Genomic DNA, 72,089 nt, shown 5'->3' with positions numbered 1-72,089 from the left:
ATGCTGCCAGAAAAAGCGGCGGGTCATAGTAGTAGGGGATTCTACTTTGAAAGGAACAGAGGCACTCATCTGTTGGCCTGACCCAGTCTCAACAGAGGTGTGTTGCCTACCAGGGGCATGGATCAGGGATGTTGCAGAGAGGCTGTCTGCTCTAGTAAGTCCCACTGACCCACTTCCAGTGATCCATGTGTGCGCTAGTGATACAGATAGCAGTAACCCGGAGAACATGAAGAAGAATTACAGAGCCCTAGGAGAGGTGGTTAGGGGCTTTGGAGCTCAGATTGTCTTTTCATCCATTATCCAGGATACAAGGGAGGACCTTAAAAAGGTTAGGCTCATTTGCCAGGTTAATAAATGGTTAGAACAGTGGTGCCATAGTCAGGGGTTTGGGAATTTAGAACATGGGACTTCATTTGGGAGGCCAGGTCTACTCAGGGCTGGTGGAGCTGGTTTTGGTAGAACACTTGCCAGACTGGTCAAAATAGATTTAAACTAGACGTGTTGGGGAAGGGGGGAATCATTCCATCCCAACACAACCAGCCAGTTGCCAGCACCTATAATAAATGCTTGAAGAAATGTAGAGATATTTCAGATACCCCAGCCAATGAGCTAGTTTCATTTGGAGCTCAGCTGCGATGCCTCTATACAATGCCTGTAGAATGGGGAGCAACGAAGAAGAATTAGAGATGTGTGCACATCTATGGGGGTATGATATAAAAGGTATCATAGAAACATGGTGGGAGGGCTCCTATGACTGGAGTGTTGGAAAAGAAGGTTACAGGCTCTTTAGAAAAGACAGGCCTGACAGACGAGGAGGGGGAGCTGCTATTTAAGTTAGGGATAGGCTGGAGAGTATGGAACTCTGCCTGGGAACAGGTCATCAGTCAACAGCGAGTTTGTGGGTCAGGGTTAAAGGGAGAACAGCTATGGGGGACATTGCTGTGGGGATCTGTTACAGATCGCCTGATCAAGAGGACTCTGGGGATGAAGCGCTTTATAGACAGATAGGAACAGCCTCATGCTTGTAGACCCTTGTCCTCATGGGGGTCTTCAAACACCCTGATATCTGTTGGAGGGGTGGTATGGCCTGGCACAAGCAATCCAGGAGGTTCCTCGATTGTGTGGAAGACAACTTCCTTCTGCAAGTAATAGAGAAGCTGACAAGGAGAGGTGCCATGCTTGACCTCCTGCTCACCAACAGGGAAGGGCTGGTTGGGAATCTGACTCTCCAGGGCAGCCTTGGTTGCAGTGATCATGAGATGGTCGAGTTCTTGATCCTCATGACAGTGAGAAGAACATGCAACAAGCTCATGCCCTGGACTTCAGAAGAGCAGATTTTGGCCTCTTCAAGAACCTGCTTAGTAAGGTTCCGTGGGATACAGCCCTAGAGGGCAGGGGGGGCCAAGACCGTTGGTTGATATTCAAGGATCACCTGCTACAAGCTCAGGAGTGTTGCATCCCAACTAGAAGGAAGTGCAGCAGGAGGGCCAGGAGGGACCTCCTTGGATGGATAGGGAGCTGCTGAGGAAACTTAGAGGAAAGAAGAGGCTTATAACAGGTGGAAGCAAGGACAGGTGGCCTGGGAAGAATACAGGGATGTTGTCCGGGAAGCTAGGGACATGATTAGGAAAGCTAATGACCAGTAAGAATTAATCCCTTGGCTAGGGATGTGAAAGATAACAGGAAGGGATTCTATAGGTACATTGCAAATAAAAGACAGGCTAAGGACAATGTGGGCCCTCCATGGAAGCTATTAGGAGAACAGGCTACCCTGGATTTGGAGAAGGCTGAGGTTCTTAATGACTTCTTTGCCTCAGTCTTCACTGGCAAATGCTCTGACCACACCACCCAAGTCTTGGAAGGCAGACACAGGGACTGTGAGAATGAAAACCTTAGGCCCACTATAGGAGAGGATCTGGTTCGAGACCATCTTAAGAACGTGCACAAGTCCATGGGACCTGATGAAATCCATCCATGGGTCCTGAAGGAGCTGGTGAATGAAGTTGCTAAGCCAATGTCCATCATATTTGAAAAATCATAGCAGTCAGGTGAAGTTCCCGACGACTGAAAAAGGGAAATACAACTTCCATTTTCAAGAAGGGGAAAATGGATTACCCAGGGAACTACAGACAAGTCAGTCTCACCACTGTGCCTGACAAAATCTTGGAGCAGATTCTCCTGGAAGGCATGCTAAGGCGCATGAAAAACAACAAGGTGCTTGGTGACAGCCAGCATCACTTCACTAAGGTGAAATCCTCCCTGACCAATTTGGTGGCCTTCTGTGATGGGGCTACAGAACTGATGGACAGGGGTCAAGCAGCTGACATTATCTACCTGGACTTGTATAAAGCATTCAACACTGTCCCACACGACATCCTTGTCTCTAAATTGGAGAGACATCAATTTGATAGGTGGACTACTCGGTGGATAAAGAACTGGCTGGATGCCTGCACACAAAAAGTTGTCAATGGCTTAATATCCAGCTGGAGACCAGTAATGAGTGGTGTCCTTCAGGGATTGGTGCTGGGACTGGTCTTGTTCAGTATATTTGTTGGGGACATGGACAATGGGATTGAGTGCGCCCTCAGCAAGTTTGCCAGTGACACCAAGCTGTGTGTTTTGGTTGATACGCTGGAGGGAAGAATGCCACCCAGAGGGACCTTGAAACATTTGTGAGGTGGGCTGATGCCAACCTCATGAAGTTTAACCATGCCAAGTGCAAGGTCCTACACCTGGGTCGGAGCAATCCCAGGCACAGCTACAGGTTGGGCAGAGAAGAGATTCAGAGCAGCCCTGCGGAGAAGGACTTGGGGGTGTTGGTTGATGAGAAAATGAACATGAGCCAGCTTCAGTGTGCACTCGCAGCCCAGAAAGCCAACTGTATCCTGGGCTGCATCAAAAGGAGTGTGACCAGCAGGTCAAAGGAGGTGATCTTGCTCCTCTACTCTGCTCTCATGAGACCTCACCTGGAGCATTGTGTGCAGTTCTAGTGTCCTCAACATAAAAAGGACATGGAACTGTTGGCACAAGTCCAGAGGAGGGCCACGAGGATGATGAGGGGACTGGAGCACCTCCCGTATGAAGACAAGCTGAGGAAGTTGGGGCTGTTCAGCCTGGAGAAAGAATGCTGTATTGAGACCTCATAGCAGCCTTCCAGTATCTGAAGGGGGCCTATAAGGATACTGGGGAGGGACCCTTCGTTAGGGACTGTAGTGATAGGACAAGGGATAATGGGTTAAAACTTAAACAGGGGAAGTTTAGATTGGATATAAGGAAGAAGTTCTTTACTGTGAGGGTGGTGAGGGACTGGAATGGATTGCCCAGGGAAGTTGTGAATGCTCCATTCCTGGGGGTGTTCAAGGCCAGGTTGGACAGAGCCTTGCATGACATGGTTTTGTGTGACGTGTCCCTGCCCATGGCAGGTGGGTTAGAAATAGATGATCTTAAGGTCCTTTCCAACCCTAACTATTCTATGATTCTATGATTCTATATAAACTTAAAAAAAAGAGATCTACATAGCAAGGTGAAAACACAGACAATAAAGAGGTCAGCTGTTCTTCACTCTTCTCACAAGAAATCCAAGGACACTAGGACCACCACCTACACACTCACATCACAGCTGTACCTGGGAGATGTTTAGAGAAGACTGCAGGAGAAAGTTTTACAGAGTCACCACTTTGGGAGATGTGGTGACAAAAATACCACATTTTTTTCTACTTCTTGTAGCCCACTGATCTTGTAGATGTCACTTGAAAACCTAGAGACTCAAGGGAAAAGTCAGTAAAATGCCTGACTTGCAATAGCTCCTTTGCATTGCAAGCAACAATCCAAAGCCCTTCTCCCCTCAGGTAGCAGGGCAGTCAAAAGGACAGAGACCTTGAGAGAGGACTACCAGGAGCGTGGGAGAGAGAAAGAAACAGGTGCAGACGAGTTTATGCAGGACTTAAGCAATAGCAAAGTGTTGCAGTGTTAATCAGGAAACACAGCTGGACAAAGCATATGACCTTGCAGTGAAAATCCAGGAATCAGTAGTATAGTGTATGTTTTGGGCACAGTAAGGAAAAGGGTCTTGACAAAATACACTGGCCACAGTAGCTCTGAAAAGAGCTTTCTTTTGGTCTAATCAAATATAGGTTGAACGGTCTTGGGCATGCACACACAGGATCCACAAAGGAACAGTTGTCAAACCCTAAAATACTCCAGCCTTCACACCAAAACGGAGAAAAACACAGATGCAATTATCACTTTATTCTGCTTGGCAAAACAGTGTAAAACTGGATGTTTCTGTTGAGTTCAGAGAATGACAGGAGAGCAGAGTTTACAAGATGAGACTTGTTAGAGCTTGAAATGTCCCCCTCTACCTATCTGTTCAGCGTTTTTTTTAGAAGCACTTGCACAGTGGCTCACATTTGACTAAGATCAGTCACACACAGTGTTCCAATTTATTTCCATAAGAAAAGGAAGAATACAATAACCCACAGGTGCATTGTAGGAATATGGCTCAGACTCAGACCTCTGTTACAGTAGATAACACAGCTGCCACTGGGCAGAAGATTGTAAAGTCCATTTCATCAGCATGTGCTTTATCTATTCCTTTTTTTTTTTTTTTGCCCAAGCAGTTACACCTCCTTCAGACAGAGATGAGTTATTTTATTTAATTGGAAAACATTTGACCAATTTTCAGGGTTATAAATTTCACTGTATTAGGTATAATTTAAACACCGGACCAGATGTCTTCATGTTTACAACACATTCTTTTGGCACAGCTTGTCTGTACACAGTCACTCTTGGAAAATCTGAATATGATTGTTTTCACATAAGTGGCCTCCAGTGTCTTTGTTAGCCCACACAGTTTAAAACCTTGTAGTTTCAAATTAAGTACCCACGGGTCCATTCTGATCACAATATCCTAATACACTCCTTAACTCAGATGCTAATTTAGCTTCTATCTCTCACTCCTTTTAAAGCCAGCAAAACCCAACAGTGCCAGTAGCTAATGGAATCGTTTAATAGATGGCTGGTTTCATTTTTGTAGGGAGACAGGGCTGACACAGAAGCTCTGGAAGAATGGCACTTTGGTAAGGGAAGAGCACTGCTAGAAGCCTTACCAAAGTCAGACTGGGTGCAGTTCTGGGAGGCAAATGAAAATGACACCACAGCATGTCCCTCACTATATGCTGCATTTCAGTCTTCATAGGCAAGAAGCAGCCTCAGCTCATGCGCACCCTGGCCTTTACTAAGGCATCTGGTGTCCTGCAAGGAAAGCTTGAGGACTGTTATCTCACTGCCTCATTGAGCAGCCAACTATGCAGTTTTCACACCTTGTTATGATGGCATGGGTTTACTATTCCTCCTTACTTCCTCCATCAGAGTTTTGCAGTAATTCAAAATGACATAACACTGACAGACAAAGAAAAACTCCTTAGCTTAGGAGGCAAAAGAAACACAAATGGGGCTGGGAAAACTAGATTTTAACAGGATGGGCTTAGTGGCCTGAGTGGATGTGGTAATTGTAAATGTAGAATTTTATTTCTTCGATTCAATCTTTCAAATACAACTTTTTCTTCTACACTTGTTGGATATTTGTTGTAAGAGCTTGGAAATTTTTTTTTTTAATTTATTTTTTTAGAAGGATGTGGGTCAATACATGGAGTCAAAAAGTAGTGTTTTCAAGGGAACTCATGTAAGTAAGACTGTTGCCTCAGGAGGTGGCCATTGATAGTTAAAATGCCAGTACCTGAGGTAAATTTGCAAGAACTAACAGAAGGGAAAGCGATTGCATGCGTTTATGAATGACATCGTAGGAAGCTATTGACACAAACTTAATTCTGCCAAATGAGATCTTTTCTACAAAGTTTAGCCCCACTTAGAACTGTTTCACTTTATCCCCACAGCATCTATTAAGATACAGAAATTACCTATTTTTCAACAGTGTTTGTTTGTCTTTTCACTATTTGGGCAGACAGCAGGCTGTCTATCCTCCAGGCATATTAGTTGACTTTCAAGAAGGAGGCTAGTAATATTGCATATTCCTATGCAGCGTGCAGTTCTTTATACATTACAATTTTCTTACATCTCCAGTGATCAGCATTTGGCAAAAAGAGAAAACATATTATGAGATAGAAAATGAAGTATTTCCTCCAGTGTGGTATGTCTTAACTTTGTTCTCCTGGGATTAATACTGTTAATCTTGAAAATTCAATACAAGGAGCACTACACACTTCTGTACGTATCATTACTCGTCTTAATTACATCTCCGAAGTTATGTAACAACCGAGACTGTGTTATAATACAATTCAAGCAATTCTGAAGGACTGTAAAGTCAGAAACCATTTGTTGTGTGGATGGCTAACCGAAATGTCAATACAGCAGCTGTGTTTCCATAGCTGCTTAGGTTTCCTTCCTTCTTGGATAATCTTCTGCTTCTCCAAAAGATGTACAGGGACTTCACACCAGCTACTAGATAATAAGGAAAAGATTGTTTTCGTACCACTTGTCTAACCATTAATCCATACTTTTCAGTGCGCTTATAATCAGCATGTAACTTAGAAATTCCTATAAGAAGTATATTATCCATGTAGCAGTGAAAATATCGAATATGTGAATGTGAAGATTGCACGTGCAGAACAGGGTATTAAAATTAAGTCTAGTTAAGTAATCTCCAGTTGCTAGAAAAGCTCTAAGGTTTCATGTTGACCCCCAGGACCTCAATGCAGTTGGTTTTCCCTGAGTTTCACTTGTATCACACCATCAGCAGGGGCATGAAGCCATGATTTACAGACTGCCAGTACCTCTGCACAGCTATAAAACCCTGATTTACCATTTCCATTGATCTTCACCCTATACCACAGCCTACAGTGCTGTATCGAGAATATTGAAGTGACTCTGTAACAGAAATCAAAGCAAGTAGAAGCATCTAAAGACAGGTAAATGGCTGTTGCCTTTAGCAGTTCTAAGCAATCACTGTTACTACTAATAAAGTGTTACACAGATCACTGCTGCTAACTAAACACCATTCATTTTAGTAACATTTTTCCTAGTTTATCAGAGCAATATATTAATACGACTTCAAGGTGGTGAGGTTTTTTTACATGTGAAACCCAGCCTAGCAATTTGTCCTCACAATACTAACACAGGAAGACACCAGCTCTAGTTTAAGGAAACCATGTCCCAGACATGGGACAACCACGGGACACTGAAGCATTGCACAGCCAGGGAGGTTTAAGTATTGTCACTGAGATCCTAGCTTCACTAAGTAATTCTTCCTCTTCTGTGGGACATTTCTCTGGAAAAAGGCCAGAAACTAGAAAGCCAAAGAACTCTCTAATGGGCGTGCTAGTAAAAAAAATATGTTTATAAAGAAACTGGATAGAAGAAACTGATGTTTTTGCCATGTCATGTTACTTCAGTTCCACAACACCATCTGGGATAAGCAACTGTATGTTTGGTACTGGACTTGTTTTTGTCTCCTGTGAAGTGCATGTTCCTGATTTCCTATTTGGTTTAGTCTACTGGAACTGCTGCAGCTGTTAACACTCCAGAAATTGCAGGAAAAAAAGATAACTTATGAACCTATGATCTTTGTTTTCTTATGAGAAAGTTCTTACAAGTTACACCACACCATTGTCGTGGTTTAAACCCAGCCAGACAGCTCGTTCACTCACTCTCCACCCCCACTTTTCCTTCCCCTACTCCTGGGGGGATGGAGAGGAGAATCGAAAGGAATGCAACTCCCCTGGGTTGAGATAAGAACAGTCCAGTAACTAAGGTATAGCACAGATAAGAACAGTCCAGTAACTAAGGTATAGCACAAATCACTACTGCTACTACCAATGATAATAATGATAAAGGAAATAACAAGGGAAGAGAACACAACACGTCACCACCAGCAGACCGGTAACTCGTTCCCCTCCTGCCTGACCAAGCGCCGACCAATACCTCCTCCAACCCTGCAGTCCCTAGCCCTTTTGGGTAACTCTCAGTTACATCCTGGGCATGACGTGCTGTGGTATGGAATACCTCTTTGGTCAGTTTGGGTCAGGTGTCCTGTCTCTGCTTCCTCCCAGCCTCCCCTCCTCCCTGGTAGAGCATGAGGCTCACAAAATCCTTGGCCAAACCAAAACATCATTGTTATCAGCTCTGTTCCCAGGCTGAAAGTCAAAACACAGCACTGCACCAGCTACCAAGAAGGAGAAAAATGACTGCTGAACCCAGGACAACCATCTTTTGTATGAGGAAATTTTATTGCACAGTACTTGTAGCTGACCCTCTTCTGAGAGGTATGGGGGCACTTATTTGCCAACCTGATATACTGTCTAGAGAGGTGCGCTGCTTAGCGGAGTTTGTATCAGTGATGTCACCAAGACACAACCAAGTACACACCACTGACTATTATCCACTCCTGCTGTTTCACATGAGCACCAGCGATACAGCCAGGAGCAGTCTGAGGAGTATCAAGGATTACAGAGCCCTAGGAGTGGTGGTAGGGACTCTGGAGGGCAGGTAGTTTTTTCATCAGTTCTCCCAGTCAAAGGGATGGGTCCGAAAGGGCCAGCTGAAACTGATGAACTAACAAATGGCTACAGGACTGGTGCCACAGCCAGTGGTACAGCTACTTAGACCATGGGAATTCATTGCTTTGAGAAACCTGGTTTATTCAGGTCTGTCAGGGAAGGGAAAAGAGCATCTTTGGTCAAAAGCTTGACAAGCTGGTGAAGAGGGCTTTAAACTAGATTTCCTGGGGGAGGGGAACCTTAAGAAATCACGCCCCTACCAGTTTGATGCCAGTGTCAGCAAGAGATGTCCAGAGCCTGGAGAGGGATCACAGGTCAGCAGAAGAGCACCTGCAGAGCAGCACAAGGAAATACCAGCCTCTCCAGCCAGTAAGTCTTTATGGAAATACATGGAGCATGGTGAATACACAGGAGTTAGAGATGTGTGTGTGCCTGCAGGGCAATGACTTATTGGCAATACAAATATGTGGTGGGATGGCTCTATGACTGCAGTGTTGGAATGGGAGGATACAGGCTCTTTAGGGAGAACTGGCTGGGGAGACAAGGACAGGGTGTCACCTTCTCCACTGGTGACCATCACAGGGCTCTGCCTGGGGATGGATGAGGAGCCAACCAGGAGCTTATGGGTCAGGATTAAAGAGGGCAGGGATAGGGGACATTACAATGGGAGTCTGCTACAGGCCACCAAACCAGGGACAGCGAGTAGATGAGGCCCTCTATAAATAGATAGGAGCAGCCTTACATTCACAGGCCTTAGTCCTCATGGGGGACTTCAACCACTCCAGTATCTGCTGGAGAGACAGCACAGCAGGGCATAAACCATCCAGGACATTCCTGTAATGCATTGAGAACCTCCTTCTCCAAGTGACAGAGTAGCCAACGAGGAGAGATGCTATGCTGGCCTTTTTTTCTACCAACAAGGAGGCACTGGTTGGGAATGTGAACCTCAAGGGCAGCTTTGGCTGCAGTGACCATGAAATGTCAGAGTTCAAGATCCTCATGGCAGTGAGGAGGGCACACAACAAGCTCACTGCCCTGGACTTCAGGAGAGCAGACCAGCATCTTCAGGGATCTACTTGGTAGAGTATCATGGGATAAAGCCCTGGAGGGAAGAGGGGCCTAAGAAAGCTGTTAATACTCAAAAGATTTCATTCTCAAAGCTCAGGAGAGATACATCGCAACAAAGAAGCTGGAGAGGGACTCTTTACAAGGACACGTAGTAACAGAACAAGGGACAACGGCTTTAAACTGTCAGAGATCTAGATTAGATATGACAAACCATTCTATAATTCTGTTATTCTGTATGCACTTAGCTCACACAAGCTCTATCACCTTGTCTTTCAATACAGAGAGCAAACAGAGAAAACAAAGATGTGGTTTTCACTTTTTTGTCTGATATGGCTACATAGCCAACGGATCAAATTAATCTGAGCACAGAGCAACTTCTTATGCTGCAAATTACATCGCAAAACACCAAAAAGAACCTGAGGAAGTCAAGTCAGAGGAGTCAGGTTTCTGCAGCTAGCTTTGATACTCTACTCAAACCTTTAACAGCTTTGGCCATAAGGGATGGTCTGGTTGTTTCCACTGCGAGTGCAGGACTGGCAACCTTGGTCATTTCACTGAGAACCAGTCTTGAAGCAGAACTGAGTGAGCACGAAGCATCCGCAATACTTGGGTTTGCTTTCTTTATTTCTTTGCAGCTCATCCATCCCTTTATAAACTGAAGGAACTAGCTCTACCCTTCTGTTACATGGTAAGTAGGGAAGAGGCTGGAGCAGCTGTTAGGTCCCCACAGATAAGGGTGGAAAGAGGGTGGAAGGAAAGAAGGTGGAAGGGAAGGGCTGAATGATGGACAGCTGCAGGCAAGGCTGACAGCTGAAACTCCCCAAAAAGGCAAGTGCTAGCGAGGAGGCCATCAGGAAGGTGGAGAGCTTGTTATTCCGCAGCAGCCACACTGCTGGCAACCAGCAGGCCAGCTCCACGGCTGCCACACACCACCCAGCGGGGCAGACTACGGAGGGGACGCCCGCTGCGCAGCCTTAGGCCCTCATTCTTGCAGGCAGCTGTTCCCACACCCGGGCTGCCCGCCATCGCCAAGCCGGCTGAAGGCTGCTCCTGCCGCACACGCTGCCTGCCGGCGCCTCTCTCAGGCCGGCCACCGCCATCTTCCCACATCATTAGGGGCCGCCATCTTCCCCGGGCCTCCGGCAGCCCACGGCAGCCAATACGTTATGCAGATCTGCCATCTGCTGGTGACAGAGGGTGAAGGGCCGCTTTGTGGCGCTGTGCTGCCCGAGCGCGTTCCGAAACAGCGGAAGATAGGATCATAGATCATAGAGTCAGCTAGGTTGGAAAAGGCCTTTAAGATCAAGTCCAACCGTTACCCCAGGCCTGCCAAGCCCACCACTAAACCATTTCACTAAGGGCCTCATTTACACTGTTTTTGAACACTTCCCGGGACAGTGATTCCACCACTTCCCTGGGAAGCCTCTTCCAATACCTGATCACCCTCTCCGTGAAGAAGTTTCTCCTAGTATCCACCCTAAACCACCCCTGGCACAACTTGAGCCTGTTACCTCTTATCACGTGTTACTTGGGAAGTGAGACCAGCTACCTCATCCCTTCATCCTCCTTACAGAGAGGTCTCCCCTGAGCCTTCTCCAGTTATGAAAATATGGGTCTTTTTTTCTTTTTTTTTAATGAGTAGTTTTTAAACTTTTGCATGTAGTGTACCACAACTCCTCCCATACACAGAATGCTTGCATGGGATTTGGCATTTTGGCAAACGGAGCACACCACAGCTGCTGGGTTCCCTTTGGCAGCACCCTACCACACAGTTTCCTCATCATCTGCTCTGATGGGAGCTCACAAGTTCAGCCAGGGGCTGTCACTGGGAAGACAGCAGCATCTGCAGTGCAGAGGCCACCGATGGCTACGAGTGAGCACCTGGGCATGGCCAGTGGGAAGCATAAAATCCCTGGAGCTCCACAGGATTGGGGTCTTACGAGTCCCCCGGTACCTTGGTCTCTGGCCCACTAGGCTGCAGGCCCTGTCACTGCCTGGAGGCCTCTGCACACCCAAGGATTATCAAAGCAGCCAAGAATTTGAAATGTGGGATAAGTTGCCCTTAACCAATATCATCAGTTGTTTATGAAGGGACTTACACTTTCTTCCAAAATAGATAACTAGGGCCTTACTATTTAGTATTTTTAAAGGGCATGGTGACAGTAGAGCCATTATTAGAAGACCAAAAAAGTTACAGTTAAAGCCCTATAAAATGCTGGATACTGAATTTTATTTAATGCCATTATGTGTTACACTGTCTATAAACACATATCCACGCACCTGTAAGGAGTCCTTACTCTTGCTCTATAGCATTACTAATTCTTAATGTATTGTTATAAAGAATTACTGGAGATCCAATCAAGAGTAAAAAACATAACCATTTTTTACAATTCATGAAGTTTTCTTACCTAAACATTTATGTCGAACATTACTGTTAAGCAGGACTTACATTAAACACTGACGTTTCCATATGAAGTTTAAAAATTTCAATGTGCAAATACATGTTGTAGTTATATACCTTATATCACTTTGGTTCAGAACTGAGAAGCCAGGACAGCTCAGCATCAACCAACCTTTCATCTTTGCAAAGCATTTTTTTCTGATCTCTAGGTTGTTATTTAGTCAGTTTCTTGCAGCCTTCTTTCAGAAATAGCAAAGCAAAGTTCAACAAATGACACTACTAACATGGAGCAGGTCTACAGCAGAATTGGAACTCTTCCTCATGTTTGCTGGCCCATAATGTTATATTAGCACAATGCCACCTACATCTTGGGGCTAGGTGAAGTCACAGAAGTAGCTCACGGGACCACTGAGAACCTGTACATATAAGGACATATGTACATATAACCTGTACATATCGTCTCATTAGGTTTTCACTGGCAATGGCATCCTTGTAGCAATTTAGTTCCAATCACCTGAATCAGTGGTAACAGCCTGTGGACTGACATGACATTCCCCACCTTTTTCTTTCCTCTAAGGAGTTTTGTTCTGTCCCCCTTATAAAAGCTTCCCGTAGTTATAAACTCTGACAAGACCCCTTAAATGAGGATATAAATGTTTTAAGATCTGAACTTTTGAAATGGCAGCTGTAGGGATTGAAATATCTGGCTTGTTTAGTTAGAAAGAAAAGTCAAGCATATGTACACAGATACAAAAATAGCTTGCTTTGCAAGAGCATTGAGTAGGTTCCTATTCGTGGTGAATCAGGATCCATTAATTATGAGGCATTTAAGAGTCCTATTTGAAGCAACCATTGTAAGTAAGTTTGTGTTAAATGTCTGCATAAGTGCTATAAACTGTCTCCTTGGCATTGTCTCAGAAATGACTCAGTAAAACTGTACTGTGATCACTCAACTGTGCTTATAGAGTCGTGGAACATGCCATAACACAGTTTCAATAGCAGCTGAATTATTAACCCCTCCAAGTACTATTGTATTCTGTAATTAAATGTGGTGAGCCTGTGTTTGGTTTGATTTGGTTTGGTTTGGTTTTACTCCAGGACGAAGGGTTTTGTCTGTTTTCACTCTGATGCCCTATGAGCTTCAAAGCAGATAATACAGGGTCACCACCTCCTGCCTCTTCTAATTACTGACAGTGCCCTCAGTTTTTGAGGTACTCCAGCACTTCCTAGGTCCTCTGTAAATTCACTTTCCATTAAAGAAGAAGTCAGACAAATATGTCCCTTCCACTATTCCTCATCTCCTAGAACTCATTTTCTTCTTTTCTGCAGAAAATAGGTGTTAGAGTAAGTGCTGCTGAAAGTATTTCATCAGGTTAAAACTTGTCTCTCTCTCTGAAACTGCTTTAAATGAAACACTTGAAAAACAAAATGTAAGTGGAATTTGTAAGACCTAAGCTAGAAACTGAGGTCTTTTAAAAATATGACATCCTCCAAAGAAAAGTCATTTAAGCTAGATATAGAAAGGTACTGGCAAATTAATTTTACAAGTATTTTTAAAACAAATTTTAAATGAAGGTGAAAAAAAAAAAAAGAAAAAATTTGAGTTAATCCTGGCAGTTAAGATAGGCTGTATTTTCCCCATAATTTAGCAAAAAAGTCCAACTGCTAATAAAAAAAAGAAGTTGCTAATAAAAAAAAAGAAAGTCCTGAAATATTTATAGTGGCACAATTATACATTTTGTGATGCTTTGATGAAACTTATTAGCTCATGGAGTAATTCTGAAGAAAAATGCTTGCAATATTTTTTGGTGTGCTGGATGCCTAATGCAGTCTAAGGAGAGAGAAATTCAGATTGCAGTTCTGAAGCCAATACTAAAGACTTGTGTACCCAGTATAAAGATATACAAACTTGGTTATAATTTTCTCCATTGTGATTGATCCATATCTTGTAAATCTACAGATTTGTTCCTTATATCCTTTCCTTTTATTTCATTCAACACTGTGACAAAGCCAGAATAAAAAAAAAAAAAGTTGTTTCTGAAGAACTCACCTTCTTGGTGTTGTTTCTTTGTATGGCTCTAGCCATATTGTATTGTTACCTCTAACAAGCAAGACATGATTTTCCACTGAGACAGAACTGAGATTTTCCAGTAACAGTAAGTGAGTGTCACCTATACAAAATTATGTTTGTTATTTCTGCTGTTCTAGGACTGAAGGAGATAAATGAGTGTATTTTTGAACTAACATACTAATAATAGAAGAGCAACATCTTGGCTAATGAAAATACCGTGGGGAAAAAAAAAAAAAAAAAGAGTATGTTGAGAATAGTAACATTTACCCTGTCTAAAGTTAGTGCATTCTCAAAATATTATTAAAGTTAGGAAGGTGAGATAAAATTGATGAGGTAAAATCGACAAGATGAAGTAAAAATGTTGCATTACCAGAGTTCTCCACTGTGACACATTAATCATGCATGGTGATCATCTTTATTTACAGTTTGTGTTTTTCTTTGCAGATCTGGTAAAAACTTGCATTGCTGTTTTGCTGTCATGTCTTAAATGTCTTTGGTGTGAATATGGAACTTTAATTCTAAAATCAAATTCCTTAGTAAGAATGAAAGGAACAGACAGAGACAGGGATGTGTAAACACAGGTGAAAAATCTGTATAAAGTGTGTGATTTGAATTTCTTTTACCCATAAGATAACATAATTTGCATGACATTGCTTAAAACACATTTATAGAGCACAGGCTGCTTGCTTGGATTTTGGCAGTTCACTGTGAGAGCTGAGACTTCTGTTATATTAACAAGTGTCTTTCTCACTATTTCTTGTTGATTTCAGACAAGCCAATTCTTTCAGCACACCATATAGAAAAATGGAGACTCTGCATTCATACAGAAGGAGGCAATAACAAATATATCGACGACAGTTCTCAGGTGAGACAGAGAATATGCTTTCAATGGCATCAGAAGACAAGTCCAAACATACTTGGCTCTTGTAATTTTTCATTTCATACACCCGATGATGAGTAAATAAGTAACTCACAATTCTGAATAGTTTCACATTCCTACTTAGCAACTGAGACTCATTCTTCTTTTAAGGTCCTTTTGTCACTTTCAACTAAATCAGACCAAACTTGTTATTTGCACCCTTCATCAGAGAGGGCCAGTAAACCCTGCAGCTCTACCTCCTTCCTTGCTTTCCTGGCAAGTGTAATTCTGCATGAATTGTCATTGCCATCTCCCAGCACTTACAAAATCACAGGGCCATCTTGTGGTCTCTGCAAACACTCAGCAGATCTGTTGCCTCTCAGCTAGTTTCATCTAGCAATGAATCAGGGGTTCCAGTCAGGAGAAAGAAGACAGAATAATAAAGCAGTTCGAGTATGTCTATATCTCATCAAGATCACTTTCAGCCCAGAAATCCAGTGAAACACATTTGTTCAATAGAGGTACAAACACTTCCTCACTCTGTGGTGCCCCATGTATACATTTGTTCTCACAGCTCTGGTCCTTGATCCTGCCTGCTACTCTACTTTGCTTGCTGTCCTGGATACTCCTTGCTCTGTTCCTTGCTCCTTTAACCACAAATATTTTGGTTATTTAAATCATTTTAGAATGCATATATCCTGTAAGAGTCCACATAGTCCTATTGTTTGTGAAGGTCCAAGCAACTCTGAAATAAATTTTCTTCCCCTCTTTCTTCTTCCCAGGCTTTAACATTTATACCCCAAAAACTTGGGCAGACTTACTAAAGTCTGTTAACCCAGGTTTCTGTGCACAGTTGCAGTACATACATTGAAATACTACATATATTTTCTGAGCATACTCTTACACATCATGATTTCTTTTATTCACAAAAGTGTCTCCCAAACACACAAGAGTGGAGTGAGAAGTTCTTCTTCTTGGAAAAGTCAGTCTAGCCCACTGGTCACATGCTGTGAACAAGAAGTAATGCAGTGAAATGGTGCTGCTAATGATAGGTCATGTTAATTCCATACCTGGAAGTGGAAGTGAAAGTGACCTCAGGCTGCATTTAATACCAAAAATAATCCTTCCTGTGAGACCAGGAAGATCAGATTTTAAATATATGCTAGTCATAAAACACAAAAATGTAGCTGTTTCACTAAAGCTCACTCAGCTAGAGCTGTGGGAGGGGTTGAAGCACAACAAGGTGCAAGATGATTTAAATACCAAACTTAAGCACCAGGTATTTATTGAAACACTGGTATGTCAGAGGAAACAAAAATAATGACCGAGTTTTTTAACAGAATGATCCACCTGTGTTTAACCAAAGTAATTTTCTTTTCAGCTTTATGCTAGTCACAGCTTCTAAATGCAATTTCAATTCATAGCTCTTACATAATCAGAGCACATTTTCAGGGGAGAATTTGACCCTGAGGGTGGCAGGAGGACCAGAGAAACTTGCTAATAGTCATGTGGTAAAAATAGTCTTTTCATAAGCCCTGCATGAAGCACAGAGAATGCCTTGAAACTTGCCCTATCTAGTGTAAGAAATAGCTGAGCCAGAGATGAAAAGTATGCTTCTGCTTAAATGTAAAGGAAAAAAAAAAAAACAAAACCTAAAATATTCTATAGTAATCCTTATGAGTCACTCCAGTGTGCTAATGAGTTCATCATCAAGCTGTCATATCTGTAGGAGAGGAACTGGTTCCAGACCATCTTAAAAATCTGAACATTCACAAGTCCATGGGTCCTGATAAGATCCATCCGTGGGTCCTGAAGGAGCTGGCAAATGAAGTTGCGAAGCCGCTGGCCATCATATTTGAGAAATCGTGGCAGTCAGGTGAAGCTCCCGATGACTGGAAAAAGGGAAATATAACCCCCATTTTCAAGAAGGGGAAAATGGATGACCCAGGGAATTACAGACCAGTCAGTCTCACCTCTGTGCCTGGCAAAATCTTGGGGCAGATTCTCCTGGATGGCATGCTAAGGCACATGAAAATCAACAAGGTGCTTGGTGACAGCCAGCATGGCTTCACTAAGGGGAAATCCTGCCTGGCCAATTTGGTGGCCTTCTATGATGGGGCTACAGAACTGATGGACAGGGGTAGAGCAGTTGATGTCATCTACCTGGACTTGTGTAAAGCGTTCGACGCTGTCCCACACGACATCCTTGTCTCTAAATTGGAGCGACATCAATTTGATGGGTGGACCACTTGGTGGATAAAGAACTGTCTGGATGGCGGCACTCAAAGAGTTGTCGTCAATGGCTCAGTGTCCAGCTGGAGATCAGTAATGAGCGGTGTCCCTCAGGGATCCGTGTTGGGACCGGTCTTGTTTAACACCTTTGTCGGTGACATGGACAGTGGGATTGAGTGCGCCCTCAGCAAGTTTGCCGATGACACCAAGCTGTGTGGTTCGCTTGATATGCTGGAGGGAAGGAATGCCATCCAGAGGGACCTTGAAACACTTGTGAGGTGGGCTGATGCCAACCTCATGAAGTTTAACCATGCCAAGTGCAAGGTCCTACACCTGGGTCGGAGCAATCCCAGGCACAGCTACAGGTTGGGCAGAGAAAAGATTCAGAGCAGCCCTGTGGAGAAGGACTTGGGGGTGTTGGTTGATGAGAAAATGAACATGAGCTGGCAGTGTTTGCTTGCAGCCCAGAAAGCCAACTGTATCCTGGGCTGCATCAAAAGGAGTGTGGCCAGCAGGTCGAAGGAGGTGATCCTGCCCCTGTACTCTACTCTCGTGAGAGCTCACTTGGAATATTGTGTGCAGTTCTGGTGTCCTCAACATAAAAAGGACATGGAACTGTTGGCACAAGTCCAGAGAAGGGCCACGAGGATGATCAGGGGACTGGAGCACCTCCCGTATGAAGACAGGCTGAGAAAGTTGGAGCTGTTCAGCCTGGAGAAGAGAAGGCTGCGTGGAGGCGTCATAGCAGCCTTCCAGTACCTAAAGGGGTCCTATAAGGATGCTGGGGAGGGATCTTATGCTTCATTAGGGACTGTAGTGATAGGACAAGGGGTCACAGGTTAAAACTTAAACAGGGGAAGTTTAGATTGGATATAAGAAGGAAGTTCTTTACTGTAATTTGGTGAGGCACCGGAATGGGCTGCTCAGGGAAGTTGTGAATGCTCCATCCCTGGCGGTGTTCGAAGCCAGGTTGGACAGACCCTTGAGTGACATGGTTTAGTGTGAGGTGTCCCTGACCATGGCAGGGGGGTTGAAACTGGATGATCTTAAGGTCCTTTCCAACTCTTAACTATTCTATGATTCTATATTATGAACGACTGCAACAATTGACATTGGTCAAGAATTAACTGAAACCTGTCATTGTTAAGAAACTAAAATGCCTGTATAAATTATTTAAAAAGTCTCTAAAACTACAGCCAGTCTGAAGCAGATATTTTTAAGTAGGTGTGTGGCTGGAAATTGGACTAAATCAGTGATAATACTGTTCGTTTATATACACTATAGAAACCCCGGAAAATCCCAAGATAGTGATAACATCTGTGTTTGAAGTTAACTATGCATAGAATTCTGTCCTGCTAATTTGTAAACTATTTCTTGTTTGCTCATAAAGAGTAAGAACCTTACAATAACCCATACTTGCATTTAGAAAGAGTTTATTAAAAAATGGTGTAGGAAAGTATATCCATGAGATTTTGAGCAAAACATTTACATTTTCCTTTCTGGTAGAATTCTTCGTTGTGGCTTATTTACTTCTTATTTTACTGCAGCATTACAGCTGAGGTGTCCTTGTCACTGAACAGCAAGAGCAGGGTGCTCCACAAGACAGGGATATCCATGGTGACAGCAAGGTAGTGTCATACCAAACAGAGCCCAGTGCCTGCAGAAGGCAGACATGGATGGTCTGTAGAGGAGACAAGTCCACAGTCAAGCAAGGAAGTCAAATCCATATGTCAGGGTCAGGTTTCAGATCAAGAGGCTGCTTGGCCAGGTATGGTTATAAGTGCAGCATAGCTCTGGCAGAAAACAAGTGTTCTTGCCCAGTAAAAGCAGCTCCTGGTGAAAAGTGGAGAGCCCCTATAAGGGCTTCTCAGGCAGCTCTCCCTCATACAGCTTTGCTGGGTAGCTGCACTATCAGTGTTGGCCCTGAAACCAGACAGCATAACTTCCAGGAGAAAGCGGTATGCTTAGGGTCCTGGTAGCATCTCTGTTGAGACTGTGAGCATTTCCTTTTATTACTCACTTGCATGAGTAATACTCATTATTATGAGCAAGGAATACTTGCACAAAAAACAGAGGAGGTTTTTACAAGGAGTAAGTGACATTAAATCATGAGGAGATTCAGTGGGCATCAGGCCTGTGGCTGCTATTTATGCTTTTGAGAATATCCTGCTTTTAGAATTTAAAAAAACGAAAGATTATTGTAACAGAATTGAGGTGTCTGGAGGGAAGTGCACAGTGAGAAGACAGAGCTCAACTTCTAACTAATATTTGTCAGAGCAGATCAATGACATACTTCATGGCAGAATTGTACTGACACACCATGCTTCTTGTTAACCAGACTGCGCAAGCATTAAGCATATCCACTCCGGAGTGTGCTGTCTGAAGGAGGAAAGATATCAAAAGACAGAAGAAAAAGCTTGTTAGCTAGTAGCCCTGGGCAATACAGGGGCAATACAAAAGTGAAATAAATGAAAATAAAAACCCTCTTTATAAATACTAATTTACTATGCCTATGTTTGTCTTTGCAGAGTGTTCTCAAGTTCTCTATTCTGGGACTAGCATGTAATTGGAAAAAACAAAGACATGTGCCAGAGATTTCAGTGAAAGTGAAGCTGAGCCTTAAATTAGATGATGGTTGCATGCTACTACAAAAGGATACCTTATTTTATCCCAACACATAAGTCACATCAGGTATTTGGATTTCAAATTCAAACCAGTTTTCTTTCTTTCTCTTTTTCCTGCCAGCATTAGAGCCACTGTTCCTTCTGTCAAAGCTACAGTGCAAATGGTAGGTTGATCTCTGTGTGCTAAATGTGACAGGAAAAGAAGATGCTGGCTCCCCAGTGTTTTCCGACAGAAGGCATGTCTGACTTCAGCAGAGAAAATAGTGTACCCAAAGAACCAGAGAATCCTGAATGGCAGAAAAATCTTTTCAGGTTCAGTAGCATCTGAAAATCCTCGGCTTCTCCCAGAAGACTGGTTCTGACAACTAGCCAATCACAAAACAGTCTGCAAAATGGCTTTGTGCCAAAGGACATTTACCAAGTTCACTCCATTTGATCAACAGATTTAGAAAGTCTCCATCAGTATAAAGTCTGTGATGTTAAACAAACTCAGTTTTTTTACTTTCTGGAAATGTGACAATTATTTCAATTACAGTATGAGAGTGGTCTCATGATTATGATCCTGGGCTGCATTTGGAATCACTTGTTTACATCCAAAGATCCAAGGAGAAAGTGTTCAACCCTACTGTTGAAATATCTGTTCTGCTTAGACTTATACATTTTATCACTCTTTATTCCTGTATAATGTTGCTGAAACTAGGATAGTTGTTTTCTCTCTGAAGAGATGTGAGAATACATTTGTGTTAGTAAAGACTTCAAGCATGTAACAACTATACAGTACATACTAACTGTTCTCTGTGTGGCTGGGATAAGTACTGAACTGAAATTACAGCAAGATAGAATGTGGTGGGACCACAGAGAAAATTCTCTAACATGAAAGTGTAGTGAAGCACAAAGGAAGGGGTAGAGGCTCCGCTACTGAAGGTTATTAAAAACAGGTTAAGTAGCCTGACATATGCAGAAATTATCTTGACTTGGGAAAAGGAAATAGTTTGGACCTCTGTTTCGTTTTGGGCCTGTTCCGAAGAGATGATCCAAAAGGCTAAATGATCCTTTAGTTACAATAGCCAAGAGACCCCCTGTCTTTGTGACCTCTTGGTATTTCTTGGGAATTCCTGTTTATGTGAGACCTTAGAAATTTGGAAGCAGTTGTGGCTTATGAGAGTGTCTTCTGAAGGGGCGGAAAATGCAATGTCAACAAATTTGCAGTGCCAGTGTGCAAAAAAATATGGGCAGAAAATCATTCAAAAATTCTGGAAAAAGAAATGAGTCAAGCAATGACAAGTGAGGAGGAGAGAAAAAAAACATTAAGGCGAAATGCAGATTTCAGTTGAATGCTGCTACAACCATGGAATGACCAGTGGATCTTAGGAGAATGATGCAGGTAAGAATAGAAATGTCCCTCTGCTGCTGTCACTGACACAGATCCTCTGCAGCAGATGTTAAGAGCAGCCAAGCTTGCTGTCCTTAAGCACTGCAGATACCCATAACATTTCAGCCTGTGTGGGATGACTGAAGATGGGAGACATTTGAGAACATCAGTGATGTTCTGCTCAGTTTCTTCCTAAACAGAAAACTAAAAATTATTTTGTGTTAAACTGATACCAACTCTTCTTAAGCCTCTCAGGCAATCATCCTGTAAAGCTGAAATTTATTCTCACATTCTCAGACTTGCTGAATGTCCTTTGAACAACTACGGCATTGACATGCTGCATTATAATAACAGAAACCCAATGATTGATTCAAGCAAAGCCCTGGATGCAGAAATCTCTTCTAAGTTATGTAATTAAGCTAGGGTTTTCTAAAGGTTAACTTGGATCACTTTGGAAGTGAAGTTTCTGTTGGCTTCTCTGAGAACTGTGAGTTCTCTTATCCAGTCTCCTTAGAGGTTTTCAGTCATGTGTTATATCAAATTATTAAGACCAACATAATTTCCACTAGAGACATAATCACTGTTAGTTTTCTATCTGTGAGTATTCTCCTTGCAAAATTCCAGATCTCATCATTCATTCTTTCCAGTCTTTCTCCTTAGAAGAAGAAAAATTACAGATTTCCTTACACAATGAAAATCCTGGAATATTGCTTTCCTTCCACAGCAGCTCAGCTGCTGGTCAGTCCCCTAAACAGAGAATAGTCCATATTCTTAAACAGAAATATTTCTTCATCAAGTCTGTGACATTTCCCAGATACAGTCTTTATACAGCCTTCAGGGAGTATACATGATATGTCTTGTTTCAAGTTTTTATGTATTTTTTGACATTTTTTAAATTAATTATTTAAGCTTGTTTAATGCTGCAGATCAAATCCAAACTGCGGCAGCAGAACAAGCCTTCCTGTGATGCCCCATAAACTAGAGTGGACCTGTGGAATGCATGTATAAAAGCATACATTTTTTCAGCATTCCCAATAACTTAAGAATCCATTGAATTTTACCTGCCACCTTACCAATAAATACCATTTGCATTTTTGAGGTTTCTGTGATTTTGTGAGGCATGTATAACATCATAGGTGGTAGTCAGAAGAAGTTGTTTCATAGCTGTGGTTTTCAGTGCCTCTAATTATCTTTTTACAAAATCTTTTTCTGATTTATTGTGCTTTCATACTGCCTCTCAGCTCTTTTCCTTTGTGTAAACTGTGTACCCCCCCCCCCCCTTTTGCTGTGGTTGCATTCAACTGTCTTCAAAGATTGATCTTTAGTAACAAATACTTAATTACTTCTGTTTTGTTTTATGATTATCATTCTTTTAGCTCAAGGCCTGTTTCTTTGGAACTCTCTTAAACTTCCAGTATCTGGGAGAGTGTGTGAAATTGAGAGATACTACAAAATTAAGGAATGGTGTATGTGCAAGGCTCAGGAGCTTGCTTGCTGCTCACCAGCATTTCAGCAGATACACAGCTGTTGCCTGTTCAGCAATCCCAGCAAACTGATGCCACTGGGTACTTCTGAATCTACTCATCTATCTCAAAACTTATGGCAATGTTTAGTCTTTTAATTAAGTTACCAAAAATTCTGGATAAAATCAGATGTTGTTTTTTTAACCTTGCTAATCCAGGCTAATCCAGGGAAGGGGAGGGGTTGAAGACTATCAACTGCTGCCACCAAACTTCCAGGTGAGAGCCAGAGATCCGGCAGGCTGTCTGCTACTGCTTCTAAGTGCTTCTTTTGTGGCAGCTGGTGTATCAACAGCAGGCTGTCCTTCAACCAAACTGCACAGAGCAGGGAGCCTGCCTGCCGTTGTTCTGCAATGAGGCCACTAGAGGGAAGTGTCAGAGTGCTCTGGCCATGCCTGCTCACTAGCCCTGCAAGCTTTTATCAGAAGCTTTGCTGGCCTCTTTCTTTGGCTCCAGTAAGAAAGGCTCTCAGACCCTGTGCCATTTAAAATGCCTTTTATTACAGCTAACGCTATGAAATGAGAATAGGGTAGATATTCCAGGCTAGGAGCCTGGAGTGATGTAGCATTGAGCAGGATGCTAACACATGTTCAGGATCAACATAGTCTTTGTAGTAGAGTTATATTTCAAGAACTGAATTTTTAACTACTGATTTCACAAATTACAACGCTGTTCTAATAAACACTATCTTTGTAATTCCATCATACTGAAATTTCAAATGAGTCTTAGTTATTTTTTTGAGATTGTTTCTTGTTGAAAATATGTATCTAGCTAGAAGAGTTAATCTAATTAAAGATGAAATAGTTTTAAAATCTCTGTTTGAACTTCAGTTGTTATATCATCACAAGAACCATCTGGAAAGTTTGAATACCAGAAAAAATAAATATTTTTAAGGATATTTGAAGACTTTATCACAGCAATTTTTGTTTTGGTTTATTGCTGGAAGTCACTTTCCTAAAATACTTGAAAGCATATAATTAGCAAATTTTATTCAGTAATATCAGCATTAATTATTATGTTGTAAAAATAGTACATATTTTTATTTTACTTTTAAGACTATTATCAAAACATTAACAAAGATGCATGATTTTACCATTATCTACATCTCATTAAATGTTGAAATAGCTTTATTTTCCCTCTGTTTGGTATTAGAAATTGTTAATGAGTTAATGAGCCAAATGGAAGTGATGTAGCTTAAGGGAACATCTGAGCACAACAAACAGAACAAAAAAAAATCTGTAAGCATAAAGTTGTTTGATAAACTTAATTTTAATCAGTAGAAATTACCTATTTCTATAGACTAAGAGATCCTTCTAGGAGAAGAAGCCAAAGAACTGTGTCATTGCACTAAGCCAGTCAAGTGTCAGTAGGCAGAATTTAGTTAATCTGCACTTGACTTGAGTCTGACTGTGTTAATAACCTCATTCATAGTATGATGCAATGTTAAGATGTTAATGAAAATTATGTGATTGCATATAACTTGCAAACAGAAAAAAAATGTAAAGCAAAGATTATTAAGTTTGATATGACCATCTCACTTTATTCACACCTGTTTCTGTTTTCGTAAAAGAGTTGTAGACCTAAAGACTGTATTACTCACTAACCTGTCAATACTTTCTTTTTACTAAGGTTCACATATTTATATTGCAAAATAGTTCTCACTGGTTTTCTTTTTATAATTTCCAGTGCTTAAATGCAGAAGTGACAATGTACTTCTCAAATAGCTGAGGTAGATTGTTAAATCAGAAAATCATGAGCCATTCCAACCCATACATCTTTAATTCAGGATTTCCAGAGCAGTTTCTTGTACATTGCTGCTCTCCAGGAATTCTGAACTTGGTGGTATCAAGTAGCTATAAAAGTAATATATGATTTTTTGCAGTTTTTGAATCATGATATTAATGTCATGTGAATATTTGACCGTCCTATTAAAGAAAAATAGAATCAGTCTGGTAGTCTTTTTGCTGCTGTAGGGTGTATCAAGATGTAATCCTTAGCTTCCCTGACAGAAAATTCCTCATTAAGCAGAAGATATCCTAAACCAAATCACCAGCGAAAACTCTCCAAGATGCTAATATATGAAGAGTTCTTTTAAGCAGATATTTCTCTTTCTACCAAATAGCCAGCTGAAATACTATATATTGAAATCTATGATTTGGGTGAAATGGTCAAGTGAAGAAGCAACATAAATCAAGTTTAGGATTTCACTACAAACATAATTCCAGCCTAAAATGTTAGTATTGATTTACACAAATATCTCTTATGAGTTAATCCAGACAGATTTTTTTGATTGATCTACAACTCCTTTCAAAATGAACTGGGCACACACTGTATTTTTTATGCAATTTTTATGCAATAAATAGTGAAGTCCTAGCAGTTTGATTAAGATTCCCTGTGTCAGTTTGGGCTGAGAGCCAAACACAGGGAAATATTCAGGAAAGCTGAATCACAACTGAAGTTCTGTGTTGGCAATGATTTCAGCAAACGGAAATAGTTGTGGGCACATCTATGTCTTTATCATACCAATATGGCTTGGCAGAAGTGTTTCACCTGTGTATGTAATGGCATGCTTCTCAAGAAGAAATTGTCCTACACCTCCAGGGGCTGAGAAACTGACGTTGTAGGATCTAATACAATTTGGGTTAGAAGGAACCTCAGGAGATCACCTAGTCCAACCTCTAGTCTTACAGTTTATCTTACATAGGTGAAATTTTCTTGCCTTGGAGCATATACACCTCTCCACCCCCAGGGCCACCTGTGTCTCTGTTATTTCCACAGTATTGATTCATCTACCTAAGGTTCAGATGCTGCCTAAGTTCGACGAGGCAGTGAAATAAAATCCTTCCATTGCTTTTCCAGCTTTGAGCTGACAGAGGCACAAACCTCAATGTTCCGAGAGCAGGGCTGCCCCTAAAACAAGTGATGGTTTTTCAGAAAGGTTCAGCAGAGATTGAGTTTCCACCAGGCAGTGAGAAGAAGTGGGATAGGGGAGGAGAGTGAAGGAGGAGGCAGAACAGCTGCAGCAGCTGGAGTTGCCAGGATCAGCTTGCCTAGCAACCCCCATTCTTAGGTAAGGGCATCTAATTCAGTAGCAACAGCACATCCGAAGCAGCCCTGACTTGGTGAGCTGGGTGCGTGCTAGGAAGCATGGGAGCTGTTAAAACACCAACCTTAGGGCTCCGAAGCCTTCTGAGTTTATTGGTAGGTAAAATATATAGATCCTCTTACCAGAACCTGTTCCTGTGGTCTGTTCATATGGAAAGAATTGTATATGGCTTATTTCAGTAAGACAGCTATTTTTATCATTTGTTGAATATTGCTTTAGTAATGTAGAAAACAAGAGTAATATTGAAAAAATGAGTTGTATAATTCCATCTTATTTCGTGAATGCTGTGATTGCATAACCGAGTAAATTATTACCCTCCAATAATATATGGAAAAGTCATAGCAGAGTATATGAATAGAAACTCTTCTCTTTTACTAAAGGTGGAATATGACCAGGGTGTATTAACATAACATTTTGTTCTGTTCATGTACACCCTGGAGTGTGTAGTTTAATATATGTTTAATATATCTATTGTAATGTATAATATGTATTTTGTTACTATTGCAGTTCAATCTGTATCTATTTTGATGCTATATTCTACCTGTAACAGGCTTATACAATATGAATATTATCTATAATTATATATTTAACATTTATAATTAATAGTTCTATTATTTTATTAAAGGTATAACAAAAATGGCTTTTTATGTCTAAAATATTAATAGAAACTAAGTACTTTGGAGCAGAGGGGTTGCCATTTTAACAAATTTTAAACAAAAAAAGTCTAAATCCTAGAACCACATGGTTTTTTAGAGAAAACCTTTTGCAAGAGAAGGATTCATCAAGTCCCCTCATTGCTTCAAGGCTAATTTCTGGATAGATCAAAATAATATTGCATTCGTATACCCCTAAAAAGTTGTCATTTTTTACTCCAGAAGTTGAAGAGAGTAAAATATGCCAGGCTATGTGTCTGTATTTGTTTGATTTCTTTGGAAGAAATGTAAACTTTGAAGGTAGAACTTATCCTTCCCCTATTTCCATGCTGACTTTTTTGGGTCTATTCAAATGCTTTTTTTTCTGGCAGGTGATATCCGTGGAGGGGTGGCATGATTTAGATAACAAAGACTATGACTGTTGGCCCCTGGAAAAACCAGATGAGTATAACATGCTGGACTGTGGAGGTGAGTGAGTCCTGGAGCTGCTCAAGAAAGATCGTCTTGTGCCTAGGGAATGGTTGAAAACCCAAAAGTGAAATACTTGGAATCATACTTGACTCATGAGGAATGTTATGCATGGTGAAAAGTATCTGAATCGGTGTCAGCCTGTCTTGCTAGGGAAATAAATGAATTAAAACAACCAAATACACTTCAGAGCTATTATTTGTCCAGTATTCATTTGTTCCAGAAGAAAAAGTAACAGCAACAGCTGAATCCCTTCCCCCATAAAGAAACTGAAAACATTTGATTTCTTATTAGAAAATCAAATGCAACTTAATCCAAACAAAGCAGGCAGGCAACTCTGCATTGCAGCAAACTCTATTGAGTCATTGCTGGCATTTTGCAGTGTCAGTTCAAAAGTGGACTGTGTTTAAACCCTCCAGCCAGGAAGCAGAATCACCAATTCTATACATCGTGCTTTTCCACCTTGCTCAAAACTGTGTTCTGTGAGTACTTAAAAAACATCTGATATATTTAACCACTTTTTTAGTCAGTTTCAAAAATTAATTCACATGATGAGATAATAAAAAATGGAGCAATTTTTTTCTTTTCTGTTGAAATGGATTGTTTGAGATTGAAAAATAATTAAAGAGCAACTGAGACGTGAGAAATTGAATTTAAATATAAGAAGACTCTTTTAGACTGTAAGGTGATCAAACAGTAGAACAGGTTGCCCAGAAAAGTTACGGTTTCTCCATTCACAGAGATTTTCATAACCCAAGATCTAGAGCAATCTGCTTTAGGTGATCCTGCCTTGAGGAACACAGGGTTAGGCCAGATGATTTCCAGATGTGTCTTTCAATTTCAACTATTCTATGATTTTGTGACTCTGTAACTGATAAATAACTGATGTAAAGGAACACTTTTGTTTATGTTGTAAAAGGTAAGACCAGAGACAATGTGTTTCAATAGTTTTTTTTTAAAAAACTAGAACCCCTGAGAAAGTAACACTGGTAAAACACTCCAGGCGATAAACTGCTGGGTCACACTCTCAATTCAGTATTGCAGTTAAACATTTTCCAAAGAATTTTGTTGAAAAAGTGAAATTCAAGACCTATCTACATGATTGTCAACTAGGACTTTTATACCTGTATTAATTTACTATTGCTGACACTGAAACAACTATTTATCAAAACAGCTGTTCTTACGAATAATCAAAGTGTGAATTGAGTACAAGGGAAACTAATATGAGCAGGTTGCTTAATTAAACTGTACCCTTTAACACCAACTTTAGAATGAACTCCAAGCTCTATTCTGCCTTTCTCTGTGGTTCTTCCTTGTCATATTCTGAGCACTACTAAAAGCAAAGCAAGAGCTTTGTATATTTGTCAATATACTGTGGCCTCATTGCTGGGGATTTAACACAAGATCTTCAAAGCATCTAGATGTGAGAGTATCTGTCATTGAAAGAAGTGTTTTGTTTATCTTTGTGAGAACTTTCAAGGAAAGTAGAAAGTAATTTAACTGAAATTTATGCTGACCTTCTCTGAAGCACAGCTCTCATGCCTTTAGTGCAAATGATTTTTCATATTTTTTTATGTTGTAGTTTCTCTCATAATATTAGCATTTATGATGTGTGTTTACTTTTCAAGGAAGATGTGAAATCAAGAGGTTATTTTACAATTTGCTTCTTTATATCTGAAAGGGAATTATGTTTAAGGGAAAAAATAGCAGCTTCAGTAACAGTGAAAGTGAAGAATACCTTGTAAAAGCAACTCCAGAGTAATAAAAGTTTATAATTGAAAAACAACAACAAAAAAAAAAAGGTAGGATCTCTTGAAGGTCAGGTTTACCCATCATCTGCAGAAGGGATTTAGAACTTCCTGACAAGCTGAGAGCTACAAACTTGCATGATGTGAGTAATCTGATGTGGTGCAAATTAACACCTTCGTCCAACAATATGGAAAGAGGTGGATGAAGCGGGAAGATTTTGATAGCGTTGTTTAACATATGGATTAAAAACTTCTCCACCTCTTATCTAAATTCATTCTCCAGCTCAGAGCAGGTAATACAGTGTCTCAGAGTCAAGATAGATGGCTGGGATAAATTTTCCTAGTAAGAGTGTGGAAATGGAAGATGACAGATGTCTGAGTAGCATTCCTTCCAGTCATCAGTTCTAGATGTGATACAATGTTATAAAATGAGAATGCTTTCTTAAATATATCATTATTAGTATATATAATTCATGTCTCATGAGGTTAAGGATTTTGACTGAATTTCATGTGTGCTAGTTAGCTGTTCTTCTTCTATAATAAGGTGTGCCTCATTATGTCGCCAAGAATGAAGAGCAGTGTTGGCTTGCCTGATGAAAGAAGAAAGCAAATATATCAGGACAAGTAGCACTGAACTATACTGGGAGCAAAGCTACTTTAGATAATACAACCATATTTTTTGTCATATTTCTGCAGTTGTTTGATCTTTTCTAAGTGAATGTCTGAAGTGTTCAATTAATGTGTATTTGTGTTTAGCTATACAGCTACTAAAATGCATAATTGTTTTGGGCTCATAAAAAGCAATGGGACATTAGACACCACAGAGAAAGTTTAACATTTGTATGCATCTGTAAAGTAGAAAAGTATAGCAAATATGTTTGCCCATGATTATGTTGTTTCTAGGCCTGGAGATGGCATGGGTTCAAAGGCCTCCAGAAAAGACTGTGAGTGGGGAATTCTTCAACGTGACCTATGCAGTCTTTGCATCAGACAGCTTTTTTCAGTATGCAGTGCAAAATGGAATCCTTTCTCACAGGTATTACCTCCTATAAGAATGCTTTCATGGTCATGAGTATATGTGAATTCTGTGTGTACGTTTTTAGTAGCAAATTGGAATATACCTCTGGGACTCCTTGCTAATTCCTTGCATCTCTTGAGGTCTCCTATAGTTATTTGCCAATGGCTTTACTCTCAGAGCAGCCATCAAGGCATGCTTACCTTGGATAGGGTACATCAACCTGTATCTGCATTACTGTCTCAGTGCAATTCTGAACATCATTTGCTGCCTTCTCTCCACAAAGAGTTTACAACTGAAGTTTAAGCACAAGTCCCAAACTAACTATGTATTATTTTAATCAGAAGTGTGTTTGAGGTGCACAACATGTATATGAGAAAGAGGCTGGCCCAATCCTGAATCCACTGAATTTTGTGATGAATTTATTTTGATTTCTGTAGGACTGAAATCAATCCAAAAGCTTATATAGATCAACTCAGACACTGTGTTGGTAACTATGCAACAGAGGTTAAATACAGAATATTTATGTGTTCAGCTTCCAGTCACTGAAAGGATAATACACCCTGATTTTACACTTTTGCCTGTACATAGCATTTCTCCACCCATATACAGCAATGTCTGGGACAAAGGCTGCAACTGCATTTCCCTATTTTCTGTGCTGTACTTGGTTAGTGTAAGAGATGTTTATGGAAAACGTCGCATTTTTCTTTGCCAGTCTGTGTTCACATCACAAAGTTCAGATGTAGAAGCTGTTAATCCAGAGATATTTTTTTTCATGTAGAAAGATGACCTGTAGTCCATTTGCAATGGCAAAAAAAAAATTGATATTGTATTTTGATCGTCTGTGTACTCTGGCTACAGAGTTTTGCAAAACTTGTTTATCACATTTTCTGAAATTTATGGCTAGTAGGAGTTCCTGTAACTTAACTGTAAAGCAGGTTTTTTTCACTGTTTGGAAATTAATCTGCTTTTTTAGTCTTTCCAGGGAGACCCACTCCCTTAAATCAGTTAGGAATTCAGAAAATTCTGCTCCTTTTGTGCTTATACATTTCTTGCATATATATATATCAGAGGGCAAATATTTGAAAAGAGAGAAAACTGTGCTGCATTTTTCAAGGGGATCAAATTTGCACCTCATTTTAACTAGATTGTCTAGTTGACTCTTACTTAGCTTACAGTGGCTCACTCAAATATGGCTGAGGCTAACAAGTCAACATATGGGTGTCAGCATAACTGTAGAGCCATGATGAAGGTATTGATTAAAAAACACATAATACAGGGTGGATTTCTGAAAGCAGCTGTGAGGACAAATACATGATAGAAGTAGGCACCAACTTGCCTAAGTGTTTTCTTAACTGCCAAAATGGGCTCAAAGGCCAATGGATTTTATCCATTTGGATGTCTCAGGGATTTAAAGATTTTCTTACCTGAGGTTTCAAATATAAACCCTACAACTAAGCCTGGCTATATCTGCTAAGTAAGCCATGTTTGCAGAAAATTATTTTATTTTGAAGCCAAATTTACTGGGGTAATAATCAACTGAAAGAATAATTGAGGAAACAATGGGAAGAATTGTTGCATCACACATTTCCAGGTAACTACATTTTTCTTTCAGGGATAAAGTTACAAAAGGCTTACCTTGTTTTGCAGAGCAGCCTATTCCTAAAGTCCACTTTTTGCTCTAAATTTTGGGTTTGGCAAATTGTATCTGATGTTATTGTCCAATATCATTATTTTCCGTGGTGGTCTGGGTTTTGGAGCAAAGACTGAAACTGAATAATATGTATGAATCACAAGCACAGATGAAGTTATATGATTGACAGCACTGAGAATGAAAATAACCAGGGACTCATATTTCTCATAGTGGTAAGAGAGTAATGCTATCTTCTGTGCCAGCTGTGGCAAAGCCAAGTGACCCCATCTGGTCATGAAGTCATTTGAGGAGACAAGTGGAGGTTGCTACCTGCTTGCTCATCTATGTGCCAGAAGTCTCTACTGCTTGGCAGTATGCAGTGGTCCAGTTGGACAGCAATCTTCATGGCTCCAGGAACGCTTCAACCAGAAGCAAAACAAAAGAGAAAGAAATGGTGTAACAGTGTTTATGTCATTGCATATATTTTTGCTGCTATTATTCCTGTGCAGGATAAAGAACAGGCTCTAATATGCTTGTTGCAGTTCTGAGGAATGAGGAATAATGTAAAAGTTTCTCTCTCTCTCTGCTGCTTGGCAAGCAATGCTACTGCTGCAAAAGAATTCTGTGAGGAGCATGAATGTCCTGCCAGCTGGAAAGATGCAAATTGGGAGAACTGCTGTGTCTACCACGCCAACATCCACTCCTGTCCTTTGACCTTCATGGTTAGTATAATGTGCTCTGTTCTTGCTACTGGATGAGACATCATTGTAATAACCAATTTCAAGTTCATGAAGTCTTTCTGTGATTACAGTTAGATCAAATCAGTAGTTCACTAAAACCACTGTGGGAATATCTGTCAGGATTAGAATATTTTGATCTGCATTATGAGGTTGCAAAGCAAACAGATATTTGAGCAAGGTGCTATTCAGAATCTCTCATTACGTATAGTGGGGCCAGTTTTATCTGCTTAAGATTACTTGACCCAGGTCTTTGTGTAGTCAGTAGAGAAAGAGAGATCATTTAATTTTAAAGCAAGCAGGGCAAATTGTCAGTTGGATTTGTTACTGTCTCTAAAGCTTGCAGAGGGACCCTGAACTGAAGGATTTGCTTGAGTTACTGAAATTTCATGCGGTGTGTATGGCTGACTTGTGAAGCCTGTATACACATGTCCTGAGATGGATAGTTTTTCTGTGTTAGATCAGAGAAAAAAAAAAAAAAAAAGAGAAAAAAAAAAAACAAAAAATGAATCCAAATACAAGATAGCAAAATTTGTTCATACAGTGTAAGTAGGATCCATTCTTAACTTCTTCGCTGAATGAAAAATTAAAGTTCTGACTCTGACAACCCTAACCCAGTATAATCACCTTCAATGCAGTTGCCCAGTCTTTCTAGTTTATCTCCCTTTTGGCAATCTGATACATTTTCTGTGGTCAAAAATGGTGCACTAGAAGACCTAGTCTACGTGTCTTGCAGCTATTTCATGTACTGTCCTGTGTGAAAGCTTAATGCTTCCACAAGAGCTCCATCTTACTTCTTGGCAGTCCCTTCTTAGGGAGATGTTTTACTCATGACTCCCTGGGAGCCTTAGCTGATACCAGGAATTTGGCTTAAAAGAAGAATCCCTGCTGGAACCATCACATCAAAACCTTTGTGTAGAACTGTAGTAAAGAACTTCAATGCCCCATCACTGTGCTGACCTTTCGGTTATTCCTTAATTTTATAATTAGCTCTGCTTGTGATTAAGGTGTGGAAAAGGTGAAAACATGTAGCCAATATCCATCATCTTGGTTCCTTGTAATACTGTAAATATTTCAGTTCCTGCTTAGAAGAAGGCTAAGCAGGTTGGCTATCATGCAGCAAGAAGACCATGAGTATCATTGCATAAAATTAACAATGCACTTCAAAGCAATATTTTTCCATTATTCAAGAGGAGGTTTTTTGGTTTTTTTTTTACACTTTTCTAACTTTTTACACGTTGTATCTTGGTTAATATGAATACCATTTCTTTTGATTTGATCTGTGTCTTACATTGCATTGAAAGAAGTGCCTGAAGAAAAAAAAAGAAAAATTAAAAAAAAAAAAAAAGGTGCAAGATCTTTAGACAGCCAAAATAATGCTCTCTGGTTGCAATTTCTAGAGGTTTACACCTTAAATGCTTTACTGAGAAATGGTTTCCAATCAGGCACAGAAGAGTTGCCTTCCTTCCTCATTAAAGAAAAAAAAAATTAAAGCTGCTGTATAAAAGGTGAAACCACAATAAAACCCCCTTAGAAAAATATTAAAAATGGGTTATGATTCTGGTTCTACTACATCAAATCCTGAAAAAGTGTATTAACCTCCTAGAATTACTGTGGATAAATTTGGGACCATATTTTGCTTCATCTATTAAAAAAAAAATTACAATATTTGTGAGATTTTAACTCAGTATAGGAACAGTTGCTTTTATCTTTTATCACATAACACTGTTGCTTGCATTTTGGCATCTTAATAGATTTGGCTGTAAAATATCACTTTAGTTGCTGTTAGAGAACACAAGTAATTTTAAGAAAAGAGGAGGAGCTAGGATTTTCATTGTGTTGCAGTTCACTGACATGACCAGTATGTTTGATAAAGGGTCAAGGAGGAATATGTGGTCCGTGGATCCCAGATGATGGCCAGATATTTACTCACACTTTGTCTACAGCTGGCAAAATGAGCCAAAGAAACTGGACAGCCAAGGTAAGGTACATTTATTGCATACAAGATTTTACATGTTTTGCTCTTTTCAGAGCTTGCTAGTAGTTTAGTGCTGTTCATGTACTTGTTCCCAGCCTCACTGTTTGTCAGTGTTATATCTGTACATGATGTATGTGGCTGAATAGTATCAATTGCCAAATGACAGAAGTAATAGCTTTATAGACTACTACTCTTCAGGTAGTTAGTAGAAGTAATGGGGATGGGAGGGAAAAGAACAGCCTAGTCTGTCCATTTAAGGTCTACACTAACAATATGTTGCATTACTAACTGGACTGTGTTGCAAGTTAATATGGTCATTAAGGGGCTTCTACCCAATAGAAGCAACAAGGAAGCGAATAATGGCAGTGCGCATAGACTGATAGACCTGCTTGGTTAAAAGAATACATACCAGCAGGGGAATCAGACATGCCTTTCCCACAGGAGTTGTCTCTGGTGCTTCTGTTTGTCTTGTTAGTCAAGGATACCTGTCTTTCCTGATTCTGAAAAAAAGAAAATGCACATATTATCATAGAATCACAGAATGGTTTGGATTGGAAGGGACCTCAAAGATTATCTAGTTGGGCAGGAGCACCTTGCACTAGATAAGATTGCTCAAAGCCCCGTCCAACCTGGACTTGGACACTTCCAGGGATGGGGCAGCCACAACTTCTTTCACAAGTCACCACAAATGGATAGTTGTTATAATAGCCTACTGTATGCAAGTGAAGTTTTGATGCTTGATGCTTTTTCACTTATTTGGCAGGTTGTTTTAGTTCACGTGGGTGTGACTTCTCTTATTGCACACATCAGGGTTGGGAGAATGCAAGTTGCTCTGGAAGCGAAAACCACAGTCCTTCCTGCAGTAGGTATGATATAAAATGAAGATGTGAGGGAGTTGCTTACTGACTGCAAATATCAATGCTTTTATCATTCATGTGTGGTTACCAGGAGCAAAACAGACTCCTAGCCCATACCCCGCCGTTGAAACTACACATAAGTCTTCCTAAAATTTTTCTTCACATAGTGATGAACATCTGAAAAAGTGAGCTTCTAACCTGTGTATGAATCCAGAACAGTAGGAAACCAATCTTGTCAAACAACTCAAGTCAAATACTACGACCAACAGCTTCAGGTACTACAAGGTTCATCTACAGTTGATGGGGATGTGAAAATATTCTTCCAGCTCGTATGTTGTGAGGATCCGGACACTTTTCATCTGAAGGGTAGCAGACTAGCCTTAAGCATATTGCAAAGATAGAAACCCATCTTGGTTCCCTTGTTCACAATATTCAGTTGCTCCCAAAGGCATGTCTTTATTTCACTTTAGTTTCGCTGTATGCAGGGAAGCAGAAGTAGCCATAACAACTCTCTTAATAATGTAAAAGTTAAAATGTGGACTCTATTTAATAAGTTAAACACACAACCTCAAGAAAAATACTGGCTAAAATAGGAATGTCATCACAGTCCTCTTCCTGGCCACCCTTCTGTAAGGTTGAGAATATATTTCCTGGCATTATGGAAAAAAAAGGAACCAAAGTGACTGCAATGTGGATGGAAGCATTTAGCTATAAAATTTACTATTCATTTCAAGACAGTTGAAGCTGAGTTTTCCAGGAAACTTGTAATCTATCAGAAAAGAAATTTTAAAAATGCAGCTCTAACCTTGAAGGCAGAAAGTGATTTCTGTACCTATTCTGGTGTTCAACTGGAATTAAATGGATAGAGGCAGAATTATCAGTGAGCAGTGGATTTTGCTTTGTTGAGGCTTTAAAAAAAAATAAAAAAATTACCTAGTGACAGAATAATACCTTTGGCTTCTCTCAGAAGGCTGAAGTACAGCATGATATTAGTTTAGTCATAAAGGTGAAATTGAAACACCATTCAGAGAGAAGGAGAAGGAGTTTTGTTCTTTAGGGCTTTTGTTTTAAATCTCATCTGATACTGCTGATAATTTTCATAAGACCTTGGAGAAAAATAAATCCTTGAAGTATGGGTTGTAAGGTTTCATTCTGCAGTACTCTTGTCATCTGCTGCTGCTGAGGAAGGGTCACTGGCCTCAAGGGATCTCAAGGGCTGGCCTAAGTACAAAGAATACAAAAGACAATGCCTGGCTTGAGGAACTTAAAGTCTCAGAAAAAACAGATGGGCAGTGAGAAACAGAGTAGTAATAAAGTGATTTACATACAAAACATGTCATTATTAATCTGTTCATAGTGATCCTGTATCACTTTAAAAATTCACATTACTCTTTCCGCTGCTAGGGTGCTATCTCTGGGTTCTTCAAAACTTAATCTTCCCAGTAGTCTGAGGTTTCCCAGCTCAAGAACCATGTATTTTAGTTTGAATACAATATCATGGATGGATAAAACTGCCTTGAATATTCTGATATGTGTTTTCTTTTCTAATCAGTCTGTGGAAATGACTTTTGTGAAGAAAAAGAAGGATGCTCTACCTGCCCAGTAGACTGTGGGGAATGCCCGCTGTCTGCTGATGCTAGGATAGCAATTGCCTTACCAACATGTTTAATCTTCACAGGCTTCATTTTCACAGTCATGGTAAGTATTCTTTCTCTTCTCTCCTATTTCCTGTTTCTTTTATTCTTTGGTTAGAGTGACATTCCCTCTCTGTAAACGGATAGATTTTCTTCTGCATTCAGAAGCTGTAGGCTATGGAAGAAAGCAGAAGGAAAGGAAACAATGGTTTTGGCCTCTTTATGAGAGGAGGCTCATTCCATGGGCTAGGCATTTTCATCCTGGGAGAGAGAAGACTGAAGAATGTAGCAGTGGAATGGATATATAGTGGAAAAAGAAGAAGTTTTTCACCACATGAGAACTAAGAAGTGCTAGTAAAGTAAGAGTACTTTTCACTCAGAATAAAACTCTGTTATGAAATCAGCTGCTACAAACCCTTATGGAAGTCAGGAGTATAAATGAATTCAAATACAAATTAGATAAATTCATGAAGGGATTAACTCCACCAGTGGCCATTAAACTCAGAGTCCAAATGCAATTTATAATGGAAAACATTTGACTTGGGTTATTCTCAAAAGAAATAAAGATAGGAATGAAATACTAATTTGGAGTAGGTGGGTGGTCTTAGTGTAACTGAACCAATTTGATTAATTTTACATGACAGTTGTCAATTATAACAGACTCATGAAGAGGGTAAAAAAGGGGATAATGACAGGGGAGTGTATGAACATGGAAGAAGTAGTTTTGGATTTCTTTGACTGAAAATGTCTGTATAATGTGGATACAGCATAGTATTGTGGCATATTACTTCACAGGGCTTCTGGGAAAGAGGATCTACATTCCTTAAGTGTCTTCATCTTTTTAAAAAGTACATTTCTGAATTTCATAACAAGGATTCTATGATTTAGCAGATGGGTATGGCAGTTGTAGAAGCATTATATTGACTTTGTAAATAACAGATAATTTATTTGGGGTTTGGCTTAAGAGTCCTGTAAATTGATAGGCTCTTATTTCCTCAGGGATTCTTTCTCTTTCCATCTTTATTGCAGTTGCAGTAAGTACCTGAATTAGGCAAGTATGCTGAGAGGGAATGAGCAGGAGAAAGTTCCAGCATTAGAAGCTGGCTGGATGGCTAAACCCAAACGGTAGTGATAGATGGTGTCACATCTAGTTGGTGAGAGTGACTAGTCACTAGAAGTGTCCTTCAGGGCATGGTGTTAGGGCCAGTAAGATAGGATCATAGAATTATAGAATAGTAAGGGTTGGAAAGGACCTTAAGATCATCTAGTTCCAACACCCCTTCCATGGACAGGAACACCTCCCACTAAACCATGTCACCCAAGGATCTGTCCAACCTGGCTTTGAACACCGCCAGGGATGGAGCATTCACAACTTCCCTGGGCAACCCATTCCAGTGCCTCAACACCCTCACAGTAAAGAGCTTCCTTCTTATATCCAATCTAAACTTCCCCTGTTTAAGTTTTAACCCATTATCCCTTGTCCTATCACTATAGTCCCTAGCAAAGAGTCCCTCTCCAGCATCCTTGTAAGGCCCCTTCAGATACTGAAAGGCTGCTATGATCTCCACGCAGCCTTCTCTTCTCCAGGCTGAACAGTCCCAACCTTCTCAGACTGGCTTCATACAGGAGGTGCTCCAGTCCCCTGATCACCCTCGTGGCCCTCCTCTGGACTTGTTCCAACAGTTCCATGTCCTTTTTATGTTGAGGACACCAGAACTGCACACAATGCTCCAAGTGAGCTTTCACAAGAGCAGAGTAGAGGGGCAGGATCACCTCCTTCGACCTGCTGGTCACGCTCCTTTTGATGCAGCCCAGGATATGGTTGGTTTTCTGGGCTGGAAGCGCACACTGCTGGCTCATGTTCATTTTCTCATCGACCAATACCCCCAAGTCCTTCTCCACAGGGCTGCTCTGAATCTCTTCTCTGCCCAACCTGTAGCTGTGTCTGGGATTGCTCCGACCCAGGTGTAGGACCTTGCTCTTGGCACAGTTAAATTTCATGAGGTTGGCATCAGTCCACCTCACAAGCGTGTCAAGGTCCCTCTGGATGGCATTCCTTCCCTCCAGTGTATCAACCAAACCACACAGCTTGGTGTCATTGGCAAACTTGCTGAGGGTGCACTCAATCCCACTGTCCATGTCACCAATATGTTGGAGAAGACCGGTCCCAACACGGATCCCTGAGGGACACCACTCATTACTGATCTCCAGCTGGACATTGAGCCATTGACGACAACTCTGTGTGCGGCCGTCCAGCCAGTTCTTTATCCACCAAGTGGTCCATCCATCAAATTGATGTCGCTCCAATTTAGAGACAAGGATGTCATGTGGGACAGTGTCAAACGCTTTGCGTAAGTCCAGGTAGATGACATCAACTGCTCTACCCCTGTCCTTCATTTCTGTGGCTCCATCATAGAAGGCCACCAAATTGGTCAGGCAGGATTTCCCCTTAGTGAAGCCATGCTGGCTGTCACCAAACACCTTGTTGTTTTTCATGTGGCTTAGCATGCCTTCTAGGAGAATCTGCTCCAATATTTTGCCAGGCACAGAGGTAAGACTGACTGGTCTGTAATTCCCTGGGTCATCCATTTTCCCCTTCTTGAAAATGGGGGTTATATTTCCCTTTTTCCAGTCGTCAGGGACTTCACCTTACTGCCATGATTTCTCAGATATGATGGCCAGCGGCTTCGCAACTTCATTTGCCAGCTCCTTCAGGACCCGCGGAGGGATTTCATCAGGCTCCATGGACTTGTGCACGTTCAGGTTCTTAAGATGGTCTCGAACCAGATCCTTTCCTACAGTGGGCCTAAGGTCTTCATTCTCACAGTCCCTGTGTCTGCCCTCCAAGACTTGGGTGGTGTGGTCAGAGCATTTGCCAGTGAAGACTGAGGCAAAGAAGTCATTCAGAACCTCAGCCTTCCCCAGATCCAAGGTAGCCAGTTCTCCTGATAACTTACGGAGCAGGCCTACATTATCCTTCACCTCTCTTTTATTTGTAATGTACCTACAGAATCCCTTCCTGTTATCTTTCACATCCCTAGCCAAGGGATTAATTCTAACTGGGCCTTAGCTTTCCTAATCACATCCCTAGCTTCCTGGACAACATCCCTGTATTCTTCCCAGGCTGCCTGCCCTTGCTTCCACCTGTTATAAGCCTCTTCTTTCCTCTAAGTTTGCTCAGCAGCTCCCTATCCATCCAAGGAGGTATCCTGGCCCTCCTGCTGCACTTCCTTCTATTTGGGATGCAACACTCCTGAGCTTGCAGCAGGTGATCCTTGAATATTAACCAACAGTTTTGGGCCCCGCTGCCCTCTAGGGCTATATCCCATGGAACCTTACGAAGCAGGTTCCTGAAGAGGCCAAAGTCTGCTCTCAGGGCAGTGAGCTCACTGCATGCTCTTCTCACTGTCCTGAGGATCTTGAACTCGACCATCTCATGATCGCTGCAACCAAGGCTGCCCTGGAGACTCACATTTCCAGCCAGCCCTTCCCTGTTGAGCATGAGGTCAAGCATGGCACCTCTCCTTGTCAGCTCCTCTATTACTTACAGAAGGAAGTTGTCTTCCACACAATCAAGGAACCTCCCGGATTGCTTGTGCCGGGCCGTAACGTAACTCTCGCAGAGAGAAGACTCTGCAGAGGGATCTGGACAGGCTGAATTGATGGGCTGTGGTCAGTGGTATGAGGTTAAATAAGGGAAAGAGCCGCATCCTGCACTTGGTCCACAATAACCCCATGCAACGCTACATGCTAGGGGAAGAGTGGCTGGAAAGCTGCTCAGTGGAAAAGGACCGGGGAGTGCTGACTGAGCACATGAGAACATAAGCCAACTTGTGCCCAGGCAGCCAAAAAGGCCAGCGGCATCCTGGCCTATATCAGCGATAGCGTGACTAGCAGCACCAGGGAAGTGATCATCCCCCTGCACTCAGCACTGGTGAGGCTGCACCTTGAATCCTGTGTTCAGTTGTAGGCCCTTCACTACAGAAGAGACTTTGGGGTGCTGGTGCAGGTCCGGAAAAGGGCAACAAAGCTGGTGAAAGGCCTGGAGCACAAGTCTGATGAGGAACAGCTGAGGGACCTGGGGTTGTTTAGTCTGGTGGAGACAAGGCTCAGGGAGGACCTTATCGCTCTCTACATCTACCTGAAAGGAAGTTGTAGTGATGTGGGGGTCAGTTTCTCCTCCCAAGTAACAAGTGATAGGACAAGAGAAAGCGGCCTTAAGCTGTGCCAGGGAAGGTTTAGACTGGATATTGAAATTTGGGAAAAGTTGCTTCACAGAGAGGGTGATCAGGCATTGGAACAGGCTTCCCAGAAGAATGGTAGAATCACTGTCTCTGGAAGTGTTCAAAAAACATGTAGATGGAGCCCTCAGTGATACGGTTTAGTGGAAGTCTTGACAGTCCTGGAGTAATGGTTGGACTTGGTGATCTTAAAGGTCTTTTACAATCTAGTTGATTCTACGATTCTCTGAGTCTGATGGCCCACTGAGTAAGAAGATCTGAATCTCAATTAGGTTATTTTTTCTGCTCTCTGCCCTCTCAGTGTTGCTCTGCAAGTTAGGGATAGAACTGTTGAAAACTGGTTTAAAATTTATAATCCACAGGGCAGTTGTGACAATGCGTTTATAGTCTTTCTCCTGTAAACCGTACAATCTAATAGAAATTGGACAAATGTGAAGTTCAGACACTTTTAATCATCATTTTAGAAAGAGCAATAGTTTCTTGGCCTTGCATAGGTTTATCTAATGGTCTTGTAGGAAAAATTACCTATTATTTCTGCTATTTTTCTGGATTTTTTTCTTCTTCCATTTCTATATACTTACTCCTGCTAACTTCTGTAGTAGCATCTTTGTTTTTTATGCTTTATTTAGATGATAAGTAAACAAGATCCTTTTATCTAGTTCAGTAATTAATGTAAAAAAAAAGGTAAATCTGGAAAACTGATGCCTTCTTTAATCGTACAAGTAGAGGAGAGGATTTCTTGTTATCAGTGTCTGTAGCAAGCCTAACTGTCACTTCTAGCTAATATTTGTTCAGTCATACCTTTGCAAGATAAAATGTAGATATAATTCTCAGCAACTTTTGAAATTCATGGGAAGACTTAATTTGATTCAGTGAGCTTTATATTTGTCATAAATTTCTACCAAAATATTGACACAATCTCCACACCACGTTCCTTGCAAATTATCTGGGCTTTTGTTACCTGTTTCAATGAATACCCTTATGTTAAATTCCACACTATACTAAGTTGTATAAGGGTGGTAAAATGCTGCTGTGGTTTGACATTTTGGCATTGACTGCAGCAATAACAACTGAATAATTTAATCTGCTGCTCCTCTTTTGAAAGCTTGTGTTTACACTTTGTTAGTTTCTCATGTCAGCTCTACAGAAGATCTACTATTATACCAATAACTTCTTTGCAAAGTGCCGACAGGTTTCCTGCCTAATACTCTTTATGCTAGAGTATCTGACATAGTATGACCTCATTTGTGGATTGGGGACTAATTCAGTTGCAGGACATAAATTATACTGCTTCTTAACTTGGGGTTGGGAGGTTATGTGTTCTTGTCATGCACTTATATAACATAGGATATTTCCATGCCATGAGACGATGTAAATCTCTCATCTGATGTCCAGGATGAGATGTAAATTCATAAGATATATTGACAATACAGGAGAGTTTTTAACCAATGCAAAATATGACAAGTAATTAGATTCTAGAATGCAGACTGTACAGTTTTTGAGATATTTGTTAGATACTCTTCTCTTCTAAGCCTGTTCTTGGTTCTCATATTACTCCTAAGATATATGTTGGATGCTTAAAAATCAGATTTTGTTTGCATACTTATAAACTTTCATATGTAATAAAAAATATTCACTGGTTTGATTCCTTCAAAGACACTAGGGCTACACCAGGAATTAACTTGATTTATTTTTGTAGTGGTTTCAATATCAGAAACAAAAGATGTTTTGGGATGAAAGCTGGATTATAGACTTCACTTGCATCAAACAAGGTTAGTAACTTGTCACTTGATACTATGATCAGTTTCCTAAATAATTTTGAGAAATTATCTCAATCTCGATTTCATGTTTTAGGGGTCTTACAAAAGTGAACCCATTTGTGAAAAACATATCCAAAGTTTCATCCATGTAACCTCTGTGGACTGATCACTGATGTTTTTGTTTATTGGAACTTTAGATGTCAAAGTAATTTGAAATAATTTCTTTCTTTTTATGGTGATTTGTTAATTAAAAAGGAGAGGCCTATCCCCAAAAAAATGACTTCTGTACTTGGAAAAAATAAATTACTGTTGCTTCAGAGGATGTATCATTCTGTATAATTGCTCTCACTAAGTTCCTCTGGATTTCCACAAATAATGAAATCTTAATTTCTCTTGCTGTCTGCTGTGTATGACAGACTTGCTGCAAAAAGTAATTCATTGTGGCCAGAGTTTGTTTTTCTTTTATTTTACAGCTGGATGTAAAGTATGATTTAACTGGTTCTAACTAAACATGTTAAGAATAAATCAGGTATTATAATGTGTTTTAATATACTGCGCTTAAAATAGGTATAGATTATTTACTTTGTTGTTCATTGTTCTGGCCTTTGTAAGGAAAACAATGCCTAGACCCTCAAAAAAGAGTAAATATAAAGTAGAAATCTGCTGATGTTGATGGATCTGTGCTGGTGTACACTTTCTCATTTTCTGTCTCTGTGAGGAATTGCTAGAAAGATGTCTGCTTTATCTGTCTTATATCCCTGTGTTGGTAGTAGATATGTCAGGGTACACTTGTGTTAACATATTGTAGAGATACTTTCAGCCTTGGACTTGAACATTACTTTCTGTGTAGTTTTGATATGATACCCTCATTTCTGTAAAGAACAGATGTTGGCTAGGTATCATGCCTAGGAGTGCTAATTAACAGTAGTGAGTAATGAGGAATGATAATACGATGAGATCTGGAAACAGACAGTATGTCTTCTCTGGACAGAGGTGTTCAGAGATATCCATAGTAGACTGATAAGGTTATCTAAATGGAAACACATGAGCAGTGCTGTTCCCAGGGTATGTACCCCGTACTGTGAAAACCTAGCTTTATTATTTTCAAGATAACTCCTTTTTTTGGTGCATTGCAGCACACACAGAAACATGTATATACATATATATACACGCACACATATTATCAAAGTTATCTCAGGGATCTCTAATATGTTTCTGGGTGGAATCCCATAGAATGACTCCAGATGTCAATGCAATTTGGAACTGCATATGGATAATGCTATTGTGTGGGATCATGGCAATCCTGATGCAAGGCAAGATGCTGAGCTTCCTCAGCCACACTTTACTGTATACTGATACCAGGGAGAGTTAAGAGTTTTCAGCAATGCTGAGACTAATTGGCTAAATCTGGATTTCAAATGGAGATGGTGAAATGTTATGTAATTAATTAAATTTCATTTTAAATCCATTTTTTTACCTTAAGATGGTCAATGGAGATTGACATATATTGAGATCACTGACTTTTTTCCATCTGACTGTATTGTGGCTCTTCTCTGGCTTCCCTCTGGTGTTAGAATCACTTCCCACATCCCTGTACTTTACAGTCTTTTAGAAGCTCCAAATAGACTTGCTAAAGTATGGCGCAGGGCTTGCTCTGCTTCCCTGGGTTCTGTCCTCAGCCTCAAAGTAGCAACAAAGGCTCGTCGTCCCAGGAGTAGAGAAACAAAACTTGCATCCAATCCTGAGGATTAATGGGAAAGTTCTGTGGCAATGAATCACCTCTGGAACTTTTTACTTTTGGCTTTCTGTCTTAATGTAAACAAGACCAGCCAAAATGCAAATATTTGCAGAATTCCTTATATTTGTCTGCCTCTGGAGTCTCTACCTTGCCAATAACATGCATCTTCGGGTGCTTTTTCTCATCCCACATCCCATTTAGATCGCACAGTACAGAGAGCAATGGGAAGCATCATGAGTGCTCCCCCAGTACCCAGTGCATCCAATGCTAGCTGTATCACAGCTCTGAGCTCCTGCACAGCTGCTGCTAACGTGTCCAGGAAACAGTACTTCACCCAGACTGGGAGATAGTAAGTCAATATATTACTCGTTTAATGCGTTGCCTATTATACCATAGTTTCGCCTTTCTTTCTGGTTCTTGCCACTTTTTACTGTTGACAGAGTAAAAGCTTGCATTTATCTTGTTAGATCAAATTCAGTAAGTTAATACCATGATCTGACTTCTATACCATACACTGGCTGTGGAATATCTTACATCTAGTCTTCTGTTTTTTCTAGTCTTCTGCCCTTTTTCTAAAATGTGGGCAGAGAGCAGCTAGGTTCTTTGCACTAAAAAGTGGCATCCTATGCAGTAGCATATTAAAAATCTTGTCCTTAAACCAGCTAATATGGCTGAAAATACTGAGCATTTCACCTCTGGATCACACTATGTGCATTTTATAATACTATATGGCAAAGAGTATAGCCATATTCCGCTATCCAGAAAGCAATTTTCCACATAAAAATAATACAAGTAGGGGGTAAGGACAGAACATGCGCAAAGATAAAAGTAATATCTACCATTTGTATACACAGGGCAGGATCTGTGCTTTGCAGGGTAGAGGAGCTTACTTAGAATCTTCAGCTTAGGGGAGCAGCTGCTTTTTCAGCATAGATCACTGTTCTGGAAAAATGACAGCCACTTCATTGATAAGGCACTGTGTCTAGCATAGATGCTTATAGATAGTGAGCATTTTTGCTGTTTCTTTCTGAATGATGACATTTTCATCATCATCATCTTCCTTGGATGAGTCAAAGTCAATCACATTCATCAAGGGTGAAAGGTGTAAGAATGGGACATCAGTCTCCTCAATGAAGCACCTACATCTGCTACACCAGAGCCCCTGTTCTATTTGTATGGTGGGTAACACTTAAATTCCTGCATGTTTCTCCACTGGATTCCTTTATTATTCCAAGGAAAGTTGCTCTGCTGTCTATCAAACTTAGCTGATTCATCACAGTGAATGCTTCATCTGATGAAAACAAAAGGATGTTAAATATCAATGATGGGTCTTCAAAACAGTACACAGAAGCAACAGATAGAAGGAATTTCACTGCATGTGTTTCTCTATCTCTGACATTTTCTTTTGCTGCTGCTCCATCAAACTGCCTCAACTGACTAACAGTCTTACATTCTAAATGTCATCCACAGATCAAGGATGCTTGAGTATAATATCTAATGTTTCCCTTACCCTACAAAGAAGACCCTGTCACCTGTCATATACTCAGATTTACACCCATATATGCACATGCTTAAATTCTGTGCCTCACGTCTAGAGCTATGAAGCTGCCCACTGCAGAAGAAATATCCAGTCCATTTTCATAGTCTGTTGGGTTATGAAGTTGGCCTAAAACTCTGTCAACAGCATTTCATTCTGTTTCAGTGATGGTAGAAGAGTGGCCATAAAAAAAATAATGAAGAAGGCATTCACGCTGTCCAAATCCATACGCAAAGAAGTGAAACAAGTGAGGTAAGAAGTGAAACCTGAGAATTGTATGTTGTTCCCTTTTACACTGGTTCTTTAAGGGTTCCAATCTGTCCAAATGTGACTGTTAATTCATGTTCCTCTTTTTTTCAAACTTTGTTTTAACACCTGTTTTACTTTTGTCTCTACCTTGTGAGACAAGGCACTTGGTTTTCCAGTTACCCTACAAAAAGCAGGAGGTATAGCCATGAAAATTGCAGGTGTGCTTTGATTTCTGTTGATTTTCACAGGGAACTTGACCATCCTAATCTCTGCAAATTCATTGGAGGTTGTATAGAAGTGCCAAATGTTGCCATTGTGACAGAGTACTGCCCCAAAGGCAGCTTGAGTGATGTTCTACTCAATGAAGACGTTCCTTTGAACTGGGGTTTCAGGTACAAAAAACCTCCTGAAAAGCTACATGAAACAAACTGTGCCATGTGTAGTTTAGGACAAGGTGTTTATTTTAGATAAAGTCCTTGGATAGACAGCTTGCACTGTGACATGGAGAGAATGAAAAGAAAGAAATTGAATTTAAATATGCATCTCAACTTGTCTTCTGGATTTTTGAGCAATCATATCTTTAGTGATGGACATGCTAAGCCAATGACTTTTCACCCAAGTCCAGTTATACTGCAAAACTGCTTTTAAACCTTTTATCTCAAGTAGCTTCATTTTGTTCTGAAATATCTTTAGCATTCCCATTTTATTAAAAAACAAGACAGAAAATAAAATTTGAGAAAATAATGTAAGAAACTTAATAAAAAATTCTTTTTCTTGTAAATATTTGGACTCCCTCTCAAGGATACAGAGTTAGTGGGAATTTCTAGAAGAAACTATCCTAAAAGAGACTAATGTTCTGTGGACTCAGACAAACTGAGTGGGAGTTAAGGGCTTTCAACAACCCACTGTAAGTGTTTTGGTAAAATGAGCATGGGGACACAAACTGAAAGCTACTGCAGTCACAGAGAAGTTTCCTGACAACTTCAGTGAGCTTTAGAGCCATTTAAGTGGAGGTTCATTGGAAATACTAGCTCACTGATTTTTGTCTTTCAGGTTTTCTTTTGCTACTGATATTGCACGAGGAATGGCTTATCTTCACCATCACAAAATGTATCATGGACGGCTGAAGTCCAGTAACTGTGTTATAGATGACCGATGGGTTTGTAAAATAACAGGTAAAAAGAAGACACAAAATTTCGAAACTTTCCAGCTAACCCACTAATGCATATCCATTTCACACTCAGTCCTCCTCCCAGGCACTTCCATGTTGACATTTCATGTGGAAATGCTGACTATGCCAGACTTTACTATAACTCTCTCATCTTGAAGCAAGTTTCGTGTTATATTACCATGTCAAGTCATTTATCATGTGTCACTGATGCACACAGCAGATCCCAGAAATGATTGAGTCCATCAACATCAGTCTGACCAGAAATTCTGTCTCATTCTCAGTTTTGATACAGGGAGAAAACTTGAGGCATGGACAGTGCTGTGAACACATGTAGTAATGCTGACTGATTGATAAACACAAGATAGTTTCATGGAGAAAACCAGAATCAAGTCAGACCTTTTCAGTCCTGCACAAAAAACTAAATTGAATTATCCTAGCAAGAACTACAGGTCTGGTCTGCTCCTGGGTAGGGGAAGACAGCTTGTGAGGACAGAAAAACCCCTGGAGAGTCTAGTTTAGTTTGCAGCTGCCAAAGGGAATGAAAGCAGTGATCATCTCTTCTGCTTCTTTCCCAAAGTAGTTATCACACTGTCTAACCCACAGTCATATCAAAACCAGCAGCAACACATTTGTCTTTCAATGGTTCATCCTATGACTATGTCTCCTTCACAGGGTCATGCCTTCTTCTCCAACTCAGTATCCTGCTTAGTATCCTGCTGCTCAGTATCTCCAACTTAGTATCCTGCTGCTTTCAGAACTGCTTAGAACCTTTTCTGGAGAAAAGCACAAAGAATTGAGATAGCTGGATTGTATCAACTGTACCACAGTAGCACAGCTCTTCTGAATTAAGTGGGATCTCTGAACTTGTTCAGAATTTAACTGGTGGCACTGCAGAGATTTCAAATATTCATGGTGTATCTGGATGCAATAATGTTAAAGATAGCTCACAAATAGCCAATGTGGGAGCTATTTGAAAACCTCCAATAACCTCCAACATAAAGAATGAAGTTCTAGGACCATATTAATTAAAGGTTATTCCAGACAAACCCAGACATCTGCATCGTGCCTTCCCATCCACCTGCATCGTGCCTTCCCATCCACTCAGCAGAGTGCTGTTTACATCAGAAAGAAAACTGAAATCAGTTGGCTTTTTCTCCTCTTCAGTGCTGAGTCACATGCTGGGACTCTCTTCTATGTTATATTAAAAGTATACCTGCAAAGATGTTTCACATTTATGCTGCTTTTGTTTTGAAGCTGATGGTGTGCAAGTAAAGCCCACCATCTGATGTTCAATAGTTCTGGTCTATCTAAACTATAATTAGCAACCTGCCATCACAGATAAAGATCAGGGGATGAATAGGAGAGGAACCTACATTTGCAAGCTAACTCTTACACTGAAATGAGCCTGTTTTCTGAATATAATTTTATAAAATCATAAAATAATTCTGATTGGAAGGAACCATGTAGTTCAACTTGCCTGCTATCATGTAGTCTAACCCAAATATTTATTTTCCAGATCCTATATTTGCAATTGCATTAAGGGGATGAGACCACCAGACACACACTATTTTTAGACTAAGATGTGTATTTCAAATAAGGAAAATTAATTCCTTTAGATTAGTTCTGTTACTGCCTACTAATGCATGTGTTTCAGAGAAGTACCCATTGAATAGTTTGCTTCCTGTTTTCTTCCATGTTAGATTATGGCTTGCAGTCATACAGAAAAGAAGATTTTCTGGAGGGGTCAAGCTCATACCAGCAGCATTTGACACAGATTTACACAGCTCCTGAAATCCACTCCCTTTCAGACTATGAACCCAATTCTATGACAGATGTCTACAGGTAGTTAATTTTTGCTCTTTCTCACAATTAATAATCTAACCTCAATTGAGTATTCTTTAATCACAGTTAGGCTCAGCATAATTCTGTGGTCACCCTGGTAAATGTTTGGTTGTACATTTAAAAGCATCAGTCTTGGAATACAGAACAGAGAAGAGATCACAGGATCTTCTCTTTCAAGGGTGTTAACCAAATACTGAATTCATTGACATCATATAAATGCAGATTTGGCCTCATAATTTATAAGGAGTTACTCTGGACTGGTAGATTACAAAGGAATAAAAATCTGCTGTTATCTAGTAATCTGTTTTTGTTGCCATTTCTTATGAAAAAGCAGATTGTTTTCAATAATGGCAATACTTTAAAAGTTAATAGCGTCAATTTTCTAGAATGTCATAATGCACATACACAACCCATAATTCTGTAATTACTGTCAATACGTTATTTTGCTGTATAGACACCGTCACAATGTTTGGTTTGCAGTGAAAAAAAGAGGTAGGAAAAAGGAAATAGATACACTAGTGAATAGCTTCATTCCTTTCCTTTTGAAAACCTTTATAGGAGATCACTTTGCAGTGTCATATTTAGCTATCAGATTTAGCCTTGACAGTGATGGATAGTTTCTATCCAAACACTTTTCAGATAACAGGATTACGATTGAATTTTCAGAAAATAATAATCTGATGACAAAGTCATTGAACTAGGTTTAAAAAAAAACAAACCTATACTTATTAGTTCTCATGTGATTTTTCTGTGTAAGTATAAAAACCACTGTGTTCTTCTTGTATTCTATTTCATGACAATTATACTTCCTCTGTCTGCTTATTTCCAGTACTTTGCTAAAAGCATTTGAAAGGGGGAAATGCAGAATGGTACTACAGGATATTTCTGGCCCTTTTTTCTTACTTCTTGTTGCTACATTCCCAGACCAGCAGAAGTTTTCTATTTCCTGGTGACTTTGGTAGCTAGCAGAATGTAAAGAACTGGAATTCAGTTAGAGACTGAAATGCTCATAGGGCGACACAGCTAAGCATAAGAAGGCATGATTATTAGCACAGTTTATCAACAGCATTTACCAAAGTGTAGCTATTATTGCTTTTTAGCAAAAAAATGAGTTTTACTCTGGCTAGCCCTAGGCCACAACAAATTCTTACTGTCTTAAGTAATTGTTACAGGGCTTTCATTGAAGAACTAGTAGCAGAAATAGAAAACATTGTTTAAGTCTTCCCCTTTTTTCAATTAGGATTCATTAAAAATTATATAAAGACATAATTTTATAAATAAGATTTACTGGATTAATACATGTTATTCCCTTGTAAAAAATGTATGCTTATGCAATGTGCTTGAACATTATTAATTGTAGTCCATTCTGTAATGTTATGTGAGCAATAATTTGAAGTTTCATGGTATTTATATCTATAAGTTTAAACATGACTTTAGAATTGTCTTCAGAATAGCTCAGGTAACAGCAGTTTGTCACTGTGTTGATATTTCTGACTGTTGTCATTTGTCCTGTGTCAGTCTTTACTTTTCCAACATTCACTGGTCTTAGGAAGTATTGTTCTCCAAGTAAGCAGTAATTTTAGGATTGCCTTATAAATTGCAGTTTATTGTTGCCCCACAACCAGCAGACATTCTGTAAAATGTTTCCTCAGTGCTCATCTGGTTTACACATGGCCCCTGTTCAGGTTAGGTACCATTACTTGACTCTGCAGTCAACCTGGCCTCCTGAAGCTATTTCTTGCCAAAGCACTCCCCTTAAAATAGTGCTAAGAGCTGGTTCACTCATATCATGGATGACTACAATGACCTTTTGACAGATTCAGTGAATGCTTGCTAAATCCATCTTGCTCTCAGTCCCATGTCTGCAAAATCCAGGTCTTCTTTTGTTATTGCAGTTAATCTTTTCTTGGTGAAAAAAAAGAAAAAAACAGTAAGAAATGAAAACAGAAAAGACAGAAGAGCAACATACAGTCAGGGAAGAAAGGAAGAGATGTACCATGTAGCATTAAAAGGGTAGTCTTCTTAACTGAGCTATTTTTCAGAACCTGCATTCTAACACAATTGAGGTTTGATGATGTGAGCATGTGCTAAGCCTTCTTGATATATGTATGTGAGCTTATTGGGCCAGGGAGCAGTGTCCCAGTCCTGGAATCCTTAGTTTTTATCTGTGTCCATTAGTATTCCAGAAGGTATGGCCCAAATGAAAAATGAGTAGCAACTGCAGGAGTGTCCCTTGCAATTTTGTGTGCTTTTACAGATGAATCACTTGTTTTTAAAGTTCCTCAGGGAATGTGTTGGTCAGATGGGAAAGCTAAAATGGAAATGAGAACAGGAGCATGAAAGCAGCTCCTCTTTGAGCTGAAGAGGCTGTTTCCAGTCACAGTTTCTCCTAGATTGGCTTCTCCTGAGTTGCAATTGTTATGTGAATTTCACTATCCACTATGTTAGGACTTTTTTTGAGCAGTGTTGCTAAAGCTGAACAAAATCAGTACTGCTTTTATCAGAGTGACCATCATGTAAGTACTCTCCTTGAAAATCTGTTTCAGCTTTGCTTTCTCACCAGGATTGCTATTCCTTTCTACTACCGAATAACCCCCAAATTAACACATGAATCTCATCAGATTAATTTCTACAGTATTCAGTGTAGTTCATATGCATTATTTTATTTGCCAGTGGTGGTCCACAAGTGGACTGAAAGATAAATAGACATACCCCTTATATAGGCAGAATTCTTTACCAAACAGAGCAACCCTTAGCAAAACAGCAGATTGCAAGCACCATAAAAATAAATGTTATTAAGTAGTGATGCATGCTGAGAGTTAATTATTACATAGTTTAAATACACAAAAAGCCAAGAGCATCTTTATCAGGAGTGCTGACTAGAGAAGGTGCTGGCTTCTTAGAAATCACTGTTCTAGATCTTCAGTGTCTTCATTGAGGAAACTGAACACCTAGTTGTTATTCCACTTTTTTGCATTCTTCACCCTTGATGAATGTGTTTGGCCTTGGTTCATCAGAGGAAGAAGATTATGATGAAAATGTAATTCAGAAAGAACAAGCAAAAATACTGACTGTAAAAGATATACTCTGGACATGCTGTTCTCATTGACTATGGAGATTCACCAAAATGCTGAAAAGAAGCTACTCCTCCAGGTGATGATACTGATGAACCTGCTTCTGCTTGTTGGCTACAGCACAAACCTGTTCTGTATGTTTAATTGGTAGATATTATGTAAGTCCCTGAACATAACCCCTATAGATTCCACTAATTCTTCCAGGGAAAATTGCTTTGCTGTCCATTAAATTCAAATGCTTCATCTCTGAGACTCGTAAATGTGAGAGGAGACTGCAATGAAGTGATCATTGACAGATCTCTGAAAACACAGATAGCAACACCGTTGCTAACCTTCCTTTTGGGATACTGGGCTTTCAGTCATAAAATAGGGAGGAATAAGAAATCATGGAAAGATAAAATCACTGACTCCATTAACTGTTATTTCATTGAAATTTCGGTTTCTTTTTATTCTGCAGTTATGCCATCATTTTACTAGAAATTGCCACAAGAAGTAACCCTATGCCAGTAAGTAAAGATGAACTGTGAAGTTTACTTGACAACTTTACTTAGGTTCTGCTGAAGATACAAACCAAACTCTGAGTAATTGCACCTTTGATTTATTTTTTGAGTGTGTGTTTTCCTTTTGATTTTGTGGGAGTAAGTTCAGTTCCAAAGGGTTATGCAGTCAGGGCTTCCTCGTGCATCTACCAATCTTGCTTTCAGGACTTTGAAGAAGAGTGTATAAAAAAAATAATGTAACTCCAGGACTGCCTTTTGGTTAGCTATGTGAGGCTTAATGGTGGTTGGGGGCTTGGAGCAGTAAGGTATGCTGCAACAACCTTTTTCTGCTGTTGTTCCTTCCCTTTTTTTCCATGCAGTCTTACAGTGATAAAAATAAGCTAGAAGAGCAAACGAGCTGCTCTCCATGAGCAAAATGTCTACTTTGTACCTGTCTTGTGATCAGTGCTAAATGGCAAACACAAAAAAATGCACCTTTAACTTGAAACCAGATGTTGTGGATGCATAAGCATATTCTGCCTGAAGTAATTTAAGAAGAATGTAACAATGAATCATAGAATCATAGAATGGTTTGGGTTGGAAAGGACCTTAACATCATCAAGTTCCAACCCTCCTGCTATGGGCAGTGGTGCCTCACGCTAGACCATGTCGGCCAAGGCTCTGTCCAACACAGCCTTGAACACTGCCAGGGATGGAGCATTCACCACTTCTCTGGGCAACCTGTTCCAGTGTCTCACCACCCTCACAGTAAAGAACATCTTTTGTATGAAGACCTGAATCTGCCATTCTTTCATTTCTAATAGTTTGTGATAGTACACCAGTGTAGGCCTTGTGGTTTCTCAAAAGTTTCTCAATATCTTGCCAGGTATTCATTTATTTCAAAAGTTTTTTACCTCTTATAAACACTGAGATTAAAGTCTTTCAGCCTTGAAAAAGCTTTTCCACAACACCTTCCATTTAGACTGAGTTACATCTTTTTTTTTTTTTTTTTTTTATTTCCTATGTAAAAAAGCTGATCTGGAAGTGACAATGAAGACATCATAAAAGTAATGATGATCACAGGAATATGTTTTCAATGGGTAGTATGAAAAACACACCACTTATTTCAACCCTGCTTAATCCCTTTTTCTCTAGAAAGATGATGTGCATTCAGGTGAATATTCTTCGTGCCCCCCTTTGGCAGAATTAATTTCAGGAAAGGCTGAGAATTCTTGCCCATGTCCCACAGATTACGTAGAGGTGAGTGAGACAGATACAATATTTTGTACAAATATTCTTTACTGAAGTGAATTTAAGACATGTTCCAGAAGTCTTATGGTAATATTACCTTTGATGAATGGAAACAACCCAGGAGCAAAGTACATCTCAAACAAAGCACAATGAAATGCTTTAATATCCTGTCATTCTGAAAAATTGAATATTTCTGTTGTCCCTTCAAATTGTCGGTGTAATAGATGATGGTTTTAATATTAAATTGTTGGGGTTTGTGCATTTTAACTTTATTTAAAGTGATTAGTTCTATACATATTTTATATTAATAATATCTATTTAGATTACTGGCAAAGGACTTCCAAGTAGTGAAGCATGTGTCTCAGACAAAGTATGAGTTTGGTTTGATCCTCATGAAAAGGAACTATGTGTTCAGTAGCCTCAAGCTGTCTAATAAAACAAAGTACACTCCTTCCCACTTCAATTAAATCACAAGACTGCAGCATCCTCATTCCAGCTTAAGAGCTATATAATTCACCTTTGGTGGCTTGTAGCACCCAAAATACAACAAACATTTCATAAGCACGCTGGATTTTTGTTGGGAGCTAACATTCTTAAGGATTAGTTGAAATTTTAATCTTTTGTGTATTTTGTGTACAGACAAGGCCTCTGAAAACAGTATGTGACTTCAACAACATAAGCGCAAGATGAGAACTTAAGCAGTGTTTGGCAGAAGGAATGTGATCATCTAATCCATTATTTCCTGCAGCAGCATTGTCATGAACTAACATCCTTCATTCAGCATAGATCTACAGAACTCCAGAGACCTCAGTATAGACCAGCCACATTTTGCCAGCTACGGATAGAGTTTCACATGCAGTTTGCACTGAGAAAATAGTAGTATTAATTAGAAACATTGCCTGTGTTTAGAATGACAAAATGCTGTTTGCTTTTCTCACTGTCTTTCTCTGCTGCAGTTAATCAGAAAGTGCAGAAAAAATAATCCAGCCCAAAGGCCTACATTTGAACAAGTCAAGAAAATGTTGTTCAAGATGAATCCTAATAAAGTTAGCCCTGTTGACATGATGATGACTCTGGTAAATCTAGTTTTTTAATCCAATCCAAGTCAACCTGCTCACTTGCAATAACTTTCACCTCTGTCCTTCAGGTCTTTTTTTTGATCTCATACCCCTTGTTTGATAAGAAAATCCAAAGTAATTCATTTACCTCTGATGGGCTGATTGTAGCTGCAGTTCTGCTTGAGAATCATCTTTCCTTCTCATTCTATTTCTGTAATTTTTTTCTTAACTTTCTCCACTTTTGGGTGCTTAATACTTTTGTTTCTTCAGTAAAATGTTTGGGTTTTAATGCACTCACAGGTAACCATATTTCCCTTTTCCAAGTGGCTTCGTATTGGTCTTACAGTACTGGGGAAACAGAATCCTTGAATGCCACAAACAGCATGTTTATGGACGGATTCTTGACAGAACATCTTAAGCACCTCATCATAAAAAGAGACTTGTCTCCACAGCCCACTGCATCACACAGAGCAAGGATGCAAAAAACATAGCATAGAAGGATAACTTATGAAACAACATTTTGAGCTTTTGATAAAAGACTGAGACTTCTGTACATTTGGTTTTGGTAACATATTTTAATCTATGTCTGCCTCTTGGTCTCTGCATTCAATTTGACCCCTAATGTTTAAATAGATTTTGAAAAGCCTGGAATTTGGCTCTACCCTCTTACATGTAAGCAACAATCTCAAGTCTAGACTCATAAATTTACCTAGGGAGAAATCTGATCTTTGGATTTGTAAGTCAAAATTATCTGTCTCAGACCTGAGCCTTTGCTTATCTGAATGTTTTGAAAGCAGAATCATTCAAATGTTTAAATCTTCTCCAACTATGAACCTGTTTCAGTAAAATAATTATTTTATTTAATTCTCTATGTTATTTAGATGGAGAAATACAGCAAACATCTGGAGATACTGGTTTCTGAGAGAACCCAGGATTTAATGCATGAAAAACAGAAGACTGATCGTCTGTTGTATAGTACGTTATATAGCAAAAATATTGGGTATTCTTAACAATAATCTGATTTTAACTGTTTAATTACAAATGGAAACCCTTTGATAGGTGATTCTTTAATAGATAACATTTAGTTGGCAATGTAATAGCAGACTTGTTTCTTGCAAAGCTGGAAAGATATTTCGGTGCTTTTAATAATTTACTCCTAAAGATTAGTGCACTCATCTGAGAGCTATGACTCCAGAATCCATAGTAATCTTACTCTGATCTTGCATGTTGGTCCTTTGTTACAGTTATATATGTTGGAAAATTGCTTTTTGGACTGAGGTTACTTTTGATATTAGTGTATCTTCTGGAATTCTACAAGAAAAAAGGGCTAAAGGAACAGTTATAACATCTAGGAGAAAAAAGGAAAATGCTGCAAAAAGTGCAAGATAGGAGAAATACATATCAAAAAAAATCAGATTAAAGGTAGTAAACAAACTTAACACAGGAAGAAAACAATAGCAAAGAATTGACAAAGAAAGAGTTAGTAATACCCCAAGTCACACTATTAGATTCTAACCTTACTCTTGCTTGGAAAGTATAGATACTGGTTTGTTTGAACTGAAGCTTATGGCTCATCTGAAAAATATGGACTTCTTACCAGTGAGATTTACTGTGAATTCTCACACTACAGCAGAGCAGATTTTGGTGCTTTCAACTTCAGGATATTTCACATTTATAAGCATTGATTTTATACCTTGAAAAAAGCATATTATGTTTATTGTATGCTTTTAACCATGTCAAAAGAGTAACAATATTTTACTTTCTACAACAGGTATGTTGCCGAAGCAAGTAGCAGATGATCTCAGGCAGGGAAAACATGCACAAGCTCAAAGTTACTTAAGTGCCACCATATTTTTCAGGTAAACAAAAATGAAAGACAGGATTAGAACTGACTCCTACTGAAGAGACTTCTAGACTCCTAGTAGACGTGAAGCTCCTAGATGAGTACAGAATTTCTGCCTACATGGCCATTTATTGTACTGCTGGCAGCATGTAATTCTGCAAATGAGTGTCCTTCAAAATTTTCACGTCTCCATTTTTCATTATAATTTATTAATTATAATTATAATTAATAATTAAGTGAAAAATGAGATTACTGTTGGGCTGTAGCACACAGTAACATGTCATTTTATGAGCGTTGCACACACATGCATGTATATTTCATAAGATAGGTCTAACTAAAGGTTCCAGCATTTAGCTGTGTAAAGGAAATGTGTCTATCCTTAGATTCCACATGGATTTACAGTCTACGACTTGTTATGTATGCACGAAGCAACATATAAATTGTATGTCTCCACTTGTCATAAATGAACAGCTATAAAATTCTCTTTTTTCAGTGGCACATAACCCAAAATTGAAGACAACTTAGTCTGTCATAGATTAAAGTCTATCTGTAAGAAGTGGTTTTCTGCATTTGTAAGCAAAAAGACTTAGGTCAGTCAGTCCTCTTGAATGGAAGGAGTCTCTTTTCCATTTAAGTACATTTCTGAAGACAAAACTATTCTGTAAGATCCTTAGTGAAAGAACACTGAAAAAGATGTAATTCCACTGACAAATTATTGCTGTGTATTTGGGATCACCAATCTGCAATGGTTAAAATAGTTGATAAGTTCTTTTTGTTGTGTTTTAACAGTGACATTGTTGGCTTCACTCAGCTGTCCAGCAGCAGCACACCTTACCAAGTGGTAGATCTCTTGAACAAGCTCTATACCACTTTTGATGAAATCATAGATAACTATGATGTCTATAAGGTGGAGACAATAGGAGATGCCTGTAAGTTCCTTGAGCTGTGGACAATAATGGGGCATGAGTATTTATTTCATCAGAATAGAGACTGATTTGATGTCAAGGAAGAACAGATGAAAGAGATTTGGAAAGTTTATTACCACTGGGAAGACCACACAAAACAGTTGAGGGAGAAGTCCTCACAGCAGAATCTAGAAGTTTTTGGATTAGACAGACAGGAAATCCTACAAGAGATGTGAAAAAAAAAAGCAGAAAAACACCCCAGTTTTTGTTGGGTTTTGTGTTTTGTGGTTTTGTGTTTTTTTTTCTGTGGCAAGGTTGAGCATTTTCTGGAGCATAAAATTCCTGAAAAAATGCACCGAAGGGATCCTGAAGATATCTCTTTCTTGTTCTACACAGTAAGAGTCAGTGCAGGAAGCACAGGAAAATGCCTAGTGGGAATCATTGTCTCTCTTTGTAATATCTGTCCAAAGACAAAAGGTGTTGAGCAGTCACTTCCCACTACCTGTCCCACTTCAAGCACCCTCAATGGAGGGTGGGAGGAAGAAAGGATAGAAGGGAATAAATCTTATATAAGTTCCTTAAGTAAGAAGGAAATCCAGCATTCTTCAGAGCTAGTGTAGAATCATAGAACCATAGAATCAACTAGATTGGAAAAGACCTTTAAGAGCAAGTTCAACCGTTACCCCAGGACTACCAAGTCCACCACTAAACCATGTCACTGGGAGCCTCCTCTAAGATAGATTTGAACACTTCCAGGGACAGTGGTGCCACCGCTTCCCTGGAAAGCCTGTTACAAACTCTGATCACCCTTTTGGTGAAGAAACTTTTCCTAGCATCCAGTCTAAACCTGTCCTGGCACACCTTGAGGCCATTACTTCTTGTCCTATCACTTGTTACATGGGAGAAGAGACCAGCGGCTTCTTCACTTCATCCTCCTTTAAGATAGTTGTAGAAAGTGATAAGTGCCTGCTGAGCCTTCTCTTCTCCAGACTGAACAGCCCAGTTCCCTCAGCCATTTGTCATAATTAATTACACACGTGAGCTGTTGCCCCCTCCTTCATTTGTTTCTGGCTTTCTCTGCTTAGCAGGCAAAACTTTGCCACAGAATATGAGGGAAAAGGGCTTTATTTTTTCTAGCTTAGGCAGCATCCTTTGGTAAATCTGCGTGTAATGCCAAACATTAACACAGTTGCATTGTTGTATTAAGATATGGTGGTATCAGGAGTACCCAAAGAGAATGGGATCCTTCATGCTGGTGAGATCGCAAGCATGGCTTTAGACCTTCTGGATGTCTGCAAGACTTTTAAGATTCCACACAAGCCCAGCACCCTCCTCAAGATAAGAGCAGGAACCCATTCAGGTATGTTGAGAGGGCTGCAAGAGCCCTTCTCTGGTTTAACAAATGTTTCTGGAGTGGCATTTCTTCTCTGTTAAAAATTAAGTTAATTTCTTGGCAGGGGATGGAACTCCTCATAGTAGTTTATTCTAACAGAATTTATTCCAACAGGATAAATTACTGGATAACTCAAATGTTGGGAACACAACACAAAATACAGCATTGGAAACATGACATGGCCCCAGTGCCTTTGCTGATTTCAGTGAGGACTTCCATTCTGTGCCTGTTACTTGTCCTTTTCAACTGTTCTCTCAAAACTAGGAGTTGCTTCTTACCTTTTTGATCTATCCTTCACTCTCAGACTTTCAGCTCCCTGATCTAAGCTGATGTGTGATTGCAAATCCTTGATAGACAGTCAGAGCTGGGTGTGTGCTGTGCAGCACAGCATCTGCAAATTGAGTGTCTTACATTGTCTCAGCAGGAGATCATACCTCTACATTTTAAAAGTCCCTGTGGATGACATGAAGGAATCAAAATGCTCATTATCTGCCATTATCATCAGCAGATTACTTCCTGTTCTTGCTCTTCTATATGATTAGTAAGCATTGCGTACACAGCTGCTATTGGCAGCATTCTTACCTCACTGCCCCTCAAAATATCCTGTCGTCATGTTGAAACATGGATCTGCAGGTTGCTTAATTCATGCACACTACCTACATCCCATCATCACTTTCTCCACCATCCTCTTTTGAGGCCCTTTTGCAATTTCCCCCATGGCTCTGGAAGCCTTCTAAAGTCAGAGGTATCACTCATAGAAGACAATTCTGACACTCAGTTTTTATCTTGTTAATGAATGAGATATAAGCTAACGTGGGATGCAGCCATGATACTTTATGACTGATTATGTGACTTATAGCCACAAATGTCTTGCCTTTTTTTTTTCTTTTTTCTTTAACAGGGGCAGTTGTAGCTGGAGTTGTTGGGACCAAAATGCCACGGTATTGTTTATTTGGAGATACTGTGAACACAGCTTCCAGGATGGAATCTACCAGTGAAGGTAATGATGAGCAAACTGCAGGTGTGGTTTTGACTATCCCTAAATGAGTTCTGGAAAAATGTTATTCTGAGTTTTGATTCCTGTGCTGTTTAAATGACTGCAAATCCTGTAAGGAGGGTGTTGATTTCTGGTCCAGTCTGCCTATTAGAAAATTATGCCAGTGATATTCTCTACAGCCTTTGTAACAAGATCCCCTCATTCCCCAAATCTCAAAAAGGGATTTTCATGTCTCTGAAGTATTAAAAAAAAAAAAAAAAAAAGTGAACATCAGATAAAATGAGAGGTAAGCAGGGCTGTTCACTGTTTCTATTCCTCCTTGGAATCCAGCTGGATTTATTAATACTTTTTATATTAGTATTTTATTATTTTGTGACTCCTCTTTTTCACTGATAATTTCCTCTAATGGAAAACAGAAGAGATGGTAGGACACCATGGGAGCTGTATCTGTCTTCAAGCAGTATAGAGGATCATATATGTGTCCTCCAGCAAAGTGATTAGACAGAAATCTCTAGAGAAACCATGGAGATATCCTCACTTTCACTTCTTCCTAGGAGATAACAGAGCTCCATGTTCAGTTAGCAAGCTTCATCTTTAGCCATCTCCTCCTCCTCCTTTCAAGCCCCTCGTATCATCTCATCTGGTTTAAAACTAATGCATTCAAAATCTGCTATTATCATTCTCCATATTTCATCTTTTGTTCTATATGCCAATCTGTTTCTCATATGGTGCATCAACACTAAAAACATAAGTATAAAGGCAGAGGTTTTTCTCTTTTAAGCCTTTGTCTTATCTCCTTCTTTCTCTAGCCATGCACATCTGAGGATCTCAAATTGCATTAACATGTTTTAACTGTAAGATGGTAACTTTAAAATAAATAATTACTAGCAATGTAAATTAAAATTGCTGCCAGCCTGAATCTGAGTGTTAGTGTCTTGTTCCCAAGCAGCATCACCAATTAAAAGATCACATACCTACTGGAAAGAATATTTCAGAAATATGTATCTGGCTATATCGAAACTTGTATTTCCTGGTCTACAGGGAGTGTTTTGAGACTTTCAATAAAAAAAAAAATTAAACAAACAAACAATAACAAAAAAGTGGATATTACAAACACATCATTTTCTGATACATGAAAAATCAGTAAGACTGATAGCCAGTCCTACTGTCATCTGTGATATTTTTAAAACAAAGAAACATAATGATTTACTCTGTGTCACAGAATGTTAAAGGCAAAAAACCCCAAGTGGTTACATATGGTTTTCTTTGCAAGATGAAAAGGGTGCTCGTCAGTAACTCCAGCCAGGCAGCTGTGAAAAGTAGACAAATAATCTTAGATGCAGGATGTAAAGAATCGTGTTTGTTGACAGCTGTGTATTTGTCCTGAGATGCTCTCACAAATAGGCCAGGATACGGGAACTTGTGTGTGAACATTTCAAATAACAGTAAGGGCAGCAAACACATAACAAAAGCAAGGGGGAGTTCATTAATGAGTCTTGAAGCCTTTGGCACACAGAGGGAACCAGGCCTGTCTCAGATTTTTTAATTGTTGCAATAATATGACAACTGTCTCTCTTTCCAGCTCTTAAAATACAGTGCAGTTCAAGCACATACCAGCTGTTGGAGCAGATTGGAGAGTATGTGTTAGTATGTCGTGGAAATTTACAAGTCAAGGTGGGTATGCAACATTTATATTCAGCTTTTCAGAGAGGAGAGTGTGAAAGTACTCTGGAGTCCCTGAATTTTAACCCATGCAGTCCTCTATGTCTCAGAGCCCTTGTGTTAGACCATTTTCTATCCCTGAAGAGTAGGTCCAGGTTTTATATCAGTACTAATTCCAATGGCTTTTTTCGTGGGACAACCCTGATAATTCAGAGGTGAAGTACGCAGCCAAATTTGGAACTATTGTGTGGCGATTTACTTTGTCATAACTGTTTGAAATCATCATAAGAGTTCCATAAGAGAATGAACATACTTCTGGACCCAGTTTTGGATGGGACTTCAAAGAACTGTTTTAGTTGGTAGTGCTGCTACTGTCTATTAACTAAGTTTCATGTGTCAGTTTTCCTGTATGTAAAATGGCTAACAGGCACAGCAGCCTCTTTTGGGGACTTTATGTGAATTGTAATAAGATTATTGCATAGATGATGGGTAATATTATAACCCCAGGACTCATTTTCTTCCTTAGGGGAAAGGAGACATGGTAACATACTGGCTGGAAGGTAAGAAAGCCGCTGCCACCCAGAAGGCAGTCACCAGCACTTCTGTGACTCGTCAGGACCCCAACAGAGCTTCATTTAGTTCGATACCAGGTGTCCTTCCCAGTGATCCTCTCCCAAGTCCTGCTTACTAGCCCCTCTCTAACCCCAGCATCCATCCTGCTTTCAGTCTGTTAGGTCATTTTTTTTAGAAAGTAAGGAAAGATTATGCCTCTTTGGCCTTGTGGGTGTATTAGCTCAGACTTTATTCGCAGGTATCTTTTTCCCACCAGTGGCAGGAAAAATACAAAAGAGGAAAAACTTATCTCAAGGAATGATACATAAGAATGGTTCACCAGCTGCTAGGGCAGAAAGTAGCTCCCAGTGTTACTTGTTGGTGTGGTTTTGCTGGATAATCCCCTGACAGCAGCCTCCATCACTCCAAAACTAGCTGGCTGGGCATTCCAGCCTGTAAACTGCTTCCACAGGAAAGAAGGAAACAGTGTATTGCTATTTAGTGGTATGAGAAACTTTGTGGTTCTGATTGGTTTTGTGCTGCGAATGGGAAAAAATGAGATGTGTATTGTGTAAGAAAGCAAGGCCCATTGGAAAAGGAGGATGAAGCAGTGCAGTCACAGTGGATACAAACTGGAACAGGAATTTATGCTCCTGTTTCTGTTTCATGTCCATTGCCTGGAGCATAGAAAGAACAACTAAGAAGAAAGTCAGATATTTCCGTAGAGTCAATGCTTAGTAATACCTGCCATCTTGGTAGAGAGATCTGGAAATCTTGGGAGAGAAATGAAAGACATTACATACTGTTAAACAGCAGAGAGTACTTTACAGCTGCTCTTGTCTTTGGCTGCTCTGAGATTTCTCTGAAAAACTGTCTTAATGTTTATTTGTATTAAGAAGTTGCTTTTGACTAAAGCAGTGGTGAACCTCCTATTGCTGTCTGTCTGACTGTGAAATCATGCAGCCCTCTGAGTCACTGTGTAATTTAGGACACTGTTTAGGAAAGGTCATTCCTGAGCAAGCATTTCCTGTAAAAAGAGACCTCTCACTACAAGCTGAGTAATCTGTTGATAAGAATGGTTCTGTAAGCACTGCTGGTGTTGACTTTCTTTAAAGACAAAATATGTGTACAATGGACCCTGTTTATACTTTTTAGGGTTTTATTTATCACAACAGATTACCTTTCACGGGTAATGTATTTTGAGGAGTTTAGCCAGTTTCAGTTGACCTGATTAACAGTCTGACAGAATTAGATACTTGAGGTACAGGAAGAAATGATACCAAGAGTCATAGCAGTTCCACTATATTGTGAGCTGAACTGGTCAAAGCTAACTGGGAGGAGGTATAAAGGAAGGACTAAGAGAGACAAAGCAGCATTTACTCCTCCTTATTCTGCTCCCTTACCCTTCATCCTGTCCCTGATCCTAAGTGCAAGTACAAAACCACAGATGTAGATGCAATTTTTCTGGTATAAATTTAGGTAGCTTAAACCAGTAGCTGAGTAGTTGTCCATGTTCCCATGTAGCTAGCATACTTTTAATGCTGAATATGTGCTGTGTGATAGTAATAGGAGAATCAAATTAAAGTCCTTCTTCAGCTTGTACTGTGGTAACTTGAGGTTTTTCAGAGATAATTAATAGACATAGAAAGGTAAATCCTTCTGAATTGTGGAAAGCTTATTTTAACTCCACAGAAAAATATAGAACATTCTGAGTAAAATTCTGTCTAAGAAAGAAGTCTGTGGGAATACTGTCACTTGAATGGGACCAGAATCTCAGCAAGGGATTTACACATAGCTGTACCTTCTAACATCAGATCCCAACATAAAGTCAGCAAATTTTTTAAAATTGAAATTTTTAAATGGTTTCGCATTGTTTTCTAAACTTAAAAGATTCTTTTCTCTATTTTTGAATTTCATATTAGTATATGGTACAGTACAGCCACAGTACAGCTATGTTATTTGTAATCTTAGCAAAATAAACCTTTCAGTTATCCAGAGGCCAGAGATGTCCTTTAATACAACCATTTCCTTTATCCAAATGCTGCCCAGATGTCATGAAACTCTCTGTTCTGTTTTAGTGCTGCATGATGTGTAATATGGTTTACATTATTCTTCTAATGAATTAGTATTTTTACATTTTTATTAGAAAGGTGTGTATCATAGGGTCTTTTATGAAGTGTGAATGTGCTTTGTTGTATGTTCATCTGTTGTATGTTGTTGTATGTTCATCTGTAGCAGTACTTCAGTTTTAACTCTTTTGCTTTATTTTAGTGTTGGTTTTAGAATTAAGTGCTTTAAAACAGGTGTCTTCTGAGTTTAAAGTCATCTAAATAGCAATGAGTGATGAGTGACCATTAGCAAGCTGATTGGATTGGCAGCTTTCACCACTAACATGTCCTTGGGCAGTATTCAAATTCTGCTGAAGATAATAGAGACTTGCTGACTGTAAGAGGCTTAGAGTCTGGTGGTTATCTACAAAACAGGTACATCCTGAAGAACACCACTGTCAGATTGCCTCTGCTTTCTTGTTATACCTAGATCCTCTCTTCAGAGCACCTCCAGAATGAGAACTAGATGCTTTTCTAAGGACTGTTGAATCTATGATATCTTCCTGAAATTTCAAGCAGAAGTTCTTAGGAATGTCAGTTTGTCTGATGACTGTGATGATACAACTGTTCTTCCTCCAGAAGATAGAAGTACAGGTTAATGAACATTATAGGTGCAAACAGAAGTGTCCTCAGTTAACCGGCAAGTATTTAAGATGTATCATCTCAGGCATTTTGTTAGATGTATTTAGCAGCTACAGCCATGTTTCATTGTCAACTGTTGAAGCAATAGGTGAGTTTCAGGAACATTTATTTGGTTACACAGATTTTTACCAGAAGTTAGAAACAGTGGAGCAATCATTAGAGATTGTATGACACAGCAAATTCAGCAAAGGTGATTGCAGCATGAAACTTGTGAAATGTGCTTTGCTTTTACCTCCTGGGGTGGCATAGCTGCAGAGATATTTTTTTCATGTACTGGTGCGGCCACACAGGCATACATATGTATAATAATTTATCTATATAATATATATATATTTGAGAGAATTAAATATTCTTATATGCGTAAAATATGTCTGGCTATAAATAAAACTGTATAAGAAGAGGTTAATGCAAATCAATATCTGGTATAAGGACATGAAGTTGTTGACAATCATCACCTCATGTTTGTACTCTGCAAGCATCAGAACGCACCAAGGGAACACAGTGGTGCTCCGCAGACAACTTCATATACAAGGGCAGATGGTCTTTATACAAAAGCACCTGCGAAACAAAATGCTGTCCCATTTCACCACTGTAAATCTGTATCCTTGTGTGGGGTGGCAATTGTAACTGATGTTACTGCAAATTCAGATCTCCAGGGTCCTGTTATAGCTCTGGTATCTCTAACTGCTCAGGAAATATAGCAAGGAAGCTTATTGTGGATAACACTGTAGCTGCTGAATAAAGTCCTGATAACCTTGGCACTGCATCAAAGCATTTACTGGCTTGTGAATCTGAGGTATGGTAACCAGCACAGTGTTCATCTGTGGGATGCCCAAAATCCAGAGGTTCACATCCCAGATGTGGAGCTAGTCAGCTAATCTAGCAAGTGTTCTTTTCTAAAATGGCACTTTATACAGATAAATATTTGATGTGTTCCTCCTTTCCTTCAAAATTATATCCCTACCAGAAAATAGGGAAGCAATTGTAATAACAGAGCTGAAGAAATGAAGGTGGTATGTACTTTATAGATCAACTCAGTTCTTCCCTCAGTGACCATTCATTGTTTGCAGTCATGCAAAATAGTGCAGAGGATGCTAATACCGTATTAATGATGAGTGATTTTATTAGAAGATTGTGTATTTTGATTATTGTTTATTGCAGCTCAATCTGCATATAGGTGAAAATGCAGGCACATTAAAAAAATCACACAATGCAAAAACTCGCTCAAGAAAGTCTTTAATTAGATTGATAAAGTTTCACTGTATTGTTTCAGTTTGAATGTTGAGGAATAGATTGAACAACCACAATATTTATAAAAAAAATACCAATAAGTAAAAAAAAAATGGTTAATGTATTTCCAAGTGTAAAAGTTCCTAGATTTTATTCAGATCATTGGCACTTTAAAAAGACTGTGTTTTGCCACCAAAAAGTTAGTCTTTATCCCCTAGATAGATAGCAAACATCTTTTATTTACCTTGGTATCAATATGTGCAGAGGGTATCCAGTTCCATGGTTCTTTTTGTGTAAACAGAAAAGTTATCTATTTATTTCTGCAGCTAAACAGTCAAATCAGAAAAAAATACTTTATTTAATTTATTAAAAAAATTAAATCTGGTGTTCTTTGCAAACAGTGCAAGGGCATAATATGATTGTTGAGCCTGACTGTGCAGTCAGAGGACGCAAGGGCTCGTGAAGATCTGTATGTGAAGAAGAGGTTGGTATGAGGTTTCCTAGCATGTAAAACATCTCTCTCTCCCACCCCACTCAGACCCCTAAAAGTTATTAGTAGACCTTCCGTCTGAATTGACCTCAATAGTAAGAGCCTTTGATTTCTTAATAGTGTACTTCTCGTGCTATGTCATGGCAGGCTGTTATAGTGGACTAGTAAAAAGATCAGGCTATGCAAGATTATTCTGATTATTTTCAGTCTGACTACCATCTGCTTTTCAGCTAATGAGTAACCTGTCCTCCTAATTCCTGTCTGAACTTTCCCCTCCTTCACACCAGTCAATGTAAAACTTTGGATTGTACATTATTACTTTCTAAATTGGAATTCAAATATAAAATCATATGCAATCCAATGTTCTTGCCAAAGAAAATAGGGGAAAATTCTTTCTCCTCCCAGTTTAAAATTTGCTAAAATGCACTTTCTCATGTTGAGATGTAAACCAACCAGTTTGAAATCTGAGGGAGTGGTTTTGTAGAATTTGTTGGGAACCCTAGTGACTGAAACCTTCCAATGAGCATGCAGGAGTACAAATGATGCTATTAAAATAAAACACAGTCCTGGGACATCAAAATCTGTGTATCCTCTTGGAAGAATTTTCTCTCTTTAAAAAGCCACTATGGAGTTCTTAGAGAAATTCTCCTAAAGGACGGAAGAATTTTGCAACAATAGGCTTGAGGCAGAAAATTTGAGTGAGGTATTGGAAGACAGAGGGGTCATCTGAACAAATCTCAAATGAATATATTCTATGCTTGTGCATTTTGTGACCTGCTTTTCAAACAAATGTGTGATGTTTATACATCTATGCATGGTACAGTGTTTGTAAGTAAAAACATTAAGCACGAACACTTCTGTGTGCATTTCACAATAGCATGGTCAGAGCTAATCCATGCAACTATTCTAAACAGAAGAGGAACCATGATTTAGAACACAGCAATAGCTGGATCTCCTTGCTTGGTAAAGACATACAGGGTCTGGATTCCTTCACTGAGAGGACTGATAAATTAAAGGTAATGCTTGCTGATGAAAGTTTGCCAGAGAGCATTAAAAGTGAATTCTAGGTTCCTAAGGGCCCGTAGTACCAGAGAAGTAACAAACCTTCCGACAGTCATCCCAGTAGGGACGGCATGTTCAGTCTTGCTGCAGAGTAGAAATGGGCTCAGCATGAGCTGCTTTGCAGCTGATACCCCATGCTGTGTCTTAAGAATGTGTCAGGAAAACTCTTCCAGCCTACACATGAGGAAGCTGCTCTACAAGTTTTAATATGATTGATATTAGCAACTTTCACAGTAACCTTTCAAGACTCAGAAAATCCCCCATGTCAGAACCATTCTCTAACAATATGTTTTTACTAGCAATGTGTTAAGATTAAAGTTTCTGAGTACAGACTGTACTCTGCATATAAGTAGATCAGTCCCTAAACGTTCATGAAAATCAGGCTGGAAGTGCTTTTGAGGCCTGACAGTCACTCCTCTCTAACCCACCCCTGTAGCACCTTTGGCATGAAAGGTATTACACAGAGATGCACAATCCCATGCCTGTGCTGCAAGAGCTGGCAATTTAGTTGGATGTCTCAACATAACAGTTTACTTGGGATGTATAATATATATCCTTCATATCCTACCACCCTGGTCAAGAGCAGGAGCTCACTCTGCAGTCTGGTATGTACCAGGAGAAATAATGAGAGGGGGTCTTTGTGGCTGTTACTCTGATAATTACAACACAATAAATAGTAACTGGAGCCAGAACTGTGGAGAGGCTGGATTGGATGGGGAATATCTGCCTGTGAAAAAAACTTCAATTTCTGCAGAACACAGATCAAGAATACAATATTGGTCTCAAGGGGCACACACCCAGAGCCCACTCACCTCCCACTCCTTTGGATCCAGGCAGAAAGGACTGGCTATTATTTAGTGTTCCAGGAGAAAAAAAAATTGAACACTGTTCAAAACTCCTAGCTTTCTGTTAAAAGCTGTGCAATGATCAGTATGTATGACTATAAAAATGGTATTTATGACAACAGAAATTTAAACAAAGCAACACAAAGTTGCCCTGTGTATGGCTGATCTGTGTATTACATTTTTTCTTAAAAGGTAAACTCCAGTGCAACACTATGAGAAATGCTACTCTAAAAATGAATTTTATGTATCTTAGGAACCTTCTCTGAATGTCCAAATTACTGTTTTTCTTCAAACGCTAACATATACCCTGCCACCCATACTGTAGGACCAAGCAGCATGTGGAAATTGACTTCGATGAGCTCACAAACAGCTCCACTACAACTGCACTAATTGTTTGAAGGATACCATTGAGAAGTGGGGTTTTGCCCCAGAGATGTTTTAAAGGTACCAAGGACAGAAACAAGCTCTCATGTCCAGGTCATGGCTTGGAATCACACCCCAGGCTGTGGTATCCTAAAGCCAGATTCAAACCCGGGACTAGAAGCTGCCTCTGAAAAGCAATGTGATTATGCCTGCATGTGTCAAGATCAGCACTGGTCCTAAAAGTTCTAGTGGCCATCAGAAGAAACCATATGAGCTGAATGAAAATAAAGCCCCAGTAATTCTCTAGCCTGGGCATGGTATCTGCCTGAAAAGGTTGAAGATGCTGCTGCTCACTTTACTTCCAAAATAAACCACACACAAAAAAAAATCTTTACTTTTAAATGTCCGAATTTTTTTTTTTTTTTCCAGTGGTCTATTTCAATTTCTGCATAACTAGGAAAAAAAGGAAAAATAGAGAAAGAGATTTCAGAGACAGTGTGAATATATTTAACTTCAACTTCACAGATGTTCAGTGAAAAACTTCAGTGGATTATGATGGATTACCCTAGAAATATCACTTAAACTTACATTTTGTTATGAAATCTTACCCAGCTAACTGAATGGAGGAAGGACATTGCTTGTAAATATCATGTTTCCAGCACATATTTTTTATATCTCTTTCTATATTGTGGGAAATTTTACTCTCATTAAACTTTGCTTTAACACAAACATTCTCTTGTTTTTATACTAGGAATGGAATGAAGCACATGACTCAGATTGTGGAGTGGCTATATCTCAGGTTATATATTTACCATTCCGTTTGTCACTAGAGTTTGCTGCCTTACCTTGTAAAACCCCATATAACTCTTGAAAGAGAACATCTAATCCCAGACAAAATGGAAAAACTTGACCTCTTCCTATATATATTTGCATAACTGTACAAATCTAGGTTCCCAGCGGGCTGACGCTTTGCTCTCTTATGCAAGGAGAGCGATTGCTCATAACCCTGGCAAAGGCAGTAATGCAGCTACCTGGTATTCTGTTTTCTCATGTAGTGTCTGAACTTCAGGGATGCTGAGCACCCCTTGGCACATGCTGAGACCTTCACCTGCTTCTCTTGGGAAGAAAGTGATGAAAGACCCTAATCCCCACCACGTTCATCAGCAGTATTTTAGCTGTTGACTTCAGAGGTCACGAAGTAAGACTTCCCAGTGCCATCAAAAAGCTGCTCTGTACATTGCAGAATAGGGTCCTGCAGTGACTATGCCTGCAAGAGACAACCTGCCAGACAATAATAGAGTGCTTTTATGTGGCAGTGGGAAATGGAGTGAACATGTCAGGGAGAGGGCCTGTAACTCCTTTGCTCAGTGGATGAAACTTGGACTGTACAGAGTGTAACGTTTATTTATTCCCAAAGCACTGTAGGCACTTATTGAGAGGCCTTACCTGACTCAGAGATTATTTTTCTAATTTTTCTACCAGCACTCTGATTTGCCACCAAAGCCTGGCCAAAGCGTTAATGTCTTGTTTGGTCTGAAAAAAAACAAGTTACCTTATGTAAAAAGTCGTCTTTCTGGAAATCTCTTTGGAAGATGATTCTTTGTAATTATTTGACTTAAGTTTCCAAATAAACAAACACACTGGTGAATGCATAAAGTTTCCATTCACTTTCCAAAAGGTTCCATGGGCAGGTTGGAATAGTTCATTTTAGTGGAAAAATCCGTGCCACTTTCTACAGAACAACTGAGGTAGCTACAAAAGAGGCTGTTTTTCTTCTTTCCTGCCCTGGTAGTTCAATACACCTGTCTGATGCAAATTAAGGTTGACTAAAGGCCAGCTAAGCAAGAACAGTTATTACTACTCCCATCACAGAGGAACATTCTGGAGTTGTTAGGGTTTACTTATAAGAATTGGGACTTTGTGACATGCTAACAAGTTACTCTGTGGTTTAGTAACTGTTAGCCTAAGAGTTTAATCTTTAGTGTAGCTGCTTAACATTTACATTGTATGCTACCACATCTCTGTTACCTATGTAGTAGAGGCCAGGTAAGATTTTTATAAAAATTGTGTACAAAACCATGTAATTTGCTGCTGGACAGAATACCCAGGATTTGTTTTTTTCTGTATGTAAGCTACAGGTTCATATTTTGAATGGTTAATACTCACTACTCACTTCATACTTCTCTTGCACGTATCCATAAACTGTGAACAGAAACACCTGTCACCCAGGTCCTCTGTTGCCTCCCAACAGCAAAAGTACAGCTTTGAGACCCCTGAGTGGACTGTAACCATTCATCACCCACAGAGAAAGATCTGGCATTTTTAAAAAAGCATATAAAAGCGACATTTTTTCAGGAATCAGACTCAGCTCTGAACACAACCCACAGAAGTCTATCCTCTAAATGACTTTAGAGGTACTGAGGTATATTTTTAAGACCTGCATCCACTGGCATCTGCTCCTTGTCTCTGCAAGAAATGTGTCTTGATCATGTCATAATCTTCTAGTCAAGTACAACTGTGAAATCCAGAAGTGTTAGAAACATTTCAGAGAACTCTATACCAGTGGGGAATGAAGCTAAAACCTGTACCTTGCATGCTATTTGGATTAGCCTTTGAAAACTCCCTGGAGCCTATCTGGCTGCTAGGAGACTTTCAGCAGAGCCTACACAGGGTCAGCACATCGATTCGTTGAAGCAGAAGAAAATCAAATCTTGCTAGGAAGAAGGGAGACAAATCTTTTCTACACTCCCTAACATCAGTCTGTTGGAGTGCATGCTGACATCTCTCAATCCTTCACAAAGTGAAGTGACGCTATTGCTGAGACTCATTCAGCCATAAAGCACCACATTGTTCCCTACAGACAGCTCCAGACAGCTCTTGATCTCAGCTGATGGCCACTGCTGCCCTCATGCCATTGTGTCTACGGGCTTGGGTACAACAGGCAGAAGGAAAACAAAAGGGAGGGGAAGGGAGAAAATAAAATTAAAATGTAATTTCCTTTTTCCAAAATGAAAAATTGTATTCTTTAACCTTTAAACATGCTTTTTTACTTACAGAAAGAGCATTTCAGGCACACAAGGTTTGAGTATCAGTCACATATCACGTTAA

At 39.7% G+C, this 72,089-nt stretch overlaps 2 protein-coding genes across 2 annotated transcripts in view; one reads left to right on the top strand and one right to left on the bottom strand.

The window, feature by feature from the left end:
• The first annotated feature begins 25,760 nt into the window (after positions 1 to 25,760).
• On the top strand, positions 25,761 to 63,185 carry LOC134156392 (atrial natriuretic peptide receptor 2-like). Its single transcript, XM_062604394.1, has 23 exons — positions 25,761 to 25,861; positions 26,791 to 26,887; positions 29,539 to 29,671; positions 31,882 to 32,005; positions 33,897 to 34,001; positions 34,762 to 34,864; positions 36,408 to 36,553; positions 42,430 to 42,502; positions 44,430 to 44,577; positions 45,931 to 46,017; positions 46,263 to 46,406; positions 47,068 to 47,189; positions 48,886 to 49,027; positions 52,559 to 52,607; positions 53,736 to 53,840; positions 54,788 to 54,907; positions 55,771 to 55,864; positions 56,661 to 56,748; positions 57,522 to 57,661; positions 58,845 to 58,997; positions 59,932 to 60,030; positions 61,610 to 61,701; positions 62,216 to 63,185. The coding sequence occupies exons 1-23, from the start codon at positions 25,808 to 25,810 to the stop codon at positions 62,378 to 62,380; spliced, it is 2,583 nt and encodes an 860-aa protein (XP_062460378.1). The 5' UTR covers positions 25,761 to 25,807; the 3' UTR covers positions 62,381 to 63,185.
• Positions 63,186 to 71,956: 8,771 nt separating this feature from the next.
• The window catches only part of TMEM215 (transmembrane protein 215), a 1,084-nt gene continuing 951 nt past the window's right edge, over positions 71,957 to 72,089 (bottom strand). The window contains exon 1 of the mRNA XM_062604454.1: positions 71,957 to 72,089. This exon is cut by the window's right edge and continues 951 nt beyond it. The gene's annotated coding sequence lies outside the window, so the exon portion shown is untranslated.

The sequence above is a fragment of the Pezoporus occidentalis genome, unplaced genomic scaffold, assembly GCF_034315485.1.
Source record: "Pezoporus occidentalis ecotype Australia unplaced genomic scaffold, CSIRO_AGI_Poc_V1 ctg86, whole genome shotgun sequence".
Classification (NCBI taxonomy): Eukaryota; Metazoa; Chordata; class Aves; order Psittaciformes; family Psittacidae; genus Pezoporus; species Pezoporus occidentalis.
This window is presented reverse-complemented; position numbering and strand designations above follow the sequence as displayed.

Excerpts from the sequence above, each read along its gene's own strand:
- LOC134156392 (XM_062604394.1), top strand. The coding sequence starts at position 25,808 with ATGGGAGCTGTTAAAACACCAACCTTAGGGCTCCGAAGCCTTCTGAGT. Across the intron at positions 26,888-29,538 it reads TAACATGCTGGACTGTGGAG|GCCTGGAGATGGCATGGGTT; the intron begins GTGAGTGAGTCC and ends TGTTGTTTCTAG. Across the intron at positions 52,608-53,735 it reads CAAGAAGTAACCCTATGCCA|AAAGATGATGTGCATTCAGG; the intron begins GTAAGTAAAGAT and ends CTTTTTCTCTAG.